Source organism: Apium graveolens, chromosome 3, assembly GCF_009905375.1.
Source record: "Apium graveolens cultivar Ventura chromosome 3, ASM990537v1, whole genome shotgun sequence".
NCBI classification, from domain to species: domain Eukaryota; kingdom Viridiplantae; phylum Streptophyta; class Magnoliopsida; order Apiales; family Apiaceae; genus Apium; species Apium graveolens.
In genome coordinates this window covers 292956348-293027093 of record NC_133649.1, presented here as the reverse complement: position 1 = coordinate 293027093, position 70746 = coordinate 292956348, and the positions used below count along the sequence as shown (strand labels likewise).

Genomic DNA, 70746 nt, shown 5'->3' with positions numbered 1-70746 from the left:
GATCGGTATGTACTAGTATCGAGAACTCCAGTTTCCTGTGAGAGGTTGCATGAAATCTGTGTCATACTGAAATAATGGTTAAGCCTTGCTGGAGACCATCAACAGAAGGAGACAGATTGTTGTGGCATAAAGATTTAGGGAGCCATGTGAGTGGAGAGTTTTCAATGGCAGTCATTCAAGCAAACAGTTTGCTAGAAGATCAAAGCCAACTTGTATCAGGACCACTGAGTTCACTAAATTCTGGTCCTTTAGGGACATTTATCGGGGTCTATGATGGACATGGAGGACCGGAGACATCACGATTTGTAAATGAGAAACTGTTTCCCAATCTTAAGAGTATGTTTTCCTATACCTGAAGTACATTTTTCGATTTGTTAATATTCTTCATAGTTTCCTAAAGAATCTTTGATTCTGTTCATGTATAGGAAAACAAACAAAAGAGGTGTTTATTTAACTAATATGTTAGTGTTTAGTGGTTAAGTATTGAGAAAAAACAAACAAAAGTATAATTACATATTAGCTGATCTTATTGCAAAAACCAAAAACTACTAAAATATTCAAGATTCTGTGTTGGCATGACTGTCAACTTTAACAGAACTAGAGCTCTCCTCTGTGGCATACAAGCCTGTGCTATCTGCATGACTTCCACCATTACATTGTGGTTTTAGGTAAACTGGTAGTTCTAGGATTCATAGCAGGCCCTAACTAAATAGTAGTTTCGAAAAGATTAAATCTTTCAAAACATTTTCCTTGATAATGACTTGTTCTAATAATAGCAGTTCATATTTCTTTCAGAATTTGTCTCTGAACACCAAGAGGTATCTGCAAGTGTAGTGAAGAAGGCTTTTATGGCTACAGAAGAGGAGTTCCTATCTAGCGTGCGAGAGCAATGGCATACCAAACCACAACTTGCAGCAATTGGAACATGTTGTTTGGTTGGAATACTATGTGATGGACTTCTACATGTTGGTAATGCTGGAGACTCTCGAGTGGTTCTGGGGAGAGCATGTAGATCAGTCTCAGGAGTCACAGCAGTACAATTATCAAGAGACCACAATGTAAACATTGCATCTGAAAGAGACGAGCTTCATTCATTGCATCCAGATGATTCAGATATTGCGGTTTTAAGACATAATGTTTGGCGTGTGAAGGGTATCATACAGGTAATACTATGAAGTTTCTTGGTCTACCCTTTAAATTCGCATAGCTAAGAATCTTTTAATTCCCCCTGATTTTCTCAAATGTCGTCCGCTCACCAAATCTTGTTTCAGATTTCAAGATCTATTGGAGATGCCTATCTGAAGAAAGCGGAATTCAACAGGGAACCTCTCTTGGCCAAGTTTAGATTGCCTGCACCTTTCAAAAAGCCAATTCTTAGTGCAGAACCATCAACTTCCACACACAAGCTCAACTCCATGGATCGGTTTCTCATCTTCGCATCAGACGGATTATGGGAGCAGCTCAGCAACCAGGAGGTCGTTGATGTTGTCCACAATTACCCTCGAAATGTAAGTTGCAGTAAAGAAACACACATTCTCTAACTGGTACATGGTTTCTAAACGCGATTATCTTGTCCTTTCAGGGAATTGCTAGGAGACTTATAAAAGTCGCACTTCAAGTAGCAGCCAGGAAAAGGGAGATGAGATACTCCGATCTGCAGAATATCGATAGAGGGGTGAGGAGACATTTTCACGATGACATTACAGTCATAGTTGTATTTCTTGATCCCGCGACGATGAATGCTCGTAATGTATGTTCCATTAGAGCAGCTGGAGTAGCAACCCCTACAAAATTCTAGCCCCTTCATTTCACAAATATGGAGAAACCATGGAAAGAGATATATGTTCTTCTTGAGAAATCTAGTGAGGTTGCAAGATCTCTTGTGCTTGCTAGATACTTGTTCTGTTAATAGTTGCATGGCCCCCTGTACTTTTACCCCTTGTCTTGATTTTTCTGTATTGGATATCAGTAGGATGGTTCTAAAAGTCACCCATTTTATCGATTAATCAGGTGATTAATCGTTATAAGGTACTCAGTCGATTTGATTTTAGAATCCGATTATTTAGTGCCTATTTTTCTTAATTTAATATATAAAGCTTAATAAATGAAATGATTATATATTTTAAAATATATCCGATTAGTATTCCGATTAATCACCGATTATCTGATTAATCACTATATAAGGTATCTCTACTGACAATTCCCGTATTTTCATATTTTATAACCACTTGCCAACACTCGACCTCCGGTGAGTTCGTGTGTTATCAGTAAAAAAAGAGAGCGGCCCCTAGTTTTAATGTTATTATCATCGGAAGTTTAAAGCAAATCACACTCGATCAAATTAAAACATATTGGCCCCAACTTTTTTTTAAATAAAAGTCACATAATACCTTTTAAATTCAACTCCAACACCATTAGAATCTAATTCTGCTGGCAACCGGCAACCAAGTCATCCATTGATGTTCAACACAGAATCTCACAGGGTTTCTAGGTTGCATAAACATTAATAATGATCTTTAAGGGTCAAAATTTGCCGAAAAATGATTAGTAGATGCATAACAAGAAAATACATTTAGAAGAAGTAGAATCTTTGGTACACAAACAAATCAACTCCTTTACTTAAAATAGGATAATAAATGGCTGAATTCAGACTACAGACTTCATATACACTCCACCATCAGATTAGACCAAAAACAACTAGTAAAACGTCAATGCCACAAATCTTATGTCCATAGCAAATAAGGTGTTGGAAAAGATGTGAAAGAAAATCTACTAACATATGTATCCGAGAACTGCAATCCTGATTCCTGGGTAGGTCATTTACAAAAAATCCTAAATTTTCCTCTCTCTTCTTCACTGTTTACTTATCAGATCCAACCACTAACTGTCGCTTGGAGGATCGATAAGCCTATATTCTGAATCTCAGGTACCTCTGGCACCAACTACAGCTTAACAACAATAGCACACCATACTTACATTTGAGCTTTAGCCAGGCAAACAACAAGCACTCAAATACTAAACAAGGTTACTTGATCCTGTACTAATTGTTAACCATCGTTTTGTGTGTAACAGATATAGATTCGCTAGGAACAAGACTTTCCCCTATTTCACCTGTACTTGGCCATGACTTTCCAGGATCTTGTTCTGAAAACACTTCAGATTGTAGAGCTGGCGCGATGTTATTCACGTGTAACCATGTCAACTCCCACAAGCTATCTCCACCCAGGGCACTTCTTTGCACCAGCACCCCTTTGGTCTTCATTACAACCAAAGTGTTTTTAAGCAGCTCCGGCACAAGTTCTTGAAGTTTCTCACTTTTTTTCCCTCTGACTTTCACTTTCAAATATTTTTCCATCCGACTGAGTACACCCAACCATAATTTGCAGAAGGTTGTTAGCTGAGATAGATCATGTAGTAACTGTAGGAACACTTTAGATAGTAGTTTAAGGGCATGGATAAGTGTCCCCTCCATATTGCGGTAGTCTTTTTGAGAATGCCCTTGCGCTATTTCAAGCAAATCATCAAGCACAGTGAAGATGACCATATCAAAACACTGCAACCACAAGCCATATGGAAGATTGACCTCATCCACTCCCGTTAAACACATTCGCAACGAAAGGAGAGCACGGTTCCTGACTTCTTCTCTCTGGTCAAGACAAACTTTTCTTAGTCCCTGCACAAGCCTCAGCCACATTTCCCCAATATCCTGAGATGCTTTAATAGCCTCTTCACCCATTGCATCCTTAGCTTCTTGAGCCCACCTAGCTAGGCAGGAAACAGAACCTGCCATAAGATCCAGAGCAAGCACGGACCTGTCAACCTGCCCCACACGAGACTCGGCAAACTGTCTGGCTGCATCAACACAGAGAACATAATTTGCTGGCACTAAGTGAGCTCCTTCAGACATAATGAACACCAATGCATCAAACCCTGCTTCAGACGCTTCTGGATGTCGAGCGGTGAAAGAGAGTAATGATGTGATGGTTCGCCAGCCCATTGGGGATCGGATGTGTGTGGCATTTGCTTTAACAAGGCGATTGACTTCTTGCGTGATCTGCTCGCAGTATGCATCAGCAACACGGGCATCAAGCTTCAAAACAAGCTGCAGTGATCTCAACAATTCATCAGCTAGGTTTTCTTTATAGGGAAGGAGCCGCTGGCAAATCCTGAGCAGTCCAAAAACAGCTTTCTCAACCAGAGCGCATGGCATCACAGTTGACTGAACGATATTAGATATGTGCTCATAGACACCCTGCCACAAAAGCACAATCCTATCCCGATTATTTAGTGTGATTGCAATCAACAATTCCAAGCAGAAAACTGCAGTATCTTCATCTTCAGGAGAACTGTTTCCCTTTTGCGGTCGCCCTGCGGCCCAAATAAGGGCTCGTGCAAGATGTAACAAAGAATCAGATTGCAGAAACTTGCTCTCTGTGAAAATGCTGTCAATGTGGCACTTCTGAATTGTCTGAAGGGTCCGTTGATGAGCAGCAAGTTGTTGTTCAGTGGGTTGCAGTCTTGGTTCCTCTGTATCGAGAGACAAGAGCTGGCTAAATCGGCCCATCAGACCAGAAGATCGTCTGGGAGTGCCCACAGATTGCATGTGAGCTGAAGATAGAGAGCTAGTTGGCGGTTTTCCATGCCCAGGTTCTGCTGTGTGCTCTGAGTCGTCAGCTGCATCACTGGCCACACGAGCAGGAAGAAGACCCAGCTTATGCAACTTCAAGATACAATCCAGTATATTCCTCCAGCCAGCACGGATGAAATCACCATATCTATTTGCAATGGTGAAGACTGTAATTGTTGCCATCCTAGCTTTTGAATCATCGCCAAAGGCTAGAACAGGTTCCTCAGCAAATGACGGATTTAACAGGGTTGTAAATTTGCAAAGAGAAACCACCAGATCATCCAGAACATCTTCAAGATGATGGCAAGCTGAGATCTTTGCAACAGCTAAAAAACCATCAATACACGTCTGATATACATCTTCAAGTTCAGCATGATCAAACACAACAGAGATAGCAGCGATTGTTGGGCCTGACATTATAGCAAACATATCTCGGTCAAGGTGAGCCTTCGAATCAGAGATAATGAAGGGTGCAGTCTTCTTTGCTTTGTTCATTAAATCAATCCAACGACTTGGTGTCATTTCAGGGAAACCCGCACCTTGTTCTGGGGTTGTACGGATCTCATTCTTGCAGATTGAATGATACAGTTCTATTAGAAAATCACGTGGAAGATCATTACCTCCATTTATATGCCTATTATTTCGGATGAAATCCTCTTCTGTCATTTTTTTCTTTACTTGCACATTGTGTTGGTCCGTATTGAGCATTATAATTGAATAAGACAAGAGCAACGCAGCGTCCTTGTTAGCTAAAATCAAAGGTGATTGCTCATAATATCTTTCTGAGAATGCCTCAAGAACCCGCTGTATCTTCTGTGACTCCCCTGGTAATCTGAAAGTTTCCAAGAAAAGGCGCAGTGCGGTGTCCAAATTCATGTCTTGGAAATCAAAAGTCCAAGCAAATTCATGAAGTACTTGAACACAAAACTCGTCATGATTGCCTAAAAAGTCGCCAACTAGATTTTTATCCAATCCAGCGGTATATCTGAAAAAGCAAGCTACGCTCTGGGGGTCAAGTTTATCGGGCAAGAGATGCGTTCCTTGAAGAAATTCTAGCCCCTTCTTAGGATCCCTGTTAAAGTGATCAGCGCCTATCATTAGCCTTCTTTTTATATACTTCCGCCGACGGACAAATGGAACCCAATGATCAGGGTCATTATAGTTGTCACACTTTACCATCCAGAATGGAGTGTACTCCTCAAGATGTACAGAACTGGGTTCTGAACCAGCTGACATGTTGCCAATCCTCTCAGCCATACCTTGAATCACAGCAATTAGACCATCCAAAGCAAGAATGTGCATTGCTGACAAAGGACAGTTAACCGGAAAAGCACTTCTACACAACAAGTTTGCAATGTCTTCAAAGACGTTACTGCAAGTTATGTCGCAGTCCAAGTTTGCATACATTTCCACCATAAAGGCTTTTTGCCTGCAAAAGTCAACAAGAGCTTCCATCGCGACCTCCTGCTGCTGGTAAGAAGCTCCATAACGGCTTTGTGCAAGCCTTAAAATTACACAAGAAAAGAAGGCTTCCAGCTGCAATTTCAGTTCAGTACGCAAATTCTGATACAGATTTAAAACAATGCTACACACCATTGAAAGAATCAGTGGACTCATTGACAATCCAAATTGCATTAGATAACAAAACAGCTTATCCTGTACCAAACCTAACAATCTGGGGTGACGGCATATAGAAGAACCACCCAATTCAATTGCAGCATTAATCAAACCCAATGCAAAAAGAGGAACATCTTCATCAAAAGCGATAGTGTTGGCTTTAGGACCCATTCCCATGTGCTCAACAACATCTAGTAAGGAGCACAAGAATTGAAAAATCTCCACCATACAGGGGATGCCATATGGCTCGGTCATCAAATGAAAATCATAAGGATCGGAATCCTTTCCATTACCAGGAGCAACAATATTTTCAGAAATAGCACCAGTCGAAGCATTAGATGCAAAACTTCCGGAGGATGCTTGAGGATTGTATTCGGAAGTACCATTATCATTCTCTGATTGTCTACTTCCTGTACTATAATCACCATGCAGCCCGCCTACCTATAAAGAAACAACAGCTGAATAGTTCAGATGCATTCATAATTTGAATAGTAGGATAATAAAGAAGAAGCTGGATAGAGTTTTCTACTTTTCTATATAAATATTATATTAGTCAAGGAGAAAGGGGGAAAAGGATACAAACATGCGGTAAGAGAAACATAGCTAAAAGAGAGGGACTAACAGCACCCCATGTGCTTTCAAACTTTTTTTTTAAGATATGGTGGTTAATTGGAATGTAAAAAATAATAATAATCTGCGAGTTCAGATGAGAGGAGGAAAAGTGAAACGGAGGTAAGAACGTTGCTTTTCGTGGTTGGGACAAATGAAAAGATCATATTTCATGTTTCTTCAAAACAAAAATTTTATCGTCATCTTCACATAATTGCGTTCCATGAAAAAACTCTGATGAACTGCAACTGATGCAAACTGAACACCAAAATTCAACAAATGGAAACAGAAAGATGAGAGGGGACAAGATAAAAAAGATCAGAGAGCAAAGATTCTAAATTTTCATCCACAGAAAATGATGAAACAAGAAAAAGAAGAGTTGAGGATAATGAATATAATAGAGTGACTTCAAAGCCATATCAGTCTACCAAGTGATTGTTCAAATGCATATGAACAAGCATATTCATGTCCTCCTTGTACTTGTACAAAAAAGCAGCTCAATTATTGTTCACTCCATTTCAAAATGATCCCTTACTGAAGGATCAGTATACACAGCTACAAAACACCTACCTATACTGGGCAGAGATCAATTTAGCTACGAAAGTCCCTAATATCTACATATATCATATATGTAATGTGTGCAATGTGCCAATATCAGGATAAGATAAACCTCACCTCCTGTAAGGTGGAAGTGCCTCCCTTCACCAAAGAAGTATCTGTGTTGTCAACATCTCGCAGATGTGAAAAAATACATCGTACAAGTTCATGCATTCCATGACGAGCTATCCTCTGCAACAGCTCACCCTTTGTTCCCGCTTGATGAACCACACGAAAACATGTGTTCACGATGGTACAAACATGCTGATTACTCAACATAACTGAAGCCTTACTTTTCATGCAAGCCATAAGAACCTGGAGTATCTTCATCAGAACTACTTCCTCTGATGCTGGATCTGTTACCTCAAATCTGCAGCTAGTCACAGCATCGATTACTAGGTGCATAGCATCTTCGACATTAACAGTGTTCAGATCAAGAACATCAAGACTCAAAATCTTGTAAAGTGATGACAAAGCAACACCTGTGATTGGTGCACCAGTTTCATCAGATCTGATCACATCTAAAAATGGCTGTAGATACACAATGGGATTGATTGTATACCACTCATGCTGCCATGAAAATATTTTCCTCCGTAATGCCTTAAGAGATTGGATAAGAGAATGTTCGAGCTGATCATCGCCCGAAGTATATCGACTTCCCCACCTTGCATTTCTCCTCATCACCGCAAGCACAACACCAATTTCTGAATTGATCATACATGCTAACGCAGATCTCTCTTTATCAGGAAAACTAGTTTCAGAGTCTTCTGGTTCTTCTTCAATTGCATTGATTCCAGACTGCAGCTTCAGACGTCCCATCTTGAAGCAATTCCTTCTCTCTGAACCAAATGTTAGTCTATAATTAGAATCTTCTGCATAAAAAATAATATCTATCCACAGTTTATCCTTCACTCTAAAAAAATAATAAACATAAGCCAGCAGATGTCCACTAACAGCAGAAGCTCAGAAGTAACATAAACATGCTTCATGAAACATCAGATATAATATACTTCAATAAGTTCTAACATAACATATGACTTAATAAAAAAGTGCATAAACCTGGCATATGACACACCATTTTATTTCTTCACAAGTTCATATACAACATATAAAAGAGCAAAGACACAATAGGACTCATTGCTACATTTCTGTTCATCAGAATTGTCATTAGAGATTGTAGACATTCTCCTTAAAACTGCCACTGTTCTTTTAATTATCACGTATGCTATTATTTTATTTACTAATAACCAATTAAAGCCAATTTACCGGTAGTATTGCTCCGGACTACCAATCTACCATTGATTCGAAGCGGTCTCTATCTTCCATTATTACCCGCGACGCATATTTATTAATATTAATATAACACGACTCACATGAGTCAACTTAATAAAGTCAGCCGCCCGTTTAATACTATAATTTTGTCACCAGGTAGTCAGATACCTAAAAATGTAAAAGCCCAGTATTTCAAAATAAAATGAAAGTACTCCTCATTAATTATAAAAAAATGACTGTATTAATATCACAAACACTTAAATGAATTGCAACAACAGAATCTCAAAGAAGATAGGTTTATAAATGACACTCCCGCTTTCTTGGCGGATACAGAAAAAATCACATGTCAATAACAAAATCAGAAACCAGGTATGGAAAGATAAAGCGCTACTTCCTTGGTAACTAATTACAAAAGGCATCAGAAGCCAAAACAAATTTCCAATAATACTCTTCTATCCTAAATCATCTGCATTAATTCAACTTAATAAGAACTTCCCACTGTCATGTGCTAATGCTACTAGCGAGCTACACTTCCTCAAAAGTCAGAACACTGTGAATTGCCTCCCTCCCTCCCTCTCCCTCTCCCTCTCTCTCTCTCCCCCCCCTCTCTCTCTCTCTCTCCCCCTCCCTCCCCTCTCTCTCTCTCTCTCTCTCTCTCCCCCTCCCTCCCTCTATCTCTCTATCTATATATGTTTCACTATCTATCTCTCTATATATGTCTCATAAACATAGTCTCTCTCTCACTCTCTCTCTCTCTCTCTATATATATATATATAGAGAGAGAGAGAGAGATAATATATATATTTTTTGAAACCAAAAGCCACATAATTTATTAGAAATTCAAATCCTTAGCAAGTACATCGATAAGAAAAGAGGGTATAGAAAACCACTCTTCATGACCAGACATAGAACTAGATGCCCTAGCTATAGCATGAGCCACTAAATTCGCTGATCTCCTAACAAAATAGACAAAGAAGGACCTCAAAATCCTTTAAAATCTCTCTCTCTCTCTCTCTCTCTCTCTATATATATATATATATATATGTCTCATGCACCCACATTTAAGTTCAAATAGCCGAGTACCCTAGCCCTAAATCGAAAATTAGTAACAAAAAAACAGCCAAAACAATCTAGGGCCAAATGTGAGTAGGCAGCATCACTTCAGAAGTCGCAATTTAGGAGCAAAAATAGGAGCTGTAAAGTAAAAGCAGTCAATCACTTATACAGTACTAGTAAACCAAAACTGAGATTTAATCACTTATACATAAAATCCAGTTATAGCTAAAAACAAGTGATAATAAACCCTAGAAATCCAATTGAACACAAAATCAGAACAAACAATGACATAACATCCATATAATAAACATTAAAAGCCTTCATATATATAAATCTCAGGAGTATGTAGAATTACCGAAATGAAGTCAAAATAACTGCCGATCCGGAGAGAGAGAGAGAGAGAGAGAGATTTGAGAGAGAGAGAGAGAGAGAGAGAGATTAGAGAGAGTAGTGTTGTAGCGGGGAGACTGGAGAGTTGTGAGGTGTCAAATTACAGTAAATGATAGTTTTACAGCCCAGTAGGCGTAGCCTAATTGCCTATTTAACTCTTCTTCTTGGGTTTATAAGTTTGGATTAAAGAGAAACAAAGGGAGGAAATTACAGTTAAGCACCTCTTTGCTCTGGTCAGGGGACAACTTGCAATTCAACTTTACGCCAAGTTGAAGGATGACGCAATATATAATTTCTTGATCTATTAAACATAAATAAACAAATGTATTATCAGCTAAATTTTATTATACAACTACTCCGCTGAAGTTTACGATCTTCATTAACATTTTTTATATTTTATTTTTAAATATGTAATATTGGGTGGTGTCCTAAAACTAGGGTGAAATATCCATTTCGGCAAGTATGTTAAGTATATATCTTAAATATATGAAAACTGATATTATTTTGTTAAGTATATTACTTTTTCAATTCCGATTTTAGCGGATGGCAGTGATATTATTATAAATAAACAATAATGTTAGAAGTATCAAACTACTCAAATAGATCTTAAATATCACTTTGTTATGCATTGATTATTTATAAATTAATTAATAATATTTGGACCTCCCGTAGCATCATCTTATCTCTCTTTCGAGGACTACTTAAATCAAGAATCCCTTGATTCACTTGACTACATATGTCTTTACCTCGCACACGTTTAAGTACTTTTGTTATACTTTTTCATGTGCAGTCGAGCGACGGTCATTTAATATTAAATTTTGGTATCCAATTTAATAAATGTAGCATTATTTTTTTTGTAAATTTGGTATTCTGGAAATTTTAGATCGGTTAATAAAGTATTTTCATAAACTAATGATTTGATTCATCAGTGTGCAAATTATATTATAAGACTAAAAATTAACTTATACGCTCAATATTTATCTTTATCATGAGTTAATAGTTTGGAAAGTTTCGGAGTTAATGTGAATACAAGTGTTTCGGCAAATAAAGATGATCTTTGTATTCAATTATCATAAGAAATCATTACTCAAATCAATCATGAGGAATTATCCATGCTAAGTTGATTGCTATAAAAAAGGTATTATCTTGACACAAGATGTGAGATGCGCATATTTTTTAATGTGGAGTCATAATATGTAAATGTTGGCACAAGTTTAAGTTTCGTAGTTGAAATTAAAATTCATAATGATGGTTTTTTGATGAAAAAGTTGTCGGGTATAATGATTGTGTTTAATTGAGACTTAGATTGCTAGGGTTTGTGGTGTTGCTCTCAAGCTCCGGCCCCTTGAAATGTGCATGCGTAATTCTATTTTTAAAAGATCAAGCCCTACATGGTTCTCGAGAAATAATAAGTCTATATAGACAATGTTTCCAATCCAATACATGCTAAAATAATGTCAGCCCTGACCGACTCCAGCAAGACTTCAACTTATTTTAATAATGCCCAACGATGAGGTAGTCCAAGACCCGCCTATAATCTCAAGACTTCACGGATTTTTTGCTATGAGTTATTTTCCGAAAATATAGTTATGGGCATAATCATAGCCATAAGACCATGACCTACTCCAAATGTTAGAGCGCGTCTTCATCACCCGATAAGGATAACCAACCAGATTACGTGATAATTGATCTCAGGATTACAAGTGCAAAGTGGGGGATTATCTCTAAAGTTCGCTAATGACGACAACTAATTGAATATAAGAACAAGACTTCCAAACACACATTGAATCATACCAAATACTTCCTCAAAAGGACAACCCACAAAAGTACAATGTAAGGTCCTTTAGTTAACTAGACAAACATGCTCTAATAGGGATAGACTCTTTCAAATAGGTCTTCGATTAATGATTACGTTCTTCAAATTATATCTTTCCCAAAAACAGTGCTCAACGCGGCCTAATTCATAACGCATTTAGAGAGTGTCCTCCTCACTTATGTAACCTCATTATCACTAAGAAAACATTCTCTTAGTGACATGCCCTTTCACTATAGGGTTTTCAAGACAAATGACAAAGGACTTGGTCTTCCGTTTCTTAGATCCGTTAATAAAGACTAATAAATTCAGACATATCATAAAATAACTGGAGGTATATTTTAGACATAACATATATGTATTAGTTTAGATAGCATTAAGATATCCATTCGCAAACATTTACATCCTAATTAAACACATGAATAAACCTTTTTATTTATAGAGTTGCAAAATCATTTAGCTAAATTCGTCTTAAAATCTAATACTTGTGTTATATGAAAAAATCTTTGTTGTGTGTAATGTTTACTAGAACAGACATTTTTTTCATTTTAATTAGAATTGACCATTAATATGTGTGTGTTAATATATATTATAATAAATGTTAGAGTAAGGTTCTTGATCAATTTTTTCACAAAACTATATATATTCAAGTTTAACTGATTGATTGCAAGCTTGTCAAATAGATATTTTGAGTATAACATGCAGTGTTAATGGCTTCAGCCCAGAAGTAGCTGGGTAATTTTGATTCTCCAAATATTGTACTTGCAGTTTCAATGAAAGTTCTATTTTTTCTTTCAACAACTCCATTTTGTTGAGTAGTTCTTGAAGCATAAAACTCATGACGAATGCCAACATTTTCACAGAATTCTGTCATTAATGAATTCTTGAACTCGGTTCCACTGTCACTTTTAATTTTTCTCACTCTCAAGTATGAATTGTTGTTGACTATCTTGATGTGTTTAGTAATGACTTCACTGGCCTCATTCTTTAAATGCAAGAAGAAGCTCCATGTGAATTTGGAGAAATCATCAATAATCACAAGCAGTATTTGTTCTTGGAGATAGACATGACATTGACTAATCCAAATAAATCCATATACATAAGTTGCAAGGGTTTGTCAATTGAGAAGACTGTCTTACTCTTGAAAGAGGCGTTCTTTTGCTTACAAAGTCGACAAGCATCACATAGATCATTCTTGGAAAATTCCAATTTTAGCATTCCTCTCACCAGATCTTTCTTAACCAAATCATTCATTGTTGAAAAATTTAAGTGAGACAGCTTCTTATGCCACAGTCAACCTTCATCAATACTTGCCTTACTGAGAAGACAAGTGATAAAGTCAGCATCTGTTGAGTTGAAGTTAGCTACATAGACATTTCTTTTCTGATTTTAGTTAACACCGATGTGTTGTTTTTCTTGTTTATAACAACACATGCTTATAGATCAAAGTCTATTTTGATACCTTTATCACATAGTTGATTGATAATAAGCAAGATGTGCTTCAGTCCTTCAACTAGTGCTACTTGATCAATAATGACATTTTCTTTTGAAATCAATCCATATCCTATTGTGTATCACTTGCTGTCATCTCCAAAGGTAATGTTTCAGCCATCTTTCTCCTCTAATTCTGTGAGTACGGATGAATCACCAGTCATTTGTCTATAACTACTGTTATCCACATACTAGAAATTCTTCTTCTTAACCTCATTGATTGATGGAGTAGCTTCAAGACCATCATCATTAGCCATTAGTGTCATATTCACATATTCAACTTATTCATCGAGTCATCTCCATCAATCCAGTTCTTTTCCTTGATAATGAAAGCTTTTTGTTTTTGTCTCAAGAGATCAAAATATTTTTTCTTTTAATCAACAACTTTACTACCGCTAGGATTCTTTGACTTTCTACACTCATTTGCAAAGTGCCCAGCTATTCTACAACTGTAGCACTTTGAATTTGGATTTATCAACCAAATTTTTGTTAGGGATGAACTCTTTGTTGAATGGATTATAGAAAGATTTTCTTTTGAACTTAAAGTTAGAAAATCTTTTTGACTGGAAAACCATATGTTCATCCCGCTCTTCTAGCTCATCTGTCATTAGTGTCATATTCACATATTCAGCTTATTCATCGAGTCATCTCCATCAGTCCAGTTTTTTTCCTTGGTAATGAAAGCTTTTTGTTTTTGTCTCAAGAGATCAAAATATGTTTTCTTGTAATCAACAGCTTTACCGCCGCTAGGATTCTTTGACTTTCTACACTCATTTGCAAAGTGCCCAGCTATTTTACAACTGTAGCACTTTGAATTTGGATTTATCAACCAAATTTTTGTTAGGGATGAATTCTTTGTTGAATGGATTATAGAAAGATTTTCTTTTGAATTTCTAGTTAGAAAATCTTTTTGACAGAAAACCATATGTTCATCCCGCTCTTCTAGCTCATCTGTTGAGGATGAGTCCTCTCAGTTTTAATAGCTTTAACTTTCCCTTTGATGACTTTGGTCTTGACTCTTCAGCTTCATTGGTTGCAGATTGCACCTTGGCATTCACTTACTGTTGCATCAAGAGTTACAAATCCGTCTTTTATTTGACCCTTTTTAATTTCCTCATCCTATTGCATCTCCAGCTCATAGGTTTTGAGGGCTTCATATAATATGTTAAGAGTGTATTCCATGTAATCATATGAGTTTCTGAAAGAGACAATTGTTGACTTCTATTATTTTGAAAGAGATCTCAAGAACTTCGTATTAGAGTCTTTAACTTGATAGACCCTTCTATGCAATTTTAGCCCATTTAACAGCTTCTGGAATCTATTCAATATTTCACTCATACCTTCACCAGGAATAGAGTGAAAGTACTCATATTATTTTATGAGAAGCTGCATCTTGTTTTTTCTGACTTGTTCATATCCTTCACAAAGCGTCTGAACGGTATCCCACACATCCTTGGCTGTAGAACAGTTCATGACACATTCAAACATGTCAGAATCTATGCCATTAAACAGGATGTTCATAGTCCTCTTGTCTTTGTTGACTTATTCCAGATCTTCTGGTGAGTAGTCATCTGGATTCTTCACAACTATTCGGTCAGCACCAAGAGTTTCATCAGCTGCTGCAAGTCCTGTGATTATATTCATAGGAACATGAGGACCATTGTCAATGCGTTTGACAAAACCCTCATCCCGAGACATCAAGTGAAGTTTCGTCTTCACTTTTCAGCAAGAATAAAATTCTTCATCCTGAATTGGAATCTTCACACTAACATCTTTGTTTCCCATAATTGATTGTATAATTTCAAGATCTTTAAACCCTCTATTTGTTGAGGACTTACTCTAATATCAATTGATATATACTAATAATTAGTACTAGAGTAATTTGTAGAGGGGGTGTTGAATACAAGTTACAATTTTCAACTTTTGCAAACTTGGAGAGTTGCTAAACTGAAATGAGAACCAATGACATAAAAACTGAAAGGAATATGTCCTAAGTCCAATCATGTATTAGGATTTAGGAATAACTTTTTACGTAATCTGTTTTGATTTCATTGATATTAATAAAAGACTTGTTTTGTTTTTATTACGGGCTCTATCTATTTAAGTGTTTAAATAAGATATACCATAGTTTAGAGTAAAACTTTTTATGGATTATGATGAGATCATAATAGTGAGACCTAAAAGATGATAAATCTAAACTTAAATAGTTCATGGTCGTAGGATTACTAACTGGTAATTAATAATCCGCAAAGATCGGTACATATTATGCTTGCTTCATTATGAAGGATGTCTGTTCTCATAGACATTTGTGTGGTGACACTATAGCTAGTATGTAGGTGCTTATTATATAATAAGTTCACTGAACATGACTCGCACAGCTGAACAACTGATGGAGTTCACTCACGTGTCAGCAGTTGTTCACATAGTGATAGTTGTACAAGTATCCTTAGACTTGAGGTCATCATAGTCATCTTGTGTACACTGAACTATGCTTTGGTTTAGTTCTTAGTCTCCAGGGACAATTATTAGGGCTCTATTGGGTATAGGAATTTGTACACGAAGATAGTGTATGATCAATAAAGGATCTACCCCTTCCAGTGAAGGAAGCGAATGTTTAAGGCTGATCCACTTATGCTTGTTCAGGAATCTCTGGCCAGAGTGAATGAAATTAGAAAGGAGTTTCTAATTTGCATAAAACTACGCATAGTAAATGGTAAGCAAGTGATTGAATTAGATAGGCTTGACACGAGATCCATGCCTTGTATTTAATCGGGACATTGTAGGGTAGAAGGAGTTTATTGTACGGTAACTATTCACTGGATAGGTTCTTGGTATTCTAAGCAGTGAATCCATATTATCCGGATAGTCGCGATATGCTGAGAAGTATCCCTCACGATGTAGAATAAATGTGATTAATTAATTAATCATATTTAATAAATTAGAGAATTTATATAAATAATGATAAAATAGTTTTATTATTATTTATTTCTATTACCGGCTTAATATTGAACCTACATGGTCACACCATAAAAAGAGAATGATTTAATGGTGGAGGAAATAATTAATAATGGCTAATAATTATTTATTTATGAAATAAATAATTAATTGGCAAATTTAATAATTGATTAAATGAGATTTAATTGATTATAAATTAATTAAGAAAAGTTCTTAATATTATTAATTAAATGATTTAATTTTTGGAAATTAAATCAAGAGAGAGAATTATTTCTAAAGTGTTTAGAAAAAGGATTAATAATTAAAAGGTGTTTTAATTATTAATGAGAATAATAAATGGGATAATAATAATAATAATAATCATGGGAAAATTTTAGCTGAAAATTTTGCCTATAAATATACTATTATAGACCCTATTTTGATTCGAACCCCAAAACCCAAAAAGTTTGAAAAACTCAATTCTCTCCACCTCCTTCCTCCTCCTTAACATTGTTTTCTTGGTGGATACCGGTGGAGTGCTTCACACTTGAGGAGCAACTGCTAAGGATCTCTGATCGTTGTCTCCGAATTATTTTAAAGGTTAGATTCGATCCCTATATTTTTACCACGATTTATATGCTTTTATTTGGATTTTATATGTGTAAAAGTGTTTTGCCATGTCCCGCTGCGATTAAAAATCCAACAATGGTATCAGAGCATAGGTTGTATGCATATAGATCTGTGGTAAAAATTTCAGAATTTTATGTGCTTGTATGAATTAATTATGATTTTTACAAGTTATATCATGGATTAATTTTGTCTGATGAGAAATCGTTTCTCAGAATAATTTTGAATATTGATCTGGGTTCTACAAGTGTTGTAGATCGTCTGAGTATTTTTTTCATAATTTTAGGATGTATAGATTTTTTATTATGAATTTTTGAAGTTCTTACAATTAAATTCGTAATTAAATAAATCATCTATATATATAAATTGTAAGTTTGTATATGTATATATATCTGCTTGTCCGCTGTTGCACGGAGAAAAGGAAAAGCAGACAGAGAAAAGTCAGATGTCAGGCTCGTTTTCCGAGGAAAGCAACGGCGGCTGCTGAAAAAGAAAAAAAAATTAAGGGTGTCGCGCATTCCGGGAATGCGTTACACCCTGTGGCGCATTCACGGAATGCGTTACACCTTTTAATTGGTTAAAAGGGTTGTAACGCATCACCGGAATGCGTTACAGGGCTTGTAACGCGTTCCTGTAATGCGTTACAACCCGACTGTCCAGATTAAAATTGATTTTCTGGGAGTTTCGTAACTCCGTTTTGGGTAGGGCTGAGCATACGGTCGGTTCGGTCTAAAACCGGACCGAACCGAACCGAATAGACCGAAAAACCGAATAGTCATTTTTCTTTGACCGACCCGGACCGAAGTTATATTATGGACCGGACCGAACCGAAATAATTCGGTTCGGTCCGGTTTTGGACCGAATAGACCGAAATTTTTTTCAAAAATAAAATTGCATTATAAATTAAATCACAAATTATAAATTTTAAAATATAATTAAAGTAATGTGATATGTAGAGTTCTAATACTCCATAAATATAATTACAAATTAAAAATTTTGATTATAATTTTTAAGATATATGTAAAATATATATAATACAAAATTATAGTATTTATGATTTGGTCTATTCGGTCTATTCGGTCCGGACCGAAATATTTGTGAAAAGAACCGAACCGAACCGAATTAGCACGGTTCGGTTCGGTTTCGGTTCGGTTTTGCTCAGCCCTAGTTTTGGGCGTGTAATATACCGTTGGATTCGTTTTTCCGAGACGGATCTAATGGAGTGATCAATTTTAGTTTATATCAAAGTTTTGAACTGTTTATATTTCCATGAAGTGTTTTAAAGTTGTTTTTGACTGTTTTAATTGCTTTTAAATGCTTCATGTGATACATAGAGATGTATAATGCTTAGACTAATATGCTAGATGATGTAACATGCCTACCTTGATGTTTATTCATATTTATATATGTGATATATGCTTAGTTTATCATGCGGTGATAGATTTAGGTGAACTTAAATGAACATAAGGCGTTTGTTAGACAACCTAGTATAGTGAAATTGTTTCATAACCTTAATAACAATATTATGAATACAATCATGAGATTCTTGTGTTTATGAAACACGTAATTGAATATGAATTTTCGATATGAGAGAAAAGATGATTCTGTCAACAACAGATTTCTATCTGTAAGAAAGGGTTATTAAGTGACGCCTCTTGACAATGCTCCACCCGATCTGGGAATCATCTGATTATTGATTATTGATTTGAAATATTTAATTTAAAAGGAAGAATTTCTTTATAATATGATTATGATTGTAACGTAATATAATCCCTCTAAAATTAAATAATTTCAAGTAGTAATTGACCAATGATACAACGGGCTTGTGTCGGTCATAGCCTTCCAACATGATAGAAAAGTAGTTCTTAATTTTGAATCATTGTCAGTTCGTGCTACAGCCGAGGGCTTTGATTTCGAAATAAGAAATACTTGTCTATTACATAGAGATGTGTACATTGAATAAGAATCTAAAGGTCGGTACGTGCTACAGCCGTGGGCCTTTGGGGACTGATTCAACTGTACGGAATGTTGGGTTAGACTTGACTTAGAATATTGAGTTTGTCGTGCCACAGCCGAGACTCAATTATTCAAGAGGCTAAAGTTTGATTAGGGAATAACATAAGATGTAATTGACAAGAGTTGTCTGCCTATTGAACATTACATGGCGGTTCGTGCTACAGCCGGGGTTGTGTAATGGAATGTAGGATCCCTATTCCCACTAGCATTATGAATGCTTAATTTTTCACGTAGGGGGTTGAATAAATTAGGTAAACTAGTGGGAGCCACTTATGAATAAAGACCCGATTCATATAGTGTTTTTAAAATGAAATCGAATATTTGTTAAGTGTTGTTATGTGTTTATCATTTACAGATTTACTTTGTACGTTATGTCTTCTGCACTATCACTCAGGAGCATACTGGATGCTCACAAATTGACCGGTCCTAATTATGCTGACTGGCTTCGAAACTTGAGAATTGTTCTCAGGATTGAGAAGCTGGAATACGTGATTGACTCACCTAAGCCTATTGAACCTGCTAGTGATGCACATAATGATGAACATGTTGTGTATCGTAAGTGGATAGATGATGCAAATGTTGCTCAATGAATCATGCTAGCTTCCATGAACATTGAGCTACAGAAGCAACATGAGCATATGGATGCTCACACTATCCTCATGCATCTACAAGAGTTGTATGATGTGGCGGGGAGGACAGCTCGATATGAGATATCGAAGGAGTTGTTCGGTTGTAGGATGTCTGAGGGATCATCTGTGAATGACCATGTACTTAAGATGATCAATTTGATTGAACGTCTTGGACAACTTGGTTTTGCCATGGATGGGGAGCTGAGCCAAGACTTGGTCTTGAAATCGCTTCCGAGTTCGTTCTCGCAGTTTGTTGTGAACTTTCACATGAATAAGTTGGATGTCAGCCTGCCTGAACTCCACAACATGTTGAAGACTGCGGAATCGAATTTTTCCCCTAAGAAGAGTTCTGTTCTTCTAATTGGTGAAAGTTCCAATCCTAAGAAAAGGAAGAGGAACCCTTCCAAGAAGAAGAAAGTAGGTGAAGAAAAGCCGGTTCCACCAAAAGCTGAAGACCCCAAGAGCAAAGTTGTTTGCTTTCACTGTAACAAGGTGGGGCACTGGAAGAGGAACTGCAAGGTTTACCTTGCAGAATTGAAGAAGAAGAAGGGTAGTGAGACTACCGCTTCTGATTCAGGTATGTTCATGATAGAAGTGAATATGTCATTAAATCAAATTTCTACTTGGGTATTAGATACCGCCTGTGGTTCTCAAATCTGCAATTTGTTGCAGGGACCAAGGAGAAGTAGGACTCTTGAGGAAGAGGAGGTGATTCTACTGATGGGAAATGGAGCAAGAGTTGCTGCTGAAGATGTAGAATCATTTCATTTACATAGGCCTACGGGCAAGACTATTGTTTGAAATAATTGTTATTTTGTTCCCTCGATTGTGAGGAATATTATTTCTATTCCCATGTTAGACTTGGCTGGATTTTCATTTATTATTGAGAATAATGAATGTTCTATTCTTAGAGATAATATTCTTTATGGACGTGGTACTTTAAATAATGGTCTGTATGTATGTGACATAATTTATTTCAGATTGAACAAACTAATAAAAGAAAAGGGATGATGAAAATCTCACTTTATAGTGGCAATGCAGTCTCCATTTAGTAGACATGGAGAGAGGACTGCAAATTTGCTAGGAATGGTACACACAGATGTATGTGGACCAATGTCTACGCAAGCCATGGGTGGATTTTCATACTTCATTACTTTCATAGATGATAGATCTAGATTCGGATATGTGTTTGATGAAACACAAGTCTGAAGCCTTTGAAAAGTTCAAAGAGTATAAGTATGAAGTGGAGAAACAAACAAAACATAGTATTATAATTCTTCGATCAGATCGAGGTGGTGAATACTTTAATGGAGTGTTTCTGGATTATCTCAAAGTAAATGATATAGTCTCCCAGTGGACTCCTCCAGATTAGTATCTGAAAGGAGAAATCGAACTTTGTTAGACATAGTTCGGTCCATGATGAGTTATGCAAATCTTCCAGTATTCCTATGGGGTTATGCATTGGAAACCTCAGCATATTTACTGAATATGGCGCCTTCCAAAATCTGTTCCTCAAACTTCGTATGAGATATGGAAAGAAAGGAAACCGAGTCTTAAACACGTTAAGATTTGGGGATGTCCAGCTTATGTCAAGTAAGTTGACCCAGATAAGCTGGAATATCGATCCGTAAAATGTAGTTTTGTGGGATATCCTAAAGAGACTTTAGGGTATTACTTTTACACCGATCATCAGGTGTTTGTATCCAGACATGCTACCTTCTTGGAAAAGGAGTTTATCCTTGAAGGAAACAGTGGGAGCAAAATTGAACTTGATGAAGTTCAAGAAGTACAAACTACTACGGTTCAAGTGGACACACCTGTTCTGACTGAACAACCTTTTGTGGAACAGCCCATTCATAGATCAGGGAGAGTGTCTCGCCAACCTGAGAGGTAATATGACCTTGTCATTGAGAATGATAATGAGTTATCGATCATTGATGATGACGACCCTGTAACCTATAATGAGGCTATGAGTAGTGTTGACTCAGAGAAATGGCATAGTGCCATGAAATCCGGAATAGAATCTATGTATACGGTATACAAAAGATAGATTATAGCAGATGCCCGGGTGGAGACCTATAAGAGTAGGCTTTTGGGAAAAGGATTCAGACAAAGGCAATGGATTGACTTTGATGAAACCTTTTACCTGTAGCCCTGTTAAAATCAGTTCGGATTTTGCTTGCGATTGCTGCTTACTACTACTATGAGATCTGGCAAATGGCCATATGGTTTTCTTTCCAAGGGAAATGAAAACCTAGTGTGTAAGCTACTGCGAACCATATGTGGTTTAAAGCAAGCTTCTCGAAAGATGGAACATTCGTTTTGATGAGACAATCAAAGAGTTTGATTTTATCAAAAACGTAGATGAACCATGCGTCTACAAAAGGGTTAGTGGGAGCGCGGTAACATTTCTTGTATTGTATTGAAATAGAGTTGACACACATAACAACATAGCAGACCCACTCACAAAGCTACTTTCTGAAAGTCACTTTGATCGTCATAAAGACTAGATGGGTATTAGATACCAGAGTGATTGGCTTTAGTACAAGTGGGAGATTGAAAGGAATATGTCCTAAGTCCAATCATGTATTAGGATTTAGGAATAACTTTTTATGTAATCTGTTTTGATTTCATTGATATTAATAAAAGACTTGTTTTGTTTTTATTACGGGCTCTATCTATTTAAGTGTTTAAATAAGATATACCATAGTTTAGAGTAAAACTTTTTATGGATTATGATGAGATCATAATAGTGAGACCTAAAAGATGATAAATCTAAACTTAAATAGTTCCTGGTCGTAGGATTACTAACTGGTAATTAATAATCCGCAAAGATCGGTACATACTATGCTTGCTTCATTATGAAGGATATCTGTTCTCATAGACATTTGTGTGGTGACACTATAGCTAGTATGTAGGTGCTTATTATAGAATAAGTTCACTGAACATGACTCGCACAGCTGAACAACTGATGGAGTTCACTCACGTGTCAGCAGTTGTTCACATAGTGATAGTTGTACAAGTATCCTTAGACTTGAGGTCATCATAGTCATCTTGTGTACACTGAACTATGCTTTGGTTTAGTTCTTAGTCTCCAGGGACAATTATTAGGGCTCTACTGGGTATAAGAATTTGTACACGAAGATAGTGTATGATCAATAAAGGATCTACCCCTTCCAGTGAAGGAAGCAAATGTTCAAGGCTGATCCACTTATGCTAGTTCAGGAATCTCTGGCCAGAGTGAATGAAATTAGAAAAGGAGTTTCTAATTTGCATAGAACTACGCATAGTAAATGGTAAGAAAGTGATTGAATTAGATATGCTTGACACGAGATCCATGCCTTGTATTTAATCGGGACATTGTAGGGTAGAAGTAGTTTATTGTACGGTAACTATTCACTGAATAGGTTCTTGGTATTCTAAGCAGTGAATTCATATTATCCGGATAGTCGCGATATGCTGAGAAGTATCCCTCACGATGTAGAATAAATGTGATTAATTAATTAATCATATTTAATAAATTAGAGAATTTATATAAATAATGATAAAATAGTTTTATTATTATTTATTTCTACTACCGGCTTAATATTGAACCTACAGGGTCACACCATAAAAAGAGAATGATTTAATGGTGGAGGAAATAATTAATAATGGCTAATAACTATTTATTTATGAAATAAATAATTAATTGGCAAATTTAATAATTGATTAAATGAGATTTAATTGATTATAAATTAATTAAGAAAAGTTCTTAATATTATTAATTAAAGGATTTAATTTTTGGAAATTAAATCAAGAGAGAGAATTATTTCTAAAGTGTTTAGAAAAAGGATTAATAATTAAAAGGTGTTTTAATTATTAATGAGAATAATAAATGGGATAATAATAATAATATTTATGGGAAAATTCCAGCTGAAAATTTTACCTATAAATATACTATTATAGACCCTATTTTGATTCGAACCCCAAAACCCAAAAAGTTTGAAAAACTCAATTCTCTCCACCTCCTTCCTCCTCCTTAACATCGTTTTCTTGGTGGATACCGGTGGAGTGTTTCACACTTGAGGAGCAACTGCTAAGGATCTCTGATCGTTGTCTCCGAATTATTTTAAAAGTTAGATTCGATCCCTATGTTTTTACCACGATTTATATGCTTTTATTTGGATTTTATATGTGTAAAAGTGTTTTGTCATGCCCCGCTGCGATTAAAAATCCAACAAAAACTTCATGTGGTTTATTTTTGCCTTACCACTTGAGTTACATATTGAAGAAATAATATGGGCAAATTACAAGAATTTCACAGCTTCTTTTTACAGTGTTTCTCTTAGAAATAGTGCTCTCAACTAAACTCTATGAAAAACTCTATAAACTTATTTTTTAAGAGAAATACATGCTACTACTTGGTTTATATATCACCAAGTTACAATGTTTTCTAAACAATACATAACACAATCTTCGAGGTCCAACAAGATTGCTTCTTCATTCTCTTTCCCGTGAGACTTGACAAATAAAATTAAATTGTATTTTGATTTATTACTTTTAATATCCCTCCAATTTGTCATGCATGTAAATGAAATAGTTTTTTTTCTTGAGAGTCCAATATCACATGCATATTTTTCAAACTGGGATCTTCAATCAACCCATGTGCTCCATCAGATTTGATTTTTATGCTCTGTCAAGTCACTGTCAATCGCTCTTTCTACTTTAGCCATTGATAGTTTAATCTCCTTAGCAGTTGATGGACCGAACACATTAGTCATTGAAAGTATTCTCCTTAACCATTGTTGACTCAATTCACTTAACCAGAATTACATCGAGTATTTACAATTAGTCATTCTATTCTATTTATCCATTGAGTCCGTAATGATCATGAAATAAAGAATTACAACAATGACTATTTATTGAGATTTACATAAAAAAAATGGTGCAAAAACTTATCAATAGATAAGCTACCCTACCAATAGTTATCACACACTGATATCGGATAACTACATCCACTTAATGAATGATTATACTATATATTTTGTTTACTATCAAAAATACATGTGATTCCCGACATCATTACTATTATTATTATTATTATTTTTACATATAATATACTTTTTTTTCTTTTATCTTACAAAGAGAACAAAAGAGGGAAGGAGTGAAATGACAAAAACACCCTTCTATCCCATCATCATCGATTGGATGGACTACGGAAGCCCCCAGTTCACTAGTGCCCTGAACCGGAAGAGTAGCTCCCTTGCAACACCATGGGCTTGGCTTCAACTATCCAAACTTCTCCCCCAAAATTCCAATTAAACCTTTCTCGGATCTCATCTCTCTTACCCGGAGCTCCATTTCCAAACCGGGTTCGGATCCACCACCTCAATTTCGCTCCATCTCTCCTCCTCGCTCCCGGTAATTTCATTTCAAACAATGCTGTAGCCTTATTAATATCAAATTTATTTGTATATTTTATATTTAATTCTATTTTTTGGTTTAATAGTTGTGTGTAGTTATCGTCGAAATTATGTAGTCTGCTCCAGAAAAACTGCTGATCAGGAGGAAGAATCTTCTACTTCAGGTGCTTGTTTTTGTTTGTTATCAACTGTTTCGTATCGCTTTTGTGTGTATTTAGCAGTTGTGTAGATAAATTGTTGTTTATTACGATATCTGATTTATCAATTATCATTGTCCTATTGTTTTATTCGAACTAGACATTAGTTTTTTGAAATTGATCGTCTCGGCATTGTGTTGACACGTGTACTAGAATGAAAATGAAATGTGAGAAGAAAATACGGATTAGAACATAACTTAAATTTTGCTCCCTTGGTCCCGTTTTAAGTGTCCTCTTGTTTTTCTAACCAAGTTTTAGGATTATAAAATAGGTGTACATTTTTTTTTGTGAATTTGAAATCACGTTATTGTTGCACAAAATATGAACTGTGAAAATGTATTAATAGGTGAAATGAATGATGGATGTTGTAGTTTCGATTGTGCAAACTGCCCTGTGTTATTATTTTATTGTCAGTGGAATGTTCAGTGCTCATCAGAGCTGTTTTATAACTTTGTGGTATGCTGTAGCTGTACTCTAGTCTTTATCATATCTAATATACTAGTAAATTGTTTATCAGGTACGGAGGCATCGAATCTACAACCATACGATGACATTAACAGCTACAAGAGCGCTAACGATGTTGAGTTTGTTGGTGTTTCAGAAGGCATAACTCGGGGACCTGATTATAAGCTGGCTGTTAGAAGTGTTGCATTTTGGGTTTGTAGAGCTTGGAACAATTAAACTTATGTAGTTATGTGTCATTAAATCACGTGTCTGATTACATGCGGCCAGAAAAATTAATTAGCCATTTTTTATATTAGGGATGCACAGCTGTGGCTTTTGGTGTTGGTTTGGGATTTAAAGATGGAGTTGGCAAGGCGTCTGAGTTTTTTGCCGGGTATTGAATTTCTGTTCAAAACATCATATATGGCCTTTTTTTTCTTTACATTACGTTGCAAAATGCTCTCATCTGAACAGTGATCCTTAGTCTGTATTTCTTTCGAAACAAAAAATGGGACACATAAGCCATAGCTTAGTATCCGATAGGGGAACTTTGTGCCACATATAAAATTTATTTTAGCAGAAAACTGTACTAGTATGGCAAGAAGATTGCAACATCATATGTTTGCTACTTATTTTACGTGAAAAAAATATAAAGCTTGAAAATTTTATCCATAGCTTGGTGACTAGGTTGTACATCAGAATCACCGTCTTTTGGTGGTTTTTATACATATCAGATGTTTTTTTCAGTAACCAGGTTTAATTTTTATGGTCTTGGTAGTACTATTGATCACCATTTCAGACGGGACTGAGGAATGCACTAGTGCTTCCTGCTTCAGTATCTTTGAAAATGAACTATGAAGTGAAAATAATTTGATAAGCGCAAAAGGTCAAAACCTGAATGAATTTTGTAAATTTATATTACTTACGTTCTAATCAATATATTTATGTGTTATTTACTCTGTGGAACTCCTGTATATGCATGTAGTTGGTTCGAATGGAAAAGCTAAATAAAAATATTTACTCTTAAATTATTAGTCTAATAAATACGAGGACGTGGAAAAATACATGACATGTTGATTTTTTTTATAGATGCTTATAGATAAAGAAATAGAGAGAAAAAGGAAGTTTATTTGAATTGTAGATGCTCATAGATAAAGAAGAAGAGAGACAAATAAAGTTTTTTTTTTAATTTAAGACAATTATTAAGAATAAATTGTTTAATTAGAACAATGTAAAGGTGATTTAACCGCGGATAACCATATCCCTAGGGTTTACCAAACTTAAGAGAGAAAATATAATTGATTGCAGCCATAAAAAGAGAGACATATTGTAACTTAACGATGGAAACCCTATAATGAATCCTATTAATTAATTAGGAACCTATTCCTAATAATTAATTACTTTGTAAAACAAATCCAGTGCCATATTGCATGTTTAAATACAAAATATCTTAAACTACAAACAAAACACCAGGTGAATAATATTGGTGTTTTTGTGTGAGTTGTATTCATATGCTAGTGAGTCGCGTTTATGAAGTACAAACGAAATTTCAGGTTCCAATTTTTTTGTGAATTCTAGTGTACATCTGGTGAATCCTGTATATTTATATGAAGAATTCTGAAAGTTTGTAGCCGAACGTGACCCCTGCTATTGTTACATAAAGAGACAACTGCTTCTATACCTCTACATCATTAGCTTAATTGTACGAGTCATTGGATTATTTGTTTTGAACTGGCATTCTTAAGAGGGGTGCTTTTGTAACATCAGTGCTGCAGGATGTCCCACAGGTGCTAAACTTGATTTTCCCTTGATAGAAGGACATGCTAATGTTATAGGATTAGAAATTGTACAAGCACACAAGGTTATTTTTTAATGAATTGTATCCTTGATAATATTTTGGTTAAAAATCAAATTTCCTGCTTCATACACCCAAATTATGTATGGTGCAGTTTCCCAAATTTCTTTGTAAATATGGTTTCGTTGTCAATCTGACACTGAAGATTAATGATCTTTTTTGTTGGAAAATTTGCAGTTATTTACTAGAGCAAAGTTTGTCGGTGGATAATCTATTCGTCTTTGTTCTTATATTCAAGTATTTCAAAGTCCCATACACGTACCAGGTTTGACATTTTGAATGGAATGAATATCACATATCTCCTCCTCAAATTAAGCAATTTGATCTTTTTCTGAAGGCCGAAAAAAATAGAATTGCATTCTCTTTTAGTCTCATATTTTATTGATAAAAGTTTGCTTTCATTTTGAGAATACAGAATCGGGTACTTTCATACGGTATTGCAGGTGCAGTAATATTTCGGTTGTTAGTGATACTTCTTGGAACTGCCACCCTGCAGGTAATCTAAATATATCCAAAATCAATATACAAATATACTCAGCAAATGGGAGGCATGCACAAAGAAATAAACTTATCCTCTCGTAACATTTTTGATATGCTTCCAGAGTTTTAGTTTTATTGTACTATCTAGGTATTTTTTAATTTTTTTATGTTATTACATCTATTGATTCTTCGTGTAATATTTTCTGATAATTGTTTATATTTTTTTTCGCAATTCTGATTTTAGAGGTTTGAGGCGGTTAATCTTCTTCTGGCGACAGTACTTTTGTACTCAGCTTTCAAGGTGATTTTGTTTTTTCATATACAATTTATGATGCCATACATACTATCATAATTTAGTTCGCAATAACATTATGTAATATATGTACCTCGAGTTTCGTAAATATTGTTACAGTCACTAAAACTTATATTCTTATAGTTTTGTAAGGTGTGTGTTTTTAGGGCACGTTCTGTGTCTGACTAGCATCTTTAACTTGCCAATAGTTGTTACACCATGATTTGAATTCTTTTCAGAATGTGTTAAAACTTAAAATCTTATTGTGATCTTACCTTTTCTTCTATCTTGTTATAGCTGTTTGCTGGCGAAGATGAAGATAGTGATCTATCAGACAACTTTGTAGTAAAGACATGCCAGAAATTCATTCCCGTCTCTTGTATGCGTTATGTTTGAAGTTTTGGCATTTTACATTTTTTAAGTTTCTTAGTTCAATTTATATTGAATGCTTATACTGTTTCTTTAGCAATTGAAATGGTGCTGCTGAAGAAAGCTGGCCAGTAGTATAATTAGAAAGACTTATAAAGTAGTTTTGGTAGAAAATATATTGGGTACCCTAATACTTAATGTTTGCTTGTAGTTCCACCAAACAATTACTATACTTTCTAAAGTAAATAGTAACAGGCTGTGTAATAAAACTAGGTTTTGTATAGATGACTATACTACACATAATAATTGCAGTGGTGTCTTCAAGATATCAGTCAATCCTAATGATTTTGTTGGACACATAAAAGCTTTGTGTTTTTTACTTGATATTTACTGGTTGCAGTATGATCCTTTGATTTCAATTAATTGGGTGAAACATAATCTGAACATTACACACCTTGATGTTGAAGTAACTGGATATAAGTTCTGATGTCTCTTGTCCTTACGTTTTGCAGAATAAGAGTCTTGTATTTTTATCAAGATATTGATTCTATATTCTTATTTGCTGCGTTGTCCTTGTTTTCACAGCCAAATATGACGGCGACCGATTTCTTACAGTTCAGGATGGTGTGTGGAAAGTAAGTCTCTAGTATATTTCAATTAGAGTAGAACATGACATTCTTCCAGCCTGTTATATTGCTGCAAAAGCATAGTCAAATCGCAAGAATGTCTGAATGCATTTCAACTATTCAACAATTTTCTGTTACTAGTCCTATATTGCAATCACCAGATCATATGATCTTTAAAAAGTTTAAATTGTCTTATATTTTTGTCACCGTCTCTAACAGGCATCACACATTTTGGGCAGGCTACCCCTATGCTTCTCACGGTAGCAGTTATTGAACTAAGTGACATTGCATTTGCGGTATGTTATCCTCATTCTGGTATTTAAATAATAGCAGTTAGTGGATTGCTGCTGCTATATTAATTAGTGTCCGGAGTCAATTGTAATTCTCCTTTTCTTTGTGTAGGTAGACTCAATACCGGCGGTGTTTGGTGTTACACGAGACCCTTTCATCGTTTTCTCTTCCAATATCTTCGCGATCTTAGGTAAGATCATTATGTTTTCTGAAAGTTCATGTTTTTACATAATTATGACTTGCAAAGTTTATTTATTTTTATTTTTGCTGAATGGAGGAGTTGGTTAGAGAACACAAATGATGTAGTCATGTTATGTGCATGTCAAACTCTGGTTACCAGGACTTTTGCAAAGAAGTTGTTTCTGATGTATTTAGTTTGTTCATTATATTGTTATCTTGAAGTTTAATTACAATTATTAGTAGAAATCTTTTTTATATATTATCTTCCATTGGTCATTCTGTCTTTTTGGTTTGAACTGGACTTGTATGTAAATTGCCATTTTTGTATGAAAAGGTAGCTTATTTTTGTTTTAACAAGGAATTTGAACTCTGTCACTGCCTATTGTAGGATTAAGGTCGCTATATACGCTTATTTCTGAGAGCATGTCAGACTTGGAGTACTTACAGGTGAGTGTCCGTGACCATACTGAACTAGTAATGCTAATTAATGCTCTTCTGTTCAGTTCAAAAACATCCGGAATCCATCTTATTTGATAGCTCAGCTAAGCTGCTTTGTGATTAGGAAATAGAAATGTATTAGGAATCTGCATTGATCTTCAATTCATTCAGTGTATGATGGATAAAAAACAGTAACCATTTAGGTGAGTGTTAAAAGCAGCCTGACATGTTTATGGTCTTCCTACTAATATTTAAGAGCTAGAGGTGGAGTGTTTTTGTCTGCTTTGCTATCTTCAATAATGCAAACTACTAGAAGTGGAGTGTTTTGTCTGTTTGCAATCTTCGCCATTGTGTTCAGACAACTGTTCCTATAAAGTTTTCTGTATATTCATATTGTTTTTTTTAAATTAACTATTTTATAGTCCCTTATATTTGGAATTTCAACTCCATATATCCTGATTCCTGACTGCCGCTTTTTTATTCCTGGGCAGCCGTCCATTGGTGTTGTTCTGGGGTTTATTGGGTGTAAGATGATCGCAGATTTTTTTGGTAGGCATCTTCATTTTCCTAACTAAAGGCAAAAGTAAGCAATGGTTCTAATATTTTCTAGTTGCAGGTTTTCATGTGTCAACTGAGGTATCTCTCGGTGTTGTAGCTACGACTCTCGGTACTGGGGTGTTGCTTAGTCTAATGAAGAAGTCTGACTAGGTGAAGAAGGGATGTAACTGAAGCACAAGGACAATGAAATGAGTCATCTTGGTCCTTTTATCTTGTTTGGTACAATTCATAGCATAGGTATGATATAGTAGCAGTTATTATTTATGTATAGCAATCATAGGACATGCAACAGGGTGTTCCAGATGCTAAAAAATATTAGTAGTTTTACAAGATTAGTGAATTTGTTTACATTTTGTTTTGTAGATTAGATGTACTCGAGTGTAAAATAATGGCACATATATATGAACAAATATTGTTCTTATAAAATTCCCATTTTTCATTCACAATAAAATTCTCATTTTTTTAATCCAATAAAGGGATACTAATTATAGCTCATAACCTATATTTAAAAAAAATGATAACCTGTGCACGCTCTGACTTCGTAAAACCTTGATAAATAAATATCTATGGGATCGAAATATTTTATTCATTAATTGATATTATTCATTTATTGAGATAAAAAATATATTGTCTACATTATGTTGGCACAAAAAAAATTAATTCATTTAAAGAGATTATTCGTTTATCCAATATTCATTTATGGAGGTTCTACTCTATTGTGTTTAAGGATTTTACCCCTTTAATAAAGTTTATAGAAAACAATGACAACTGCTCAGTGATAATGATATGAATCCCGGAATCTCAACAGAATAGTTCCGAATTCTGCAGATAGATGCTGACATATTCAGTTCAGCTTGAAAGTATAAATGTAAAAATTTGCAGATACTGACTAAAATGGGCTATCTTTTTAAAAATGGTCTACCTTCAATATGAGATAACAGTCTTTAGAGTTTGTGTTGGTATAATATTACAAAGGTAATGAAATGAAATACACTTTGGAGTTTGTACAATAATAAAATTATCATTTTACATAAAAAGAATTCATGAATACTGGTTCTATAATGGTTTTGCAATGGCTGACAGGTGAGCAGATTCGATATTCGAGATCACAACCTGGTCTGCGTTATACACAATATATGAAGTGCACTTGAATCTGAAGTCTTTCCCTCCTGTCATCCTGTAAAAATGCCTTTAAACAGATCACTGGATCAAGCAGCATAGAAGTTGAGACTCTGCAAGTCTGTGACTAGTGGTAATCTACCTAGTAGAAGAGGCAATGCATAAAGCTGAAGCCAATATGAAACAAACTACCATGAGTACCTTCTAGTATCTTCTCTCACATCCACCATCATCATATCGTCTCCTATCACCATCTCTTTTAGTTCTCGGGGGAGTTGCAGGGGACCACTGCGAGCTTTGATGTGAGTGGGTTCGGGGGTCAAATTTCTGTGAAGAAAGATAGCTCAAAGCCGTGACAACGTCAGCTATCGCAGGACGCATATTAGGCTGCTCTTGTACGCACATTGCTGCAACAGCAAGAGCTTGATACAGCCCTCGTGTAGGGTATTCACCTTGAAGCATCGGATCAGCTATCTGTGAAAATTTCCTCCTATCTTTAAACAAAGGCCTAGCCTGAAAAAGACATAGACCATAGATTCTAAAACCATTAGCAGCAAACTAGTGGATAAAGGAACGCGATGAAAGAATGGGAAAGAAATTATTTGTTTCCCGTAGTTGGCAATGCATCAAATCAATACCCAAGTAAGATATTTACAAATAGAATTCATTAAAAAGATAATTTCAAAAGTAACAGAAATTTTATTACCATGTCTTGCATCTCGTCAAATGCAAAACCATCAAGACAATTTACCTGTACTTAGCTGCAACTGAGTATTTCTAAAGTAAACATGGGTTGAACAGTTTTGGTATTTAATTATTGTTTGCCTTTAGAAAAGCAGTGCAAATTAATACCATCATGTTAACTGCAAACAAAATAATTCTAATTATTCTATTTGGAATAGCCTAATTAAGTGGAAAATGATTAAATTTTCTAAAATTTTCATTCTTTCACCCATTACATTCCTAACCACCTACATTATAATTAAACACCCCCAATTTGAGATGGAATGCTCCATTCCTTTTTAACCCCATTTTCTTCACAATTCTTATCATAATAATTTTGTCCATCTAATTATTTTTTTCAAATCTTCCCTCCAACTCCCATTTAATTCCTTTAATTACATCCATTCCATTCCATTCACCCCAACCAAACACAACCTTAGAGTCTATCCTTTTCTCATGAAGATAGGACTGTGTGTGAGTGAACAGGATAAAGTGACCAACAAAAAGTCGCTAAGAGTAGAACTTGTCAACATAAATAACTTCAAAAGCTTACATGCAACTGAGATGATATAATTTTCTTCCATCTTTATTCCATACAAAGAGCAGAGTTTGTCAACTTTTATGCATGTAATTATCATGACTGTTCTTTAGAGTTTTCACCACATAAAGTTGTGATATAGAATATGATATGAGATATTTGTGTCAACATACTATTATTAATGAACAAAATTTATTTTCCGTAGATGTAAACCAGTTTCAAGTGAGGTATTTTTGTGCAATAGATGATAGTATATTGTCGCAAATGAAATGATCCAGATTCAGTATAGAAAATGGTTGCTGCCAAATATTTCAGCCTCAAAGAGAAAAAAGAGCACTCACAAGAAATGATTACTTACCCAGGCAACAAGAGTGTGATCCCCAGCAGTTTTTGAACTTTCGACGGCTTTCCTACCTGTAATTATCTCTAAGAGAACCACGCCAAAGCTATAAACATCTGACTTCAGGGTCAACTGTCCAGTCATTGCATATTCTGGGGCACAATATCCGTATGTACCCATGACCCTTGTTGATACATGGGTATTATCCCCAACAGGCCCCAGCTTGGCTAAGCCAAAATCAGATAACTTCGGATGATAATTTTCACCAAGCAATATGTTGGAGCACTTTAAATCACGATAGATCACAGGGGGGCTGGCTTTATCATGTAAATACTCCAGTCCTTTTGCAGCACCAGCAGCTATTTTCATTCTTGTATTCCAGTCGAGTCGTTTTTTGTCAGGTAAAGGATCTGCCAACAAATGTAATATGAGCCAAACTCTAGTAACGTGTCTTAGAATCGGAAAAATGATGATTTACTGAAAATGCACAAACCGTGAAGATGGTCATCCAAAGATCCCAATGGCATGTATTCATAGACCAGAAGTCTCTGGTCTCCATCAGCACAATAACCAATTAAGTTGACAAGGTGATCGTGGTGAAGCAAACCTAACATTAATACCTCAACAAGAAATTCCCTGTTCCCTTGCAGTCCATTACGATCAAGTTGCTTGATGGCTACAACCTAAACCGAACATAAAATGCTTTACATCTAATTACAAACATATGCATTATACACGCAATCCATGCTGCATAAAGAAGAAACACATAGCTAGTCTTGAGTTCCAAAAGATTTATATCTAGATACTAGATCACACATGTAAATGCAAAGCCTTTTCACTTATTCTTTACTAATTGCATGAGATATTATCACAGTAAAATCCCTGACTAACCTGATTTGAGTTTTCAAGTCTTCCTTTATATACTCTACCGAAACCTCCTTCTCCCAGGAGAAAGTCACCCCGAAAGTTTTTAGTTGCTGCTGCCAAATCACGAAATGTAAATGTCCGGGCTGCCATATGATCAGACCCTCCTTCTTTAGATGCTTCCTTTATCTTTAAAGAAGGCTTCAAATTATCTGAGCAAAAATTAATTGTTCAGAGTTAGAAGATAAATAATGAAATGGTAATCTATGTAAATATACAAGGATTCAAAAATTATCAGAGATCCCTGAGGAAAGAAGTAGTACTGCAAAATGAACTACTGGTTACCTCCGTACTATATCCGAAAAAGCATGCACTTTACCTTCACCACAACATGAGAAAGTTCAGGAAAATCTAATATAAGCCAGTAAAGGATGGACCCTCTAGCACAGAATCAATTCTTAGATTAATAAAAAAATTATTCGGCTTGATTTGATCAGGTATCTTTGTGCAATTATTAGAAATATCTTCTTTGGAAAACACTGCTTCACCAAGCCAGATTATTCACTTTCACAAGGTTCTACGACACTTAGATCACAAAGATATTCTGGTAAACATCGTATTGAAAACAGGATTGTTTTCAAGCATCAATTTTTATCATATCACCCCTGATCAAACTGAATCAAGTATCCAGCCACAAACATAACCGAAGGACTACAATCCATGAATAACTCTCCTTCTCCAGCCTATATCTTCATTAAGCACTTTCTATCTCAACCCAACCACAAAACATACACACAAGCAGACCCTACAAATAACAAAACGAAACACTATATTCACCATCATTTAAATTCTCACCATATTCTTCACGATTTACACTGCCTTTCTCGGGTTTTCCTATCCGAAACCACTGTCTGCACTAGTACAAACCTAAACCCCTTTCCTATTAGCTCAATTCCAACAAATTAAACAAAAAAAACCCATATTTCTACTAATAAAGCACAAATATTCTACCTACCCAAATAAATTTTTTTGTAATTGTTTTTTACAGATTCATAAAGTCCATCAGATTGTAAAAACAAACTAATCCCAAGTAGGACCATATAACATCACACTGGATCCAACCACTGACATAAACTCACACACACAAACACACACATAAAACTTATGAAATAAAAAATCAAGAATAATTAAAAGTACATAAGTAATGCTCAGTAAAATAAATTAATTAAGAAACCTGAAGAAGGGGTTTGAGCTAGATCGGACGGCTGCTTATTCCATTTCTTCTTCTTCTTGTGTGTCTTTCCAGAGCAAGGGAACCACCCCATTTCAACTAGTACTATGTGTATAGAGTGTGTTTTATTATGTATGTGTGTATATAGAGTGGTTAGAGCTTAGGAGAGAAAAGAGGGAGAGAGACAAGAAGAACACGAGAGAGAGAGAGAGAGAGAGAGAGTTGAAAACTGGACAACAGTAGCTTCGGCCTCGGGGGAGTTTGTCTCTTTGCAAGTTTCGGACATGGTCAAATCCTTTTATTTTTTTATATATTAAGATTGTTTTAAAAAGCGGAAATCGATATTATTTGACATACTAATTTTTTAGTGATTAATCAGATAATCAGTAATTATTTGGATCGATTAATCGGAACATTAATTTGATATATTTAATAAAATATAAATATAATATATTGAAATGATTAATTGGGTGATTAATTTATAAAATCGGTAATTTTTAGAACAGTGATATTGTCTTGTATATTGCATTTCTTACGTTTTTATTTACAAATATAATTTATAACCTTATATAATAATTTATTTTATTTTTGAGCAGAATCGAATCCAGTACATACGAGGACGAGGAAGAATAAACTATTATTTGTTATTGTTAACATTGAGATTGTGTTTAGCTACGAAATTTGAAAATGTAAATATGGATTACAGTAGGTGGATTAATTATAGTAGTAATAAACAATCAACGGGCCACACGTATGTCTTTAATTTATTATCCCCTAAATCAATTTCAATTATTCCCCTTCCACCTGTTGCCTCATTTTTTATTGTTAGCCTGCTGCTTTTAATTTGCAAGACTCTTATTATATTACTAGTTTTACAACTCGTATTAATAATTTTATATTATTTAAAATTATAATATATTTTTTAATTAATATTAAATAATACATAATTGATGAGATTTGGACTATCAATCTTATTAGTATATTTATAAATAATAATAATATATGTTATTGGCGGGATTCGAACCTCAAATTTGAATAACATATAAATAAAATATAGAAATTTGTCACTGGTTTGAATCTCACGGAAGGAGAACTTATGATTATACTCCTAAGTCAGAGGCTAGAGTCCGTAAGGTTTACCTAGTGCGCACACAAAGGTAGCGGCTGCGGGTTAACTACGATAAATAAATATATATATATATATATATAGAAATTTGTTGTTGGCAAAGTTTGAACCTAAAAGTTTGAATAGTATAAAATAATAATATAAATATTTGTTGTTGGCGGGATTCGAACCTAAAAACTTGAGTAGTGTATATTATTTTAATATTTGAATCTGACGGTACTGATCACTTGATTAAAAAGATCTTACGGTCATAAATGAGAATAACCAAACCAATAAAAAAAATAGCATACCAAAATATAGCTCATTCTGGTTATTATAAAATACTAGCTTAAATTTCGTGCGATGCACGGGTTTTCGTTAATATTTAAAAAAATTATTTATTCGGTCATATTGTAATTTTAAAATGTTTTTATAAATATATAATACTTATAAATTTATAATTAAATTATACATGTGATCGTAATTTAGTAGAATAAGTAGATAATGTCTAATAGTTTAACAACTTAGTAGTTTAACGAATATATTACACTATTTATTTATTTTTTAATAATCAAAATTAAAGAATAATTGTTGAACTAAATTATACCCCATTTTAATTATTATAGTATATATAATACAGAAGTATAAATACTATAGATTTCTAGTAAAATCTATTTTTTATTCCATTTTATTTTAAATATTCTCTTTTTTCAAGTACTACCTTTTTTTCTTTGTTCATATTCTCTTTCTTTTGGGTTTTACATTTTTTATAATTATATACATCCATATTATATTTGATAAAATTCGAATACTCAACGTAAAGATCAAGAGAAATACCTAGCGAGCAAGAGGTCTTGGATTCTTCAAATTTTTACAAAGGCATCGTTTATTTCGTTAACTTTTATAGTTATATAGGAACTTTAATTTCTTGGTAACTAAATCACAACTACAATTTTCAAGATAATTAAAATATACGTGTTTTGTTTATTGATATGTAACTAGAGGTTGTGTAGTTAATTTTGGTAAGTAATTAATATTTTTATAATTAATAGTGGTGATAGTGATTGAACTTGGTAACTAACTTTCCTATATTGTGGTAACTACAAAAATCATGGAAATTGAAGTTTCGTTACCCAATTTAAAATACATCAAAACAAACACTTTAACTCATTTCAAATCGAAGGAACTCTAAATTTATTAATTCGGTTTGTCTATACACATGGGCACATGCTAAGAAAGTGTGATATATGAGTTGTAAAAATTTGATTGGTGGAGATTTTTGTTCATGCAGGGGTCCATCATTATTAATGATCTCTCCACCAATCAAATTTTTACAACTCATCTATCACGCTTTTCGAGCATGTGCTCACGGGCACACACTAGAAAAATTCTTTAAAATAATATGTGTTATTTCTTTATTCGTAAAATTCATAAAATTTATATTAATATACATGGGATCTAGTTTATTAATAATCAAAGATTCAATAACTTAATAACAGTTCATCGGGAGCACTTTCAAAACGGTTTTTGATATTACAGCATTTCACTGAAAAAATTTGTTAAATCTCTTTTTTCATTTGGTCGACAGAGTCAAAATATAATAACCCGGAATTTTACTAGGTTATCTTAATAGTTTAAATAGTATTATTTACTTTTCTAACACAAAAGTTGACTACTATCATGAACGAATTTTCAGGACAGGACAGGGAAAAGGCTCAACCCTATCATTTTTTCAAGAAAGAAGGCTTGTCGAATGCAGTTTATCAAGCGACTAGGGAAGGAAGTATGCATGGTTATATGGCGTGTCCTGTAGCACGGTGTTGATAAGAAATGTGGCTCAAGCAATTCCTGCTTTTACCATGTCATGTTTTCTGCTTCCTAAGACACTCTGTCAGGAACTAGAACGTATGTTCAATAATTATTGGTGGAGTTCAGACAAGGCTGGAAAGAAGGGTGTTAGCTGCTTTCGTGGAGGAACATGGGCTTACTGAAGAAGAAAGGGGGTCTTGGCTTCAGAGACTTGTTCGGTTTCAATATCGCGCTCCTAGGGAAACACTGTTGGAATTTCATGAGTAATCCTATGTCACTTGTGTCCAGGTTATTTAAAGCAAAGTACTTTCCATCAACTCATGTGCTAAATGTAAATAAAGGCCAAGGTGCGAGTTTTATATGGAATGGGATCTGGACGGCAAAGGAAGAGTTGAAAAAAGGGTTTAGGTGGGTGTTAGGAAGTGGAGACGATATAGTGGCAACGAAGGATCAGTGGTTGAGAAGTAAGAGGGATTTTAGTGTTGAACAAAGCCACATATATGAAGGACGTACAGAGTTGGTCTCGAGTCTGTTCAACGATAACTCAAAGAGCTGGAATGTGGGACTAGTTAATAGTTTGTTTGAGGAGGTAGATGCTGCAGCCATATTAGCTACATCAATTCCACAATGCGAGGTTAAAGACAGAGTAGCCTGGACTGGTACGTCGAATGGTATTTATTCAGCAAAATCAGGTTATCACCTCTGGTTTGAACGAATGGTGGGAGTTGATCACATACCTCAACATCAAGGTTGGGGTAAAGTGTGGAGATTGAGTTTGCCCCACAAGGTTAAAATCTTTATTTGGCGTTTATGTCCAATAATATTCCAGTCATGACGAGATTGCATTCGAAGGGCATCACTCTTCCTTTAGGGTGTCCTATGTGCGATCATAATTCTGAAAATTTGCTACACTTGTTCTTTGAATGTGTTTTTGCTGTTGAGTGTTGGAGGCAGGTGAACCTGGTGTATGATCTGTTGGAGGTAACTGATGTCTCAGGATGGTTGCTTGACAAGCTTAATGAGGGTCCTACAGAAGAGCTAGTGAAATTGTGTACGGTTCTCTGGGGAGTTTGGTTTTGGAGGAACAAAAAAGTGTGGAGTGACAAAACTGTGACAGCTGCCTTTGCAATGGAGGAAAGTTGCAGGTCGATTTCTAGCTGGAGAGAAGCCAGGAAGACAGTGACTGCTTCGAATGTAGGTGGGGGAGTTAAACTGGTAAATAGGTGGATACCTCCGGAGGCAGGAGCATTTAAGATCAATGTGGATGTTAGTGTTCGTGATGGGGTAGGTACATTCTCAGTAGGCATGGTTCTAAGAGATCAGGAGGGGGGCTTCATTGCAGGCAAAACTCACAGTATGCGGGCGCCAGGTTCGGTGTTTGAGGCTGAGGCAATAGGTGTCCGGGAGGCATTGTCTTGGGTCAAGGATCAACATCTGCAAAACATCTGCAAAATAAGAGAGTCTACATTGAATCAGACTCTCAACTCACGGTTCGAGCAATTCAGAGTGGAAATGCGAATTATCCGGAGGTGGGGGTGGTAGTCGAAAGCTGCCGCTGTCAGTTACTTCAACTCGAGCATGTGTCAGTTAATTTTGTTAGGCCAAACGCTAACAGGGTAGCTCATGAATTAGTTAGATATCCTTGTTTAGCTTATTGCCAAGTTTTTTTTGCGTCTCCTCCGTTATGCGTGGTGGAGGCTATTATGTATGATATTTCATAGTAATGAAATCTATTTTTTCTTCAAAAAAAAATTACTTTGATTTTTATAATTAAAAATATTCCACTAATTAAATTTTGCACCTTTTTTAATTACATAGCTAACTCATTCAATTCCTTTCGAGGATACAAAATTGCTTCTTGTTGTCATTCATTACTCAAATAGGAGAAAAGATAAGGTCAAAAGGAAGAGTAAAAAAGTAAGGTTATTTTTTTTCAACTTTAAGTTATGAGATTTATAAAGAAAATAAAAAGGTAAAAAAATGAAACATGACTTGTTAAATCAGCGGTTTGATTTCCAGTTCAATTACTGAAAATGGAATAATATTCGATCAACCCAAATATGTTAATATTTATCATTATATAGGTCATGGACTCACGGATTACTATATTTATCTTAATTTTTTTCTTTTATTCACATACTTTTTAGTTTTTACCATAATGTCAGACAATTTTTTTGGGATAAACGATAATGAAAACTGTGGATAAGAAAATAGGACATGGGATTAATATATATAATCCATAAAGTTATACTTATTTTTCAACAAACCGTGCAAAAGTGGCACTTTATCGCACAACAAAAATTAGAACTTCCCCTCTTACTAACTAAAAGAGAAAGTAATTGCATTCCTAACCATTTAAAAAAAATAAACATGGACTAAAGTGGTTTTCTATAGGCATGTCCACAAAGGACACGAAAGACAAATTTATGCCCCGAAGATGGGAACATGTGATTAACTCGTAATTCGTCAAAATTGATGTACTGACTTGAAATATATAGCCAAACAAGCTCATACGAACCTCCCTGCACTCTACTCTCCATGTCTAGACGTTTGGTTCCATTTCAACTCCTAATGTTCAAGACCAGACATAGCTAACCACTGTGTACAATAAGAACTAGATATTGCTGCTCGTCTCTATCGCTACTGGTCTAGTCGTCGGCAACTTCTTCCAACTAGTATATAACCAAAAAGTACTCAGCCATGACCAAATTATATCATTTGCTGTATTCAAATTCATATCATGTGGAGATATAATGCAGGCAATTTTCAGATCATGGTCCATCCAAAGAAAGTGACTCTTATAAAGCAAAAGGTCAAGATCATGGGTCATGCAAGAAATTTGATACATGTACTACTTATACCCCAGATAGGTCTAAACATCATTTAATGAATTACAATTGCATTTCCTTGCTCCAATATATATATCAAAGTTGAAATTATACATATCAATGTGTGCTGGCGAGGGCGTGCAACTCTGTCTCTTATAATAGAGATAGTGAAGTTGGTCTACATCAATGTAGCAACCCTTCTGCCAGTTGTACTATATCACAACCGAAGGGTAGCCCGACACTTCTTGCTATAAATTGGAAGGCTACCCTTTGGAAAGATACGATAAATAAATACAAAGAGAGACTTCCGGTGACAAATTACAATGATATAGTTGGAAACTATTAAAACTTTATTAAAATAAAATATTTCACTCTCTTATTTTAGTGCGGAGACAACACTTTTTTACCTTTCAAGTATTCATGAATTCTTCGATTAGTTTGTTAAGACTAATAGACTGTTTATGGAGTAGGAATTAGTTCTTGACATCAGTCTTCTGAGAAACAGGAGTACCCTTAGAATCTGCCCCGGATGCCACTAGATTCTTGTTATTGACTGGCTTATGATGATTATGCTTTCCCTCGTAAGTTGTGATAAAGGCTGTTGGATCATCTGTTGCTCTTTCGACATGCTTGCGCACATTGCATCTGAGACCGGTGCACCGGTAGTAACTTCTGAAATTATAACAAAAGGAAAAAAACAAAATAATTAATGAGTATCTCGTATTATTACTTATAAAGTTTAAAGAAGAAAAGATGGTTTTATTTGACAAATAAAGGCAATTTATAAGTGCATGAAAAAGGGATGAGAAGCCTGTCATCCGGATCATGCAGTTGCAGAATCAAACCAACGAAAGTGCAAGGTTGTTTCATATAACTAGAGTAGTCCACAACTGCTACTCACCATATTTTATTTTAAGTAAGCAACAAAACAGATATCAGATTTGACTTCTTGAGCAGAAATTTCCGAACAAGAACATGAGCAATTGATAACAATGCATTTGGTTCCTTGGCAACTTTCACAGTTGTTATATGTGCACTCTCACAAAAAAACATAAAAGCGGTTTTTAAACCCCAAAGCATAAAAAAGCATACATATTTCGCTAAAAACTAAAAATAATTTAATCAATTTTGATATATACAAACACACAGAAGCTAGGTGGCCAGGGTCTTGGTATTGGTTCAAATAATTAATAATAGTACAGTAATATGGTATTGGTTCACAAAACAACAAATAGCTGAGAAATCAACACCAACCAAGTACAACAGCTAAATTTCACAAACAATAGTTGGATTTCGGGACCCTCAAATTCTCACTTCCTCTTCACCATATTTGCGTACGAGGATTGAAGAAGAAGCTCTATGGGTGGTGCATTTAAGATAGATGTGTTTTTTGTCAAGTGCCTAGGCACCTAGCACCAAAAAGCGGTTTTTTGACACCTAAACTGGGCTATACATGTCCAAGCGTCAGACTCAGAAATGTTTCGAAAAAAATCATGTTTTTGGCCTAAAATCAGTGTCTTGGGTATCCATACCAAGGTCTGAGGGTGGAGCGTCCAACAGAGGTACTGAATGCAAAATGAAAAGTCCGGGTAACAGGGCGGAAACAATACATACATGGTCCCAACAAAGACCTTCTCCTTCACACACATATAATAGTTGCCCCCATTATCATCATCAAGGATATTCCCAACCAAGCACATACTACAATCATCATTCAAATTCGAAGCAATTGGGTCTTCTAAAACACGAGCATCAGAACTATGCTTCGACTATGTCATTTTTTGAGTAAACCTATTCCACTACTTTTCAGGGTTCTTTTATTATTTTTTGTTTAGGGCAATATAGTCGTCATACATATCATACGAGTTGTGTGAGTCAAGTTCACAATCCTTTGAAACCATCATAAAATCACAATTATTTGACTAGTGTAAGATCTTTTCACAACCCACTGCCAAAGTTGTTTGAAAGACAGTTAATATCACACTAAAACTACCTAAACTCGAGCAATTTCCAAGTCCAAGTCCATTTCCTTCTTTTCTTACTATTTTAGCATGCTTCAATCTCATCCAGTATCAGATTATTACGGCTACGTTACATTTAATACTTAAAAACTAGGCCAACCTGGGGTTTGGGTTTCCCTTAACAATTTTCTGTCCATATTTTCTCCAACGAAAGCCATCCCCTATAAGTTCAGAATCATTGGAACTCCGGACCACACCAGAAGGATTTGGTAAGCCTTCCTCTGATATGCCAGCTTCATATAGCTTATTCTTAGTTTTCCTGAAAGAAACAGAAGAGCGTGAAAAAAATTATAGCTGCAACTTTTCTTGATTCAAAAATAACAATTCTAGTGTATGGAATATAGAATAATATAAGTTGTCTTCAAAACAAAAGGAGATTGCAGTCAAATACTAGCATAGTTATGCACATTTATTGAATCACTAATAAAGTTGTGCATTTTGAGCTACTAATACGAAGCTACTGATTTCCTCACCTTCTCTTGCTTGTAGGTTCCTCACCCTCTAATTCAGCTCCCTCAGAATATTCCTCACATTCCCTAGTAAGAGCATGAAGACCTTTTCTGCTTGCAGAAGGGTCCCTGATTTCTAAGGCTTTTATGGGATCATAACAAGATAGACCTTTATTTATATTAGAAGAACTGGAAGGTACTTCGGCTCCATTCTGATCTTCGGACCTACATTCAGTACCTTCGTTCTTCTCATTTAAGTTGATGTTTGATAATGAGTAATTTGATTCTTGACCAGTTGCCCCAGATAAAAATCCTTGAGTTTCTCCCTCTACTATGTTGCGCTTAAGAAGTTGAGGTTTGGAATGGATGTGCTGACCCTCGTACACAATTTCTGTTATCTGCCCATCCAATGATTTTTCAACCTTCTTTTTTACCGGACAATTTGGGTGTGTACATTTATAGTAACTACGTGGATACTCGCTTCCTTTAACCTGCTTTTGCCCATATTTTCTCCAGTTATAACCATCATAAGAAGGTCTATCTACTGTACTTGTGGATGCCAATTTATTTTTACATTCTGTAGAGCTCTCTGCTACCACCATCGTCTTTAGGGGTTTAACTTCTATATTAGGTTCTGATGCTGTTGGTCTTTTCCTACTGCCGTTCAAGCTATACTCAGATTTAAGATGACAATGAACTTGTTCGGAAGATGGACTGCAGGGGTTAATCTGAGCTAGTGCTTCATGGTGCTGGACGCAGGAGTGTTCCTGGAGGGGGGGGGGGAATAGCCACCTTATTATTATCAAGGACTTAATATTGAATTTATAGTAATAAGTTAGGAAACAAAACAATGCACAGATTAGCCAGATACAGGTTTCCAACATACATAACTACGTGTTTGAATTATGGATACTAACCATATTTGCTAAGAGACTAATAGTCCTCTTTGAAACCAACTTTGCCAAGGGTTTATACACCACTGTGGATTCATTTTCCACCTTCAAATCTTTGTCTAACGAACACGAAACCGGGGTTCCAAGTGGTTTATCCTGGCACGAGAGTAACCGATAAATAAAACAATCACTGACTAACAAGTAAACAATCCATTATACAAGGGTTAACAAATGTACAATTAGTTTTACCTCGGAAGAAACCAACTTAACAACTGGCTTTACCCTCACAGTTTTCGGTCTAGTAGCAAGGACTACAGTCTGAGAAGTCGAATTCGAGGATGAAGCATTAATATTAGCAGAAAGGAGCACCGAAAAAGCCCTAACAGTCGGCCTACAAGCAACCGGTTTAACAACACCCGTCCTCTCTTCCATCTTCAATTTCCGATACAACAAATATTACAATTCACATATTCAAGTAGCAAAAAAAAATAATAAAAAAAATATTACAGTTCACATGAGTTACATACATAGGCATCATTCATAAGAGTTTATGACAATAACTAACCAGTTAGTTTCCAAGTACTGTAATAAAACAGACATGTTATAAGATAAACTCATCATCTAGATCTCTATTTACTTCAAATACAAATCAAAGTACACTACAAAAATCTAACTTAAAAAAGAAAGAATCAGACACTTACACTAGCAACCAAAGCACACGAATTAAGAAACAGGCAAGCGTGGTCCCTGAATATTCTGAGTTTGATTCTCGCTCACTCGCAGTAATAACAAGAGCTGTATTAGTACATACCAGTAGTTGTGGGGTCCAGATAGAGAAATGAGAAATCTTCAAGCAAGACTCGGAGATGAGGTTTCAGATTAGGATTGTCCTATACTTCCTTGTAATAAACAGAACAGATGCATAAGTTATGTATGAATTGGATGTAATGAAGATGATTAGAAATTTGAGGTTGTCAAGTAATGTGCTCCCTGTGTATGATAAAATTTAACATTATTTCTTCATTTGACTTCTCTTTTTTTTTTCTGTAATAAATGGGATGATTCCCTCCGTTCCTAAATTGTTTACGTTATTTTTCGGCATGTTTTTCAATACTCGTTTAAAATATAGTTTCATAATATATATATTTTTTACTTTTTTTTAATAAAAATTTTATATTTAAACTTTTATTAAAAAAAATTAAATAAATATTATAAAACTATATTTTAGAGAAGTCTCGAGATGCGTGCCCAATGCACGGAGGGAGTATTCTTGCATATCTTTGTTTGACAATGGAGTTGGTAGCAGTGAAAGGTCAGTTGGTCACCTAACTATTTCTCCTTTAGTCCCTTTTCGCAATTTACTTGTCAAATTAGGTTTTTGTACATATTTTAAGATACATTAACTGATCGTATAATTTTGTTAATTATTTTTCAATTTTTTTATAAATATTTAATATATATTGACCGAATAGTTATGTTAATTATTTTTCAAAATCTCTTTTTGTTAATAAAAATTTAAAAATTATATTTTTATTCACAGTTTTTTCTTAAAAAAATTAACGTATCAATGCGGTTAATATATATTATATTACGTATAAAAATCAAACTCAACAAGTAAATTGGGACAGAGGAGTACCATATTACCCTGTGACACCCACTTATTCACTACAATTTACCGGATATTTTTCTTGAAAGAGCGGACATTGTTATAGAAATCGACATCAAAATCGTCAATAGATAGGTTAAAAAATATTTAGCTATTTATTTATAAGTGCTAATTTATATGATTTTTTTAAAAAAATCGCAGATAAATTATGATATCTTAACTAATTTGTTCTAATTTCCGAAATTGGTAATAATGAGCAGAGTAGTTAACTAATTTTACATTTGACAGTTGTTATATTTGTTAATTCTTTCGTTATGCTGTTCGAACTGTTAAAATTATTCACAAGTTTTAAGTGAATCTAGGGATATGGAAGTAAAATTCTCTCCATACCAAAATTATCAAATGTTAGCAGTTAAATTGACAAAACTAAAAATCAAATTTACATGTGCTATACATTTGAAATAAACTGTCAGTAGAACAGAGAATGTGAAAAAACGGTTTTTAAAAAATGACCATTATCTTGGGAGATGAGGTGTACAATATAAAATTTATCTCATCAGAAGAAAAAGGTCACATTGGATTAATTTTCATTTTCTTCTAAAAAATATTTATAATAAAAATATTAAAATCCTATGGTTTTAGCAAATTATATCATAAAGTAAAGTTAAATAAAAAGGTGTTTATCCTTTTACAACAAAGCGGGTGCTAGCTGAGTACGGTTGGATAGCTAGATTGAGTGATTAAAGTAGTTAAGAATTTATTCTCAGTCATTTTGAATATTGGCTTTGATTCTTGCTTATCCCGATAATTTACGAGGACAGATACCAATAAAATGTGATAGCAAGAGCAACACCCCGTTTTCCGCTATATGAGTCCAGAAAAAGGGGGGAATGCGCATTAAGGAGGCTAGTTAATTATTTGAAACTACAATTGAGCAAATGCATTATTAAATGACGATCACTGTACCTTAGATCTATTACGGGTTAATATGATAATGAAAGTGTGATCTTATAAATTATAATGTAAAATATAAACCCACGGGGGAATATGATAATGATTAATGGACTTTATTTGATCTTGTATAATGTAAAACATAAACCCACGAGGAACTACAAATTGCTACATCCTGCTGAACATGCTGGACAGGGGCGGCATTTCCTGGATTGCACACATGTCAATTTCCGATCAAGTAAAATCACCTAAAATTGAATATCTAAGTGTAAAGAAAATAAATTCTGAACAGGTCATTTTCAGGTTGTTCGGGTCATTTTCTCAATAAACCGGGTGCTCATCAGTTCGGGTTCCGGGTCGGGTGTCGATATTTGATATCGACACTCCTCTTGTACGTGCCTTGCAAAGCATGTTGTAGCTCGTAGACTCCTCTTGTACGTGCCTTGCAAAGCATGTTGTAGCTTATAGGCTGCCAAGAGTAATCACAACAGCTACAACCTGGCAAAATGAGTCTGGATCTGAAAAACCAAACTGTAATTCATGAAACCGAGATCCGATCCGAGATCCGATCCGAGATCCGAATCATACAGTTCGATAATTATCCAAAAACCGATTTAAACCGATCCGAATATACCTGAACCGAAAATTTAACCGAAAATGATCCGAAATACAAGATCCGATTATAACTTGAAACCGATTAAAACCGAATAATATATTACCCGGACCGAATATGACTCAAAATAAGCAAAATTTATACTTTAAACAATTTTATATTTATTATAACATACTAATTTAATCATATTCTTTTGTAAAAGTACATTATAGTATATTAAAAATACTAAATTAAATAAAAAAGGTATTTTTTAAATCTCAAAAATTAAAAAAATAAATAAGTTATGATCCAAAATTAGTCAAACCGAATTTAATCTGAAAAGAATTTTGTCCGATTTTAATCCGAATTTTATCAGATTTTAATCCGAATTAGACCAGAACCGAATCACATCCGATCCGAATGGTTTTCAAATATATAATAATCCGAAAGTGGATCCGATCCGAAGTTGATCCGAGACCGAACCTGTTATCCGAATTGCCAGGTACAGGTACAAGTACAACACAGTCCTAAAATTTACCTTGTATCACAAGGTGAGCACCACAGGACACACCATCATCAGATCAAATTGACATTAACATCAAACTACTCATAATATACATATATCATCAAGCAAGGCATACCGACAAAAGAGGGAAAATGAGGATGTTTTAAATGTCATGATCATCATAACACAAAGTTCACTATTTCATACAGTTTTAAGTTATTACTTATTGAGTAAACCTTTGGGAGTAAAAGTAAAACCTTCATATACATCTTTTACTTTTAGATACATTATAGTTGAACATAGAGTACTCTCAGTTGCATAGATCTCCAAATCAACCATCACGCCTAAAACCTACCTTCAGCAATTTTCATGCATTATCTAAAAGAGAAGGGAAATGCATATCTATTTGCCGCACAATTCCAAAGGTCAGTTCTTGCTTGCCTAGCATATTGGTCATGCGGTCTATGTAGACACGGGCATTACTCTGCATATCTCTTCTTGTTCACATGTCGGGCCTACAATAAAAAAATGAAGATGGGAGAAAATAAGGAAATTAGCAATGTTGGTGAAAGTTTTCCTCTTACTGCACAGATGGTTCCACAATCTTCCAACAGAACCTGTATAATTACTGTAATAGAATGTGCAAGACAAATGGGTCGATCTGTTTTATCATCACTTATTAACCTTATCTAAATCATGTGACTAACAAAGCTTAAAAGGCTAAAGTGATTTAACTCCATCTCCATGTAATGTAAGCTCCTAAATATACCCTGCACATAGTTTTTCCTGTTTAAACCCATCCCCCCCCCCCAATATGCACTTCAATGATGAACAGTGCAAGTAAATGAAGTAGCAGTGTGACATATAGGGGAACCTAATGCAACGGAAAAAACATGAACATGAAGACCTCATGAATGCAGAGTTAACATGTCAAGTTATAAGTTGACAGTTATTCAGACGTGCATTAAAGTAACTGGGTTGATATGGTCTTCCAATTAATGTTGTGGAGTTAAAGACCTTATGCATATATATTGTTGATATGTAAATTTGTTTCCATGTTGGAAATTAGTTGAATATATATAACTTGATCCTAAAGATTTTCCAAACATTTACATATAACACTTTCCTTATGGAAGCAAGACATGAAATTATGATGAAGCTAGAGTTGTTGATCTATGAAAAAGTAATGGTGAAAAACAAATATATTGAGAATAAATCTATAACTTGGTGATACCTTTAACTTTATTTATCATAGAAGATTTTAGATCTTACACAATAATTTCATAATAACAAAGTTTCATGTGTTCATTTTGAATTTACGGATTCGATATAAGGAAGATGTACTACATCATGTGAGCAAATTAAGTAGAACGAAATGTAGAATCATGTTCGAGAAGTTTACTAGACCTTGCTTACTAATATTGAACATCATTACCTTGTTGCCTAATCGACGCTCCTTCTGCCGAAACTTGGTCAAGGAGGCTTCTCTATGTCCAGTTCTGTTTTGCTCCATTCTATTCCCGCTACCACTCTCACTGGCATCACCACTTCCACTTTTTCCTGCCATGTGAACATCACTTTCTATATATGTCCCTCCAGCATGCACTAGGGTACTGCTTCCGTTCTGACCATTGCTTCCATGCTTGCTGCCTGAACCACTCTTGTTTAAGCTGCTATTTCCAGTATTACCTTCAACAGGTCCAACAAAGACGTTTAAGGACCTCAACTGTGTAGACTCTTCAGTTAGTTTTTTATATGACATATCCTCGATCTTAGATGGTGGTTGTTCTCTATCCATGTTGTGAAAGTGATGCACGTGGTGATGATGATGGATATGCTGGACTGGAAGCTCCCGCGGTGAGCCTCTGATTGGCGTCAGCAAAGCCGGGGATACCACATCGTCAGTTTTAAGCAGTATGACTTGCTGAGGGGGGGAGTTAAGATCCATTTCCGTTCGTGCAAAAACAGATGATAAGTTCAAATCATTTATACCTGATGTTGCTTCTAATTTGTCTGATGTTGTAACCTTGTCTCTCAAGACTACTGCTGGATTGATAGAAAGTTTGTCAGTAATGGAACCCATGTCCACATTATTGTCAATCCCCTGACATGAAAGATTCCCATTCGAACAAAGTCGAATTTCAGATTTGTCTTTTACAGTTTCTTGAGAACCACTTATATTAATCACATCACACGTCTTAAAACCATTTGATGTTGTATTATACCTGCACAGTGCCACAAGGTATTGTAATTAAAACTGTCGAGTATTCCAATTTGATGTGTTAATTATATCTAAGAATGACGCCATGAATTAATAACATGTGATTAACTCCTGGTATTTGTACCACGCAGACCTTGAGATGGCTGAAAGGTCTGAACGTCTTGAAACATTGCGGTCAGTTTGAACTGCTTTCCCAGTATCTTTAGCAACTCTAAGCCTCTTTGAGTTGAGCTCAGTCTCTGATTCAGCTCTAGGATTATCAAGGGCCTTATACTTGATTTTACGAGTTTTAGTATGATCTTCACTAGCCACTTGCAGGGAAGGTATATTGGGAATGATAGTCTTACTCTTGTTGAAAGGATGCTCGCTGTGGTTTGCCAGATCTTTATCGAGCCTCTTCTTGTTTGCATAAGAATCAAGTAATGAACAACTTATCTTGTTTGTATCTGGGAGTTTGGAAGACACTTTATTTGGTTCATTCAGTTGTGATTCCAACATTTTAGATTTGCCATTTGCCAAGTCTTTTCTGTGGCGAACATTATCTAGAGAGAATGAAATACATTAAATTGTTCTGACATACTAAGAATAAACTGAAAGTGCACTAATGTTGTACTTTAATGTGTTCATGCTTACCAATCTGTTCATGATTTTCTTTATATACTTCATGTGTAATCTCATGCGCCATTGTTTTGGTACAAGTTTCATTGTTCGAGCATAGTTGGGCACAAGTACTGTCTGAGCTCTTGGCTATTTGATTCCTTGCCAACATAGCTTGAGAGCTATCGACCTCATTCGTCCAAGAACTCTGCAAAGTTGTTTAATCTATATAAGATTCTTTCTCAAAACCAATAATCTATATAAGAAATGATACCAGTCTAGAGTGATGCACAAACTTCGCTTCCTAACTAGTAACTAGCAAACTAACATGTGGAAGCATGATATGCACATTCATATACCTGACTGTCACTGTCCTCATCAGTTCCATCGGTTTCTAAATCAGTGCTCATATCTTTAGCCTCGTTTTTGCTGCTTTTGTTTTCCTCAGATTTTAAACCACTTTTTGACTTCACAGATTTTTGAGTGTATGTACCACTTTCACTCGCGCTACCGCTAGACTGAAGTAAAAAGGATCAATAAACTTATAAATTCAAGATATAATTATCAAATAGTGGCATGCTAACCCTAAGAATAAGTCTATGCTATTAGATACAATGTAAGATTTACAATCAAATCATGTTACTGAATCCACAAAAGGGATGAAAATAATATCCAAAATCAGTAGACGCAAGAAGTAGTTATACGTATATATAACTTTCTATATAAAGAAAAAGTAGGAAATTTATTGACGTATGCACAAGCGAAAGAAAAATAACTCACACTGTGACACCTCCTCCAGATATGCTGCCAAAGATTTTTTAGCTCATTTTTTCGAATAGGCTTACCTAAAAAGTCAACTGCACCCTTCGACAAACACTTAAAAACCAACCCCATGGAGTCATGAGATGACATCACTGCAGATTATCATTAGGTAAAATATTGAATAACTTTGAAATACGTAATGTAATATTGAGATTATCATATTAATAGAGATGAAAGGTAAATTAATATTAAGACCTGATACTTACTAATCACAGGGATACTCTTACGGATCTCATGACTCGTGATTTTGCACAGAAGACCAACCCCGGATAAAAAGGGCATAACCACCTCGGTTAAAACAATGTCAATGTGATTGGATAGATCTTCTAGATAACGCCAAGCTTGCAATCCATTAGCCGCTACAATTACTGGCAACAACCATACTAAAACTGAGTTCCAACATTCTATATGGGAACACAAGGACAATGATCTGAGGTAAAGCTGTACTTGGTACTAAACATTCCTAATACGACAAAATGAAAATGATTTAAGGGAAGAGAGTGTCTACGTGCATGTTTAGAAAGAATTGACGTGAATTAGCAACAACAACAATAAAAAATAATAACAATAAAGATGTTCAACACTTCATTTCTAAGCAAAATCCAATGTAATTTAAAGTTGTTCGCCAATATGTAACAACTGACTGATAACCCACACATATAGGAATGGAAACCTTCAGACTAACAAAAAGTTCCCTAATTCCATTATAGATGCATTCAACTTGTTTCTACGCAGCTCACAAACAAATGCATGCACGTCTTACTTACAAATATAAAATGGCAATGATTTCGAACTCGTCGCCCTTGTGTTTTTGATAATTTTAAGTGAAAGTATTTCATATAAGCATCTGTACTGTACAACGCATAAAAATAGTAATGTTACCGACCGTCATAATTTAGATTCCGAAGCAATGCAGCAACGACATGACGGGTAGAATCATCATTTTCCACCAGCAGGACTTTGATGGTCCTAATGTTAAGAAATCTTTCCCAGTTAACCGATGACCCTTGAGATCGCTGTTGTTGTTCAAATACTCGAATACCTTCTTCACATCCATCTTTCCCATCTCCAGTTTTGTTTATCCTCGACCATTCCCCTCTAAAATTACTTCTTCCCCCACCAACATTCCCAACTTCATCCCTCGCAGGCACATCCTGCAGGTGGCCATTCCCTTCTTGCCCCACCTCCCGCTTCTCGTCCGTCATTAACACGCTACTAAAACAGTAACTCGGCCTCCGTTGCAACTCAAAAAATCATAGAAAACACCTTGCGGAACACAGCACGAAACTCTATAAATAAACAACACCATTAACCCTTACAACAACAACAGTAGTATTAACTTAACAGTAGCATTCAAAACAACAAATCTCATAATTTTGGTAATAATTTTTTTTTTTTTAAAACAAGATCAATTTAAAAAGTAAAAACAAGCAAACTGTCGGGTACGAGGTGGTCAGAATCCTATGTTTCAAATTTCAATCATAACCTGCAAACATCATTAAAAAACATGTCCGAAAAAACCCTAAACATATCAAATCAACAACTCATGTTAAACTCCAATTCTCCACATATTCAAGCAAACATGCATATCCAATTATACATACATACACACATGTCTGAACTAAATCACTCATTAACAGATCATTAACATGATTAAAACACAATTAGCAGGTCTGCTCAAACTTAAAAAAACACACACAAACATAACAAAAATGTTGATTAATGAGAGAATTAAAGTGAAATAAAATTAATAATGAATCTATAATAAGTGCAAATAAAATAAATTAACAAACCTCGAAACAAATTTTATTGGCAATCTCGAATTCTCGAATTGAAGTTGCTGGAAAATTGAGAGAAACACTGGGGCTATTTTTTTTTGGTATTGGGGGAGAAGATGAGGTGGCAAAGGTGTGTTAAAAGGAGTACACGTGGATGAAATATCTAATGACGTGGAGGCTTGAGAGCACAGATTAAATCAAAATAGCGGTAGATAGAGAGGGAGGTACTTGCTGACTAAAAGTCAACGGTTGTAAGTAGGGACACTAGCCGGTCAATTTAGGGTGTAGTACTCTTTCTAAGTTGCTCTTTTACATTTTTCCCTAAATAAAGCCGATTCTTTAAACTCCGTCACTAAATAATTATTTTTCATAAAATGAGCAAAATAGCCGATGAAATATCTAATTGGAAATAAGGTATTATATAATATACATATGATACGGGAATATTTTCAATATTTACAAAAATTAAGTATTTATCAATAAAATATTTTGCAATAAAATACCCTTTCACCATATGCGTATCATTAATTTCTATTGATATCTTATCCTCCATCCCACCTGATCTCGAAGTCCAACTCATATTTTCATCTTCTCAGTCTCTTTTTGATATTATGTATGATGGAGGTGAGTTTCAATTCAACTTTGTGGTTAACAACGATTTTATAATTGTGAGCGCTAACACGATAGTTTGTTTTGATGAAGCAATTAGAAAAAGGTGAAATACAATCAATACAGTCTATACGAAGGATGGGTACAATCGATACGACCTATATGCATATGATGATGGGTATTTGATCGGATAGATATGGCCACTTTTTCAAATATGGTTGTTTTGGTATAATTTTGTAATATTTAGGTTATTTATGTCATTTTTTCGAATAAATCTCTATAAATTTATAATTTTAAAATCAGTTTTTTCGAACCCAACTTAAACCCGTTTAAAATCTATATTATAATTTTTTTATAATTATAAAAAATATATATTATAATTTTTTAAAATATATATTTTTATATCATAATTTTTATAATTATTCATATTTAGTGAATATATTATTTTAATTTTAAAAAAAAAATTATATATACTCCGATACAGAAAAACTTGTAAATGATTAATCGAATGTTAAAAATCGAATCGACAGTGTACCTTGTAAATATTTAATCGGGAATTAATTGATTAAATTAGGAATTTTTGGAAAACTGGAAATAAATTATAGAATACGTTCCGTACTTCCGTTGATAAGTTTTGATTAGTAAATTTGACCTTTTTTCTTAATAGAAGAGGTTAATTGTGAAGTGAACAAGAGACGACCAAAAATAATTAGTGACAGAAACATATCTATTGAAAATGATAGCACCACCTACTACTAAAAATGGAAAAGAAGTGTTTGGATTTGTATGTTTTACGCTCAAGAAAATACTTAACATGAACAATATCAGGGTATATGGTCACCGAGGGTGTCATGACGTGACTTGACACCTTTATTAGTATTTTAGGGGAGTTGATAGGATGTCATGTGATATTAAGTGAGGTGACATGGAGTGCTAATTTGAGTATTTGGCAAAGTAGGGTGTCAATTTTATTTATGGTGTTAATAGTGAATAAATTATGATGACAATTTCATTTGTGTTTCCAATAATAAATAATTTATTATATTTCTAATTTATTTATATTACACATATTTTTCTTATAATTTCAGTGAAGTTATTGAAGTGTTTTCTGAAAAAGGTGTCAAAATTGATATGGAAGAAATAAATAATTAAAAATAATATTTTTTATTACGTGTCAAAGTTGTCCCTTTAAGGGTGTCGAACATTGAAGATGCTACCATTGAAGATGCTAGAAGAAGCTTAATACTCCTCGCATAATCAATTAATCATCGGTTCAAAATGAAAACCAGGGAAGAAGTAATGAAGACGAAACACACTGCATGTCAGCTCTATATGCATAAAAAGTTAAAACAGAGGAGAAACCTAGCAAGTTAGCATTTAGCAATATCAAAGTTCATCTGACCTTCAAAGCTCAAAATCCATCTGCATGATACCCTAGAAATGCAAGATGAAACCTGCATTCAACTACTCCAGATACTAGTAGCCGTCATTATGTTCACCTGCAAAACGCAAGCCATTACGCAATTTCTGCCATTAAGTAGCAGGAAGAGGAGTTTCGAGATGCTGGCTTATTCTCTTAATTGAGTGCACTGCTAGTATTGCACTTCAAGTACGCATCTATACTACATTACTATGACTTATAGTTATAGACCATTATAGTGTAATTGATAGTGGCCAATGCTTTCCAGATTGTTGTTGTGTTTACCTAATTTACGCCTTTTCAACTGTAGTTCTCAGTGTTACTGAACAAGGAAATAACACGAGACTAATATGATTCCCTTTCCCTGGTTGTTTTGCTAGTGACACTTCCAGGGAAATGACTTTACACCACCAAATATTCACGTCTTCTTGTTCCATCATTTAACACATGGTTATTTCGAGTGTAATGCACACATGACTCCATGATAACAAAAAATGTGGTTAGGTTTCAGACCTAACTTGGTATAGTGAAAGATAATTAATGCCGTTTGCAGGTTAATCTTTATCGAGTAAAAATAAGAGTAATTCGCGTTTTGTGTACCTGAAGTTTCGGGTATGTGCATTTTGAGTAAGATGCACTTTGCATTCAGTAGAATGTGATTGTTTTCACTTGACAGTACAGTCACAAGGATAAACTGAACACAAGAATCGACAGAGAAGATGAGGAAAGTTTTGCGAAAATCGTTTAGTTCAGTGTTTAAGTAATGTTCTTGATTCTGATCTGTCCCAACAGTGCATGGAAGACTAACAAATGCAATAGCTTATTATAATCGTCTACGAGATATTAATGGTAGGTGATAAAAAATCTCTTTTAGAAGCACCAGTCTCCTCTGCAACCAGTTGTACAATGATTTCCTCGCAATCTTGAGACATTGAGAATCTGCAGGTCTCCTGGTTGGATATTCCAACTGTGGGGGAAATCCACTTTGTGATGGTATCTTCAAAGTCTGAGTCTGAAGAAAAGTTCACCAAAATTATTTCGCAGTGGCTGCAGAAAGAACTTCAAGCCCTATTTTACTTCAACATGTTTTATGGCGTCATGCTTGTCAACCCCTGAACCTAATTCCTAAACTAAAGATACCATTAACATATTAGCTTTACCAAGTTCCCTATAACAACTGTAGAGAAGTAGCTATCAAACATCGATAACTGTACGATGGATTGCTATCTCGAATTTGCATGGTTGCAAATTAAAGAAATGTCAGGCATCTGTCATGAATAAGCTAGGGCCAGAGCAAGTTATGAATCACTAAGCTTGTTGGAGCCTTTACTGGTATCTTAAATTTTTTGCTAATTTAGTTTTCATGTCATATCTGGGGAATGTATATGCTTTTATTAGTGACAATATGGAACAGAGGCCACCCCCAGCATCATGTAAAAATTCATAGAAAGTTCTTTATTTTCTTATGAAATAAAAGAATGTGTTATTTTCAAATTACTTCATTAGCTACATTCAAATTACCGAGCCATGCTAATCATATAGTACTTTCTACTCTCACCTACACTACAAAATGCTACTTTTCAAATGTTTGTTGATCATCGATTGAATATTAGTCGATATCTGCAGAGCACCCTTCGGCCTTTACATTCCTCGAGCCTCAAAAAACTGATCAAAATTGTTAAGCTTATTTGATCAGAACTCAAGAGAAAGGCATAACCCCTTCATCTCTTGCATCAAAGCTTTTGCACCCTTGTAATCAGTACTGCAGGTCTTCATCAGATTATTATATGTTGCAGTAGCGGGCTTGAAGGGAACTCTTGGCAAAATGTACACGATCAGGATGAGATTCTTATCCTTGCTCGCTCGTAGTCCAACTTGTATGCGTAAGGTGCCTGCCTCGATTCATCATCCTTTACATCTTGCTCCCGAGTTTAAAAAACGGAGGAAAGTAAGTAAAGTACCATAATTTACATCTGTGTTGGTGCTCCCGAGTTTTTTTTGAGTGGAAGCAAGTGGAAGGGAAAGAAAATTTGACATATCTAGTTCCCAAAACTTTCACCCCAAAATTGGGACGAAAGTAAAAGTATGGCAGCCTAACAATTTAACAAATAATACTATTCCAACATTAACCTTTATGATTGATACCAAATGACCATACTCACACCTCCCTTTATAAACCTCCTTTTTGTTTCCCTGTGTAGCTCCTCTCGTCTTCAAGCTACAACCATCTTCCAACAACTATTTTCTTTATTCTCTTCAACAGGTAATCCTATTTAGCAATACACATAATATATGATTTTTTTTTCAGATTAGTTTTTCCAAATATTTACTTGCTTACATGTTTGTGATGATAGTAATACGAGAAGTGTATGAGTGACACAGATGTATAGTTTAGTCTTTGTGCATAAGTTGATTTTATTATTCTTTATGATTAATAATTTTTTTTTGTCATCTGTTAGTAGTTTTTAAAAATTACTTGTAAATGTTTTTGTTGATTATCTTTTAACATAGTTGTTTTGTTCGTTTTCGAATGAATATGGATAAATTTATAAATGAAAGAACAAGTGCAATATGTCGTTTGGTACGGGAGAGACAATTAGCGGCTATTCATTTTATATGTCTTGTGCTATAGCTTCTTATGCGTCGTAGACTTCAACAAGTGAATTATATTGCTTTGCCCAGTAGAGAATTAATATTACACAGAAACAAGTGCGAGATGAACTGTTAAATGACCTTTCTGTAAGTGGAAAATGTCGTGAAATTATCCGTATGAGTAAAGAAGCATTCTGCAAGTTGTGTGATATTTTAGTACAAAGTGGTGGTCTTCGACCAACACAACGGATGCCAGTAGACGAACAAGTGGCTAGATTTCTTCATATAGTAGGAAATGATACAAGGAATCGCTTTATTTCATGGATATATCGACGCTCTTCCTCTAGCACAACTATGAGTTATGAGTTTTCATAGAGTTTTGAGAGCGATTATTAGGTTAGAAGAACACTACTTTTAGCAACCTACTGGACAAATAACTCCAAAAGAAATCAGATAGAAGAAAAGATTGCATCCATATTTTAAGGTAAACTGAAATCCAACAAAGTATTATATATTTCATCTGACATCAATATGGTTATCAATAATTAATATATATTAATAATTTTACTCATGATTGGGTTGGGACAATCAACGGAACACATGTGCGTGTTAAAGTTCCTAATGAAGATGTTCCTAGATATCGCGGTAGGAAAGGATATCCAACAATCAATAATCTAGGTGTATTTACCTTTGATCTGAAATTCACATACATTTTAAGTGGATGGGAAGGTACCGCATTTGACTCGCGGATAATAAAAGACGCACTTGTTAGAGAGGACAAACTATATATTCCCCCTGGTAATATTTTGAAGATTCTAGTTATAACTTTATACCTAAAGTATGTGTAATAACATAGTTTTTCTTTATAAGTAAATATTATTTAGTAGACAGAGGTCTTCCACATAAAAGTGTATTAATTGCACCTTTTAGAGGGGTTCGTTACCATTTAAAAGAATATTCTTCGCATCCACCAGAGAATCCAAAAGAGTTATTCAACCTATGTCATGCTTCATTGCGAAATGCTATAGAACGAGCCTTTGGCGTGCTAAAAAGAAGGTTCCCAATTATTAGAAGTACAGCTGAACCGTTTTATTCGTGTGAGACACAATCAAACATTTTTCTAGCATGTTGTATTTTGCACAATTATTTAATGGATGAAGATCGTGATAAAAAGATCGAAGAGGAAGTGATAGAAGAGCTTTTAAAAGCAACACCGGGTGTGGAATCTCAAGCTCCAAGAGAGTGTAATGAAGATAGTGTTCAGGCAGAAACAATAAGAAACTCAATCGCAATTGCAATGTGGAGGGACTATAGTTTAAATCTAGATGATGAAGTTAACGTGTCAAATTAGAATTTGTTTAGTTAAATGTTTTTCTAATGTAATTTACTATTTCTTTGTTGAAACTCTAGTTAATTGTTGCAATGATTTGTCTTATGTTCTATTTTCTCATTTAGTTGTCGTTTGTAAAACAATTTTATGATATGATTTGTTTTGAATTTATAAGGTGTATGTCTCTACTTTGATTTACATTACCATCTGTCGTGTTATATAGTCGCAGAACTAACAATGGGAAAAAAGCTTAAAGAAGGAGACGGGGTGAAAAGAGAAACATTAGTGTGGACTCCACAAATGGATTATGCTTTTATTCAGTCAATGCTTACTCAACAATATGAAGGTAATAGAGTTGATGGAACATTCACTTCTATTACTTACACTAACATGGTGAATGATTTGCAAGAAAAAATAAAAATCAATTTGAGTAAAGCTCATTTAAAAAATCGCCTAAGGACGTTAAAAGAACATTTTTCTCAATGCTATGACTTGTTTCGGGGAGTTGGTGATTGAATTTAAAAATTCTATAAACATATAATTATCTAACATAGAGACAAGAACCGTAGTCATCATATCTAATTATCGAGATTAAACCGAAAGCGGAAGTGTACCTGAATCCATAAGGCGATAATCGTAACGGTATCTGAATCTGTATAGTGTCCTTGTTTATTGTCTTCCTCAACCAAGTACTCCTTAGGGTTTCTCAAATAGCTCTCTCTGATGGGTAGAAGATAAGCCGTTACGTGTACTTGATATATTGGGGTAAAGCTGAAACATAGTTGGTAAAGCTGAAACGGCAAATGAAAAATGTAAAAAAATGGGCAGCTGGAAGTGAATTTGGCCGTAACATAGTTGATCAAATTGACGAACTGCTAAATGCTAATGAGGTGACACGAAAAAATTTCGGCGCCGCGAAGGATCTCCAATTTTTATCAGGATTTGATTGTCCACTAGAACAGCATTCCAACTCCTCTAAGTCAATGCCCAGAAAAAAATGATGGTGAAGATGAAATAGAAAATTCAAAAAGTAAGAAGAAAAAACTTGAAGTTGAAGGTGAAATAGAAAAGATTGTGAGTTCAATGGAACATGTTGCTGATGCACTCAAAGAAGGTAACAATATACTTAAGGAAAGTAATCTCATTCTTGAACAATCTCGCCAGCGTGTTTATTCGGAGGAAGAAATATTCAAGCAGTTGGAAACTATCGGCCTGTAAGCAGATGCAATATATGATGCTTATCTTTTATTAGCAAAAAATCCCAATGATGCACATATTATGTTTGGTTGTCCACTTTCAATGGGCAAGCGTTTGTTAGAAGATATCATGAAGAGAGCTTCTTCTTGATCAGACACAGGCACACTGGTGACTTTTTGTTCTTCCTAATTAGCTGACTCTGGCTGGAAAAAGTTTGAAGTGATTCGTATTAAAATCTTATTCATTTTTCTATTAAAGACTTGAATTTGGTGGTACAATTTTTATTATATCTTTTGTTGGATTGGATATCTCTATGGATATTTTAATTCGATTTATGTGAATTTCTTTTCAATATTTGCATTATTGGTTAAACTAGCTTTATTACACGTGCAAGGCACGGGATATCTTTATTTAAAAAAATATTGTTATTTTTATGTACTTTTATGATATTTGCTTGTTGTTTCATATAATATTGTGTGATTCATGTTAGAAAGACTAATGTAACGACGAATATCCTTAAATTTATATTGTATCACGAATATAAAGTTTAGAGTGCACTCTTACCATTGAAAATAATGGTTTTCTATCAATTCTCAATGATTTTTTCAATTGGAGATACAAAAAATACCATAATGTTGCAGGCTATTGTGTGAGCCTGTAAGGTTTACCCAGTACGCACCGGTAGCGGCTGCGGGTTACCTATGATAAAAAATAAATAAATACTATAATATTTATGTATCATATTTATCAAAATATGGGGGCAAAATAGTAATTTTTTTTACACTGTCGAGCTCAAAGTTCAAATCATTTGGCTCATAAGGTTCACGAGTCTTATCGAGGCGATACTATTTATATAATATTATATATATTTAATAGAATTGATTTCGAGCATAATACCTACCATATTTTGAGTTTTTGTCAATATTTGATGAAATTGATTCAAGTTTTCGAGTGGAACTTGAGGCTACCGGACTATTTACGACCCGAGTTTCAAGCTTGATTTAAGATTTGGTTGAAACTGAGCTCGTGCTCAGACCCGGACATTTTTAATCGAGTTCGAGTCTGAAAGTTTTCGACTCGGCTCGTCTTGATTTAACCTTAATTGTTGTACACAAATATAAAGTTAGTATTTCGAAATGAGTTAATTAACCAAGTCTTGATAATTAATAAATTATTATATGTTAATATATTATCAACAAGTTAATATGGTAACATAATATCAACAAGTTATTTATTTAATGTTTGTAATTTTTTTAAAAAAATAATAATTAAAATCCTATGGTTGTACGTGAGTATAAAATTAGTATATTGTAGCGAGCTAATTAGCCAAGCCTTAGAATAATTTTATTTTATATCAATATTAAATTATATAGGTTTAGCCATCCAATATAAAACAAATATATAACTCAGTAATTGATGTTATCAAAATATAATCAAATGGATCTCTAGCTCAATTGATTGAAGTCACATATTTGGATATAGGTGTCACGGGTTCAATTCTGCAAGCCAACAATATTTTTTCATATTTATTCAAATACGGGCGCAAAATAGTAATTTCAAATGATATGTTTCCCTTAAAAAAATTGAGTCTATCAAATATTTTACGACCCAAGTTTCGAGTTTGAAATTTAAGGTTCAGCTGAACTCGAGCTCATACTCGAACCGGAACATTTTTAATCGAGTTCGAGCCTGAGAGTTTTCGAATCGACTCGGATTGATTATACCCTTAGTTGTTACATGAGTATAAAGTTAGCATCTCGAAGTGAGTTAATTACCCGAGTCTCGATAATTATTAAATTATTATTATATAGTAAGATATTATCAACAAGTTAATATGATAATATATTATGAACAAGAAGTTATTTATTTAATTTATAAATTAAAAAAATAATTATAATCCCATTGTTGCACATTAGTATAAAATTATTATATTGTAATCAACTAATTACCCAAGTCTTAGAATAATTTATTCTGTATAAATATTGAATTATAAGGTTTAGTCACCCAAAATAAATAAAGAATATGTAACTCAATAGTTGATGTTATCAAAATAAAATCAAATGATTGGTTGAAGTCATATGTTTGTTATATGTGTGTCATGGGTTCAATTCTCTATGCAAACAATATTTTTTCATATTTATTCAAATACAAGTGCAAAATAGTAATTTCGAATTAAATGTTTTGCCACGAAAGCAAGAATTTATTTATTTAATATATAAATTAAAAAAAAAATATAATTCCGCTATTGCACATGAGTATAAAGTTATTATATTGTAATCAGCTAATTTCCCAGTCTTAAAATAATTTTATTCTATATAAATATTGAATTATATAGGTTTAATCACCCAAAATAAAAAAGAAGTATGTAAGTCAATACTTAGTGTTATCAAAATATTATCAAATCATCCTCTAGCTCAATTGGTTGATATCAAATATTTTTTATAAGTGTGTCATGGGTTCAATTCCCCATGCCAACTATATTTTTCCATATCTATTCAAATACGAGGGTAAAGTAGTAATTTTGAATTAAATGTTTCCCCAAAAAGTCATGTTGCAGTATTATATATATAGTAGATGAAGTATATTAATATTTTTTTATTGGAGTTAATATGATACTGAAAGGTGAGTTGCACTTGTATATTATTTTTGGTCAAATAATGATGTTATATCCTAAGTTTTACTTATTCAACTTTTTTACATGCATATTTAAGTTATTATTGTGTTTAATTCTATACAAGTAAGTGTCTTAAATATATAAAAAAATTAAATTCCAAAATTTTTAATTTTTTTTATTGGTGTATTAATTTATTTATTAAAAGCGTAATCATATTTTCTCATTTATAACATAATTTTTCAAATTCTCATGTCATTTTAAGTTATAAATGACTAAAAATTTTAGATAGTTTTGTTTTTAATTTCTTTATAATGAAATTTCAGTTTCCAAAAAGTGAGCGTGATTGTGTGAACATGTATTTGCTAATGAATAAAATAACAAGTTTGTCTTTGTTTTTTATTTTTGTCCTCGAAAATTTCTATTTAAAAAGGAATAAGATTGAGTCTTTTATTTACTCCAATACAGTTCATTTCTTTTGATACAGCAGGGGTAAACTTGTCATTGTAATGTAATTATTTACTTTCATTCCTACTTGAGAGCATGTGAATGAAATTAGTTTCACTCATTTTTTATTTAGCACTCTATGTAACTTGGGAGCAAGCTGATCAAATTAGTTTCACTCCCAATCATTTACTTCCACTTACATTTCCTTGCTTTTGTTCCTTAAAAAACTCGGGAACAGGGTGTTAATCTTTACCTAAAACTATCGGTTTGCCTTCCTTTCCAAATATCATATAATCTGAAGACCCTGACAAATTGGCAAGCCTCGCCTGGGTACATGCATAAAGTACAATGTTGCAACTTGCAACACTACATTTGCGTTAGGGATGGGTACAGGGCAGTTCGGGGCCGAGGAGTGGTATTCCCGCCCCCGATTCCCGAACCTGCCCCGAACCCCGAACGGAGATTCTGTTCATCCCCGATCCCTGCCCCAAACGGGGAACGGGGATCCCCGCGGGGATTCGGGGATTTTGCTTTTTTATTTAAATTTAAAACAATAATAATAATAATTATTATAATACAATATTATATATTATATTTATTAATAAAAAATAATCTAACAATTCATAATAAATAGATTTATCGATGTTATCTCATTCTTTTAATATTAAATAATATTAAAATTGATTTATAATACAAATAAACGATAAATTTTAAATTTTAAAAATATATTGTATTATATTACAACTTAAAAAATTGATCAATAAATTATAGATTATTTAAACTCTAATATTATTATAAAAGCCATCTATTTTTAATAATTAATTTAGTACATTATAGATATATATAAATATTTTATTATTTATATATACACAATCGGGGGCGGGGATCGGGGCAGGGATACACTAATCCACGCCCCTGCCCCGATCCCCGAAAATTTTATAAACTTTTCCCCGATCCCCGCCCCCGAAAAAATCCCCGAATCCCCGGCCCGAATGGGGCGGGGATCGGATCCGGGTCGTGCGGGGCGGGGTGAATGCCCATCCCTAATTTGCGTGTACAAACTGCTACAAGTATTATTGAAAAATAAATAATCTTCTTCTCGACAAGACCTGCACAGGAATATGCATTTATCAATGGCGACCACATGATTGGGATCAGATCTGGGTCGTGCGGGGCGGGGTGAATACCCTTCCCTAATTTGCGTGTACAAACTGCTACAAGTATTATTGAAAAACAAATAAATCTTCTTCTTGACAAGACCTGCACAGGAATATGCATTTATCAATGGCGACCACATGATTGTATTGTGAAATATGCCATCATATCTTCTAGGGTTGTCCAATAGTTCAAACAGGCGAGTATGTTACAGTGCTGATTTTCATGTTTCAGCATAAGCAAATTCCTGTCATTCAATGATCGAATTCAGAAAATAGTTAAAGAAGAATGTCAACACAATTTGATGCAGCACGGAAGCGCAACGGCTCTTGCACGAGAAATGCTTTAATACCTTGAAACCAAGGTGAACCTTAAATCCACATGGGTTTCTTGAATCCACACAAAAAGATAAGAGAAAACTCTCAAGGGTTATGATTTTAATAAAAGATTATCATATGATACATCATAAGATTGTTTATACAGGAATAGAAAATCCTAAAACGAAATAAAAAAATTCTAATTAAAAATAAATAATAATTAAAAACAGTGTGATCATTCTGTATTTTAGCATGATCATGCACAATCTCTAATCCTCAAACAAAAACCATCGGTGCCATATCCTATTTTGGCATGATCATGCAAGCCAGCAACATGATCATGTCATCATATATCCTAAGTAGCGTGATCATGAAGTCCTCAGCGTGATCGTGCATGTGCTCTTCTAGAGTTTTATTACACCCTCGTTAAGAACCAAAAATCCTTCTGTATCAGACTCCTCCACTTCTAAAGAACTCGACCTCGAGTTCTCATTTAAAATAGAATTGTGTCGACTTGATATTTATTTGGAATAAGAATTGTGTCGACTTGATATTTATCTTTGTACTTCAAACCAGCAATGCCAGCCACATAATTTTTACTCATTGTAGTGACAATCAATAGTTTACTCCAAACAACATTATTTGGTGCGACATAATTTGCGGAGCCAACTAGATTTCATTAACCACATCCCTCAAATTAAATTTATCGTGATATTGACAATCTACCACGATCTCAAAAGTTGGAGGACTCACCTTGCATAATGATCGAATTAAATTTTCATGTAGCATATCATCTGCCAATTTATAAGCGTACAAGGGTAGATTATGCACGTTTTCAACATGTAAGTAATCATCATTCTCACCTCCATACACATCAAAACTCTCTTTGTTGTTTTCTTCTCCATCTTCATCATTATTGTATTCTTTAATCACATTAATTTCATTAAAATCAGTAGGCATACAACTTTCGGAACTCAATGTCTCACACACTTCTCCAACTATCTCTAAACCGTTCAAATCTTCTAAAGAAATTTCTGCAATTACAAAAACAAGCTATTTTTTATCTTCCTCTCCAAACAAGTCACCCAATTTTGGTAGAGGACATTCATAGAACATGTTGTCAACTGATCGGGTTCACACTATTCTACTGTATCATCATCATGCTTAACCTCAATATGCAGTTTAGGCTCGTATCCCTCCGGTAAAAATCTCTTTATCATTAATTGTTTCATCCTCCTCCATGTTCTAATGGGGTTCTTCAGTTGTTTCTCTCTCCGTATAACAAATTTATCTCACCATATAGAAGCAACACTCATTAACCTAATAGCCACCATATTCACCTACTTACTCTCAGGAACACCCATAACATCAAATAATTTATCAACATCGACATATCAATTTAGAAACTCATCAACTCCAAGAAACCCATATAATAATAGTATATTAGCCTTTACAATATCATTGACCTGATTACCCATATTTAACGTCAAGCCAGAATTCTCACTAGCATGATATTTTCCGCCTCGACGGACTCGATTCCGATCTTCTTTTTTTCAACTACTTTGTTGGTTATTTTTATTCACTTTGAATGTCAATATATCCATTTGATCTGTGAAATCTTCCGAGTCGCGGTTAAAGCTGTCGTAACCTCTCGAAAATCTTCTTTGATAATTGGTTTTCCCATAATGAATCAATTAACGAAAAGACATGATATAGCATGCTCTAATGCCAACTGACGCCACACGGAAGCTTAGGAGAATAAAACGCTAATTCTCGCAAGGACTCTTATACGAGAAATTCTTTAATATCTTGAATGCACAAGGCGAACCTTGAATCCACAAGGGTTTCATGAATACACCAGAAAAGATAAGATAAAAATCTTAAGGGTTTTAATTTTAATAAAAGATTATCATATGATTATCATATGTTACATCATAATACTATTTATATAGGAATAGAAAATCCTAAAATGAAAGAAAAATCCTAATTAAAAATAAATAATATTTCAAAGCTGCAGTATTTTATCATGATCATGCACAATCTCTAATCCTCCAACAAAAACCACAGGTTCCATATCCTATTTTGGCATGATCATGCAAGTAAACCACGTGATCATATCATTATGTATTCTCAGTAGCGTGATCATGTAGTCCTCAGTGTGATCGTACATGTGCCCTTCTAGAGTCTTATTACACCCTCGTTAAGCACAGAATATCCTAATCCTCCTACATCACTATTATGGTCCCTCCTTTGCTATAATGCAAAGTATCTCCATTGCTACAAACCACACAATTATTAGATGAAGAACTGTAAAATTATAGTCTCCCTCTTTTTTTTTGTATATTCTGGCCTTCACAAACTATAAATTGATCACCAGGTTATTAATTGGTAAATCCGTGAGGTTAAAATTTATAATAAAAGTGAAGAACAATACCACTGAGTAATTTCAACAACTTGAGCACTTGCGTAGACCTAGTACATCCTCTGTGCAAAGCCTCTTCCACAATGCCAACCTTAGCCATTCTGGAGCAATCTAATGAATCCCTTGGACACCAGTTCAACATCAAGCAAACGCCTCATAAGTTCAGTTATTTTGCACTACTTTGGCCTTCACTCAGTATCTTCTCCTAGGTTTAATTATTTTAGCTTGTCCATGATTAAAAAAACACTTTCCTGTAGCACTACTCTGTTTCGCTGTTTTTAAAACGTGGCCCTTCTTTGCATCTCCAAATTAGTAAAATTATTTTTAATATCCAATAATTATTCGTATATAATTTAAAGTAGATTAATGGATATTTAGAACAATATTTTATTTTTTTATATTAATTTACGTAAATTATTATCCTCGTAGTAAATGGTAATATGAGAGACTGTATATTGAATTCTTCTTTGCAAGAAATTAGGTAATTAACCGGCACAAATCTGCTTCATTGTAGCTTAAGCAAATAATTGGTTGAAGCCATTTCGCTAGATAAGAATGTTTACAGCAGCAGTAGTGAAACAATAACCAATGCATTAACTAAAGTGAATGCTTGTCCATAAAAATAGGTTCGATCATTCTGTTATCTTAATATGATCAACCTTCTTCGATCATAGATAGTTTGATCGCCTAGGATTCCAAATTACGTACTTATTCGGGTATAGCTGAGAGAAGACTTTTTTCTTTCCTCGTTTCTTGAAACTTGACTAGGCCATGTCCCAGTCTATCGAGGACTCGTCTCCTGAAATTAAGCCAAGAAGAGTATTAGGCAAAGTACCTTTAAAAATTGTCGAATTCTAAAATATGAGTTTCTGCCTTTTGTGTCTTCGTGAATAGGAACTAGGGGAGAGCATAGGCCGGTTATGCTCGGTTTTCGGAGAAAATCGGAACCGCAACCATATATCTTCGATTTCTAAAATTGAAAACCGCAACCGCCGATTTAGATTCGGTTTAAAAAATATCGGATCGGTTATAATCGAATTGGTTTTGGTTACAAAACTGGCAAATATAAAATTAAAGGTAATATATAAACGAGACATATTAATGCGCAAAATAAATTAATAAAATAATTAGTTTTTCGACTTCCAGCCTACTGTCTACCTGGATGGATTCAAAGAGCATGATACATTAGTGTAAAATAGATTATTATTATTTTAATAGCGGTTCGGTTCGGTTTTAATCGGTTAGGTTGGGACGTGTAATCAGAAACCAACCATTTAAATCAGATCAGTTTTTAATTTTTCAGTTTTGGTTTCAGATCGGTTTTGCTCGGATCGGTTTTCTCCGGTTTTTTCCGGTTTCGGTTCATTTTCGGTTTTAATTCAGGTTTTTGCTCTCCCCTAATATAAACTTTAAATGTTAGGACACAAAAATTTAAATCATTTTCGGTCATTCCTAAAGCTTTGTTTATCTATCAACAAGAAAAAAAAAGTTTTCCCGTATCTAATAATCTCTAATGATAAAAATCTCATATGTTGAAGCATACAGATGTACTATTATCAATTTCAAAGCAGGGAGATGTGAAAGTGCAGTAAAATTAAGACCTGCAAATTTAGTGCATCTCAATATAAAATAGCAAGAAAACATTGCTCAGGATAGAACATAGCGATGTATTTCAATTTTCCATATTGAACTATGAATTGCATTTTACAATTCTGTGCATAATTTGGCAATTTGGCATAGTTTATCCAAGGACAAACAAGTGCAAAATTTCAGAACTACTTCGGTTCATTTTTTTGGTCCACGCAAGAACAAAAAAATGTAACACCGATATAGCCAAACTTGATTACCAACATTAGGAATTAAAATTTATAGGAAACTATGCCAGTTTGTAGTAGAAATTTAGATATCCACTTATGTCCTCTTCCTTCACTTACAGTTTGCATCTATTTCTTTTAAGTACATATTGTACATCCTTCTCAATTGTTCTTTTTTTCCATGAGCTATATTATGTTCAAAGGTCCAAGTTGGGTTGGTTTTGATTGTGCCTTAACAACGTGTTTGTTTCATAATATTAAGTATAATATAATATTATATTTTTTTAAACTTTTCAATCCCATGTTTATTTTATAAAAACTTATTCATCCTTAATCCGATGATCATATTTATTTAAAATATCATATTCCATATTTGTTATGTTGGAGTAAAGGATGTGATTATAACCCCCTTAATACTTTGTTGGAGCAGTTATTATTTAATCAAGTTATTGTTTAATCCCCTCCAACACGTCATTTATAAAGGATTACAATCCACTCATTATAATCCAATATAAAACAAATATAGTATTAGAAAATATAAAAGATTATAGTCCAATCTTAATGACTATTCCACAAAATAAACACGAGATAACATTTTAAACGGTTATAATCCAATCCTTCAAAACACACATAGGATCCTATGTGATTATTTAATCCCTAAAATAATATTGTTGAGATAAGTTATTCCGAATTACTATCCGAAGAATGATAATATTGTGAAACAAATATGACCTAAGTTGATTATTGGGCTTTCAAAACACACTCTAAATTCATGGTGACTTGTCACGGAATTTAAGAACACCGTGAGAGAAATACTCAGGAGGTTAATTTTCAATTTGATTGGTTAATCCTCCCATTAATTCTTGTTTCTTACAAGTTTTATACCTATTCAGTTTTTAAGATCTGATTAATTATTATATACTTTTCTTAAAATAATACTTTTGTTGATGTATGATCTTTATGATCATATTTTCTCTATATTTTTAGTTTATTTTGCATGAAATTGGATTGTTATTTAATTAATTTTTAT

General features: G+C 34.4%; 7 protein-coding genes across 16 annotated transcripts in view; 3 read left to right on the top strand and 4 right to left on the bottom strand.

Annotated features, from left to right (window-relative positions):
• The window catches only part of LOC141713602 (putative protein phosphatase 2C 46), a 4381-nt gene extending 2278 nt beyond the window's left edge, over positions 1-2103 (top strand). Inside the window, exons 3-6 of the mRNA XM_074517095.1 lie at positions 1-336; positions 796-1163; positions 1272-1508; positions 1583-2103. The exon at positions 1-336 is cut by the window's left edge and continues 1564 nt beyond it. Coding sequence (XP_074373196.1) covers positions 75-336; positions 796-1163; positions 1272-1508; positions 1583-1798 — 1083 coding nt within the window. The 5' untranslated portion in view covers positions 1-74 and the 3' untranslated portion in view covers positions 1799-2103. The remainder of the gene's footprint in view (positions 337-795; positions 1164-1271; positions 1509-1582) is intronic.
• A 655-nt stretch (positions 2104-2758) lies between these two features.
• On the bottom strand, positions 2759-10400 carry LOC141713601 (ARF guanine-nucleotide exchange factor GNOM-like). 2 transcript variants are annotated; one of them, XM_074517093.1, is made up of 3 exons: positions 10134-10400; positions 7529-8289; positions 2759-6685 (listed from the first exon to the last, which is right to left on the bottom strand). In XM_074517093.1, the coding sequence occupies exons 2-3, from the start codon at positions 8267-8269 to the stop codon at positions 3041-3043; spliced, it is 4386 nt and encodes a 1461-aa protein (XP_074373194.1). In that variant the 5' UTR covers positions 8270-8289; positions 10134-10400; the 3' UTR covers positions 2759-3040. The 2 variants fall into 2 exon arrangements, with proteins under 2 accessions (XP_074373194.1, XP_074373195.1); XM_074517094.1 differs by lacking the exon at positions 10134-10400 and having other exon boundaries at positions 7529-7932; positions 8013-8254.
• Positions 10401-24843: 14443 nt separating this feature from the next.
• On the top strand, positions 24844-31160 carry LOC141713600 (thylakoid membrane protein TERC, chloroplastic). Of its 3 annotated transcripts, none has more exons than XM_074517091.1 (14): positions 24849-25078; positions 25167-25244; positions 25879-25934; positions 26039-26115; positions 27754-27841; positions 27992-28072; positions 28301-28357; positions 28646-28727; positions 29303-29352; positions 29583-29639; positions 29746-29824; positions 30203-30261; positions 30744-30801; positions 30869-31160. In XM_074517091.1, the coding sequence occupies exons 1-14, from the start codon at positions 24931-24933 to the stop codon at positions 30958-30960; spliced, it is 1062 nt and encodes a 353-aa protein (XP_074373192.1). In that variant the 5' UTR covers positions 24849-24930; the 3' UTR covers positions 30961-31160. The 3 variants fall into 3 exon arrangements, with proteins under 3 accessions (XP_074373193.1, XP_074373192.1, XP_074373191.1); XM_074517090.1 differs by having other exon boundaries at positions 25795-25934; XM_074517092.1 differs by lacking the exons at positions 30744-30801; positions 30869-31160 and having other exon boundaries at positions 24844-25078; positions 25795-25934; positions 29750-29824; positions 30203-30233.
• Positions 31161-31658: 498 nt separating this feature from the next.
• LOC141713599 (putative serine/threonine-protein kinase PBL7) lies at positions 31659-35903 on the bottom strand. 3 transcript variants are annotated; one of them, XM_074517087.1, is made up of 6 exons: positions 35629-35903; positions 34422-34606; positions 34024-34213; positions 33549-33940; positions 32131-32442; positions 31659-31987 (listed from the first exon to the last, which is right to left on the bottom strand). In XM_074517087.1, the coding sequence occupies exons 1-5, from the start codon at positions 35717-35719 to the stop codon at positions 32134-32136; spliced, it is 1167 nt and encodes a 388-aa protein (XP_074373188.1). In that variant the 5' UTR covers positions 35720-35903; the 3' UTR covers positions 31659-31987; positions 32131-32133. The 3 variants fall into 3 exon arrangements, with proteins under 3 accessions (XP_074373188.1, XP_074373187.1, XP_074373190.1); XM_074517086.1 differs by having other exon boundaries at positions 31659-32442; XM_074517089.1 differs by lacking the exon at positions 35629-35903 and adding an exon at positions 34740-35480 and having other exon boundaries at positions 31659-32442.
• Positions 35904-38708: 2805 nt separating this feature from the next.
• Positions 38709-40081, top strand: LOC141715185 (uncharacterized). The gene is made up of 2 exons (XM_074518664.1): positions 38709-39198; positions 39369-40081. Exons 1-2 carry the CDS (start codon positions 38709-38711, stop codon positions 40079-40081), a joined length of 1203 nt encoding a protein of 400 aa, XP_074374765.1.
• Positions 40082-41696: 1615 nt separating this feature from the next.
• LOC141713597 (WRKY transcription factor 44-like) lies at positions 41697-45741 on the bottom strand. Of its 3 annotated transcripts, XM_074517083.1 has the most exons (7): positions 45432-45741; positions 45258-45312; positions 44980-45162; positions 44755-44886; positions 43862-44604; positions 43489-43647; positions 41697-42039 (listed from the first exon to the last, which is right to left on the bottom strand). In XM_074517083.1, the coding sequence occupies exons 2-7, from the start codon at positions 45270-45272 to the stop codon at positions 41841-41843; spliced, it is 1431 nt and encodes a 476-aa protein (XP_074373184.1). In that variant the 5' UTR covers positions 45273-45312; positions 45432-45741; the 3' UTR covers positions 41697-41840. The 3 variants fall into 3 exon arrangements, with proteins under 3 accessions (XP_074373184.1, XP_074373185.1, XP_074373186.1); XM_074517084.1 differs by lacking the exon at positions 45258-45312; XM_074517085.1 differs by lacking the exon at positions 45258-45312 and having other exon boundaries at positions 45542-45741.
• Positions 45742-48517: 2776 nt separating this feature from the next.
• LOC141713596 (two-component response regulator-like PRR37) lies at positions 48518-56005 on the bottom strand. 3 transcript variants are annotated; one of them, XM_074517082.1, is made up of 9 exons: positions 55814-56005; positions 52911-53313; positions 52231-52392; positions 51983-52116; positions 51562-51720; positions 51239-51410; positions 50739-51147; positions 49820-50609; positions 48518-48899 (listed from the first exon to the last, which is right to left on the bottom strand). In XM_074517082.1, exons 2-9 carry the CDS (start codon positions 53227-53229, stop codon positions 48864-48866), a joined length of 2181 nt encoding a protein of 726 aa, XP_074373183.1. In that variant the 5' UTR covers positions 53230-53313; positions 55814-56005; the 3' UTR covers positions 48518-48863. The 3 variants fall into 3 exon arrangements, with proteins under 3 accessions (XP_074373183.1, XP_074373182.1, XP_074373181.1); XM_074517081.1 differs by lacking the exon at positions 55814-56005 and adding an exon at positions 53818-54225; XM_074517080.1 differs by lacking the exon at positions 55814-56005 and adding an exon at positions 53818-54225 and having other exon boundaries at positions 52911-53290.
• Positions 56006-70746: the final 14741 nt, after the last annotated feature.

Excerpts from the sequence above, each read along its gene's own strand:
- LOC141713601 (XM_074517093.1), bottom strand. The coding sequence starts at position 8,269 with ATGGGACGTCTGAAGCTGCAGTCTGGAATCAATGCAATTGAAGAAGAA. Across the intron at positions 6,686-7,528 it reads GCACTTCCACCTTACAGGAG|GTAGGCGGGCTGCATGGTGA; the intron begins GTGAGGTTTATC and ends GTTTCTTTATAG.
- LOC141713600 (XM_074517090.1), top strand. The coding sequence starts at position 24,931 with ATGGGCTTGGCTTCAACTATCCAAACTTCTCCCCCAAAATTCCAATTA. Across the intron at positions 26,116-27,753 it reads GCGTCTGAGTTTTTTGCCGG|TTATTTACTAGAGCAAAGTT; the intron begins GTATTGAATTTC and ends GAAAATTTGCAG. Across the intron at positions 30,262-30,743 it reads CAGACTTGGAGTACTTACAG|CCGTCCATTGGTGTTGTTCT; the intron begins GTGAGTGTCCGT and ends ATTCCTGGGCAG.
- LOC141713599 (XM_074517086.1), bottom strand. The coding sequence starts at position 35,719 with ATGGGGTGGTTCCCTTGCTCTGGAAAGACACACAAGAAGAAGAAGAAA. Across the intron at positions 34,214-34,421 it reads GACTTGAAAACTCAAATCAG|GTTGTAGCCATCAAGCAACT; the intron begins GTTAGTCAGGGA and ends TGTTCGGTTTAG. Across the intron at positions 33,941-34,023 it reads TTTGGATGACCATCTTCACG|ATCCTTTACCTGACAAAAAA; the intron begins GTTTGTGCATTT and ends ATTTGTTGGCAG.
- LOC141715185 (XM_074518664.1), top strand. The coding sequence starts at position 38,709 with ATGGGCTTACTGAAGAAGAAAGGGGGTCTTGGCTTCAGAGACTTGTTC. Across the intron at positions 39,199-39,368 it reads AGACAGAGTAGCCTGGACTG|TCATGACGAGATTGCATTCG; the intron begins GTACGTCGAATG and ends ATAATATTCCAG.
- LOC141713597 (XM_074517083.1), bottom strand. Across the intron at positions 44,887-44,979 it reads TTAAGTTGGTTTCTTCCGAG|GATAAACCACTTGGAACCCC; the intron begins GTAAAACTAATT and ends CTCTCGTGCCAG. Across the intron at positions 42,040-43,488 it reads AAGGGAAACCCAAACCCCAG|AAGTTACTACCGGTGCACCG; the intron begins GTTGGCCTAGTT and ends TTATAATTTCAG.
- LOC141713596 (XM_074517082.1), bottom strand. The coding sequence starts at position 53,229 with ATGACGGACGAGAAGCGGGAGGTGGGGCAAGAAGGGAATGGCCACCTG. Across the intron at positions 52,117-52,230 it reads TAAGAGTATCCCTGTGATTA|TGATGTCATCTCATGACTCC; the intron begins GTAAGTATCAGG and ends GATAATCTGCAG. Across the intron at positions 50,610-50,738 it reads GACCTTTCAGCCATCTCAAG|GTATAATACAACATCAAATG; the intron begins GTCTGCGTGGTA and ends GGCACTGTGCAG.